Source organism: Medicago sativa, chromosome 2 (genome assembly GCF_051527215.1).
Source record: "Medicago sativa cultivar Bolivia chromosome 2, Bolivia_mono, whole genome shotgun sequence".
In the NCBI taxonomy this organism is placed as follows: Eukaryota; Viridiplantae; Streptophyta; class Magnoliopsida; order Fabales; family Fabaceae; genus Medicago; species Medicago sativa.
The window spans coordinates 14,214,918-14,275,865 of NC_140750.1; the positions used below are offsets into that span (position 1 = coordinate 14,214,918).

Below are 60,948 nucleotides of genomic sequence, written 5' to 3' on the forward strand. Positions count from 1 at the left end.
TTCGTTACCCGACGCTAGGTGACGCTAAAGTCAACATGTGGAAAGTCAACTAAATCACCTAGGGTCAGTTCGTCTAAGGCTAAAGTCAACATTTGAAAAGTCAGCGTAGTAATATAGCGTCGGTTGAACCGACACTACTCTACAATCTTTTTTTTTTTTTTAACAATTGAACGTGAACTTTTTTTTTTCTAAAGTCAGCGTAGTAATATAGCGTCGGTTGAACCGACACTACTCTACAATCTTTTTTTTTTTAACAATTGAACGTGAATTTTTTTTTTTTTTAAAGAAATTGAACATGCACTTAATAACCCTGTTTTGTGCCTAATACTATGAAACCAAAATAACACATCAAATCAGCCACAAAATGTCATAATGCATTAGTATAACAAACACTTCTACAATAATGAACTTTTTAATACTATAAATAAGTCTTAAAACTACAAGGTAACAAATTTACAACTATCAAATCATGCCTTAAAAATTCAAAGCATTAACAACATAACAAAGTTGTTCTAATACTACAAATTAGTCTAAAACTATATAACAACAATGTAATGACTACAACATCAAGAACCGTTGTGCAATGACTGATCATCCAAATATTTACCGTGATGAGGATGTGAAGGAGGATGGGTGGCACTACAAGATCCTTCACCTGAACGATGCTCCATAACTCAACGATGCTCCATAGATAATGTCCTTAATTCAATATTATCATCATTCTCCACCTTCTTGGAGTGCTCCCTAACCTCTAATGCCCGAGTGTCTCCATTCTGATCCCGAGCTTATGCATTATGAGCTCATGCTTTTACACTCTGAGCAGCCTCGGTAGCCACTTGGGATTGGGTTTGATGCATTCTCAACTGTTTGCTCTGCTCTAATTATAGCGTCCATCTCTGCCTCCAAAGACATCTCAACATGGAACCATGAGGATTTTGAGATTGTTAGGTAAGTGATGTGCACCCATGTCGAAGGTTGACAAAAAAGTCTCTGGTGCCATAAATCCGACCACATGTACGACCCCCCACATACTCCGTCCACAACTACAATATTGTAGCTAACTAACCCGACCATGGTGAGTCACTAAGACTCAATTTTGCTAGTTATCTAAAAAAGAAACACGAACATTAAAAATTTGTTGATTTTTATCTATAATACAGTCTACACACATGATCAGATGTATTGTAACAACAAATTTGTACATTTGTTTTATTATTTTAATTACCTTCAACCAAAACATGTTGTCTTTTTTTAGTTTTCTATTGTACATATATATGTAACTTGTAATTTGTACATCACATCATTCATACAGTCAAACATATCATAAGAAAGTGGTTCCAAAACGAATATATCTCAAGTTTATGCATCATTAAACCTTATAATAATTTCTGCAAACCTTAAGAAGAAAAGAAAACTTAATGGTTTACCATTGAATAGCTAAAAACATCTATAAATAAAAATCCTAAAATAAAAAACAACATTTACAAAAACATTGGTACAAAAATATTTAGAAAAACATAACAGTGATATACCTTTGCTGGTATAAGATGAAAAATCATGAGATTGTTGATTGACCCAACCCATCTTCTATATTAATGCTGTAAAAATAAACATCAATTTTAAATTTTGAGTTGAATTTGTAGATGAACGAAAAAGGAATTGTAAATTCGGGGTTGAAATTGAGCAGAAAGAAAGAGAGTTTGGAAAGAGATTTACGTTAGAGAGGTGAGATGTGAGGGGAATACAAGAATGAAAAAAATATTAACTAAGCTTCCATAACCCATAAATGCAAATCACACACTTGTGAGTGAGGGTTTCCGGATGGAGCAAGTTTTACTTCGGCCCAAAAGCAAATAAAAAATGTCGTATTCTCACATAAACAAAGAAAAATAAATAAATAAAAAAGAATTTAGTCATATCATTTAATTATTTTTAGCTTTTAAATTTCTTATTTATGTATATGTGTCTAAACATTTTTCAGTTGTGTTTGCGCGAAGGATTTCTCTTCCAGATGAGTGAATGAGTTGGAGATTTTTTGGTGAGCCATTGATTTTTTTGGTGAGTGTGAGGGGGAAAAGAGTGAATATTTTGGGTGTAAATTTTAAAATTTTTGGGCCAACATTGAAAATTGAAAACCAGGGGTCAATTTCAAATTTTTGGAAATTTTGAGGAGTCAACGCCTAAGGCTATGTTTGGATGAGAAGAGAAAGTAAGAGGAAAGATAGTAAAAGGAAAGATGGTATGAGGAAAGAAATGGAGTGGAAAGTAAAGGGATTGTTTTGGTTGTTTGGTTTAAGAGAAAGTGGATTAGAAAGTTGGAGGAAAGAATGATCTATTTTTATCAATTGACATAAATACCCTTATATATATACACCCCCTTTACAATATATATATATATAATTACGTGTCTACAACTTCGTGAAAAAAAAAAAGGTGTGGCTAAGTTCTATTGTACAACATTAGGATAGGAAGAAAAAAAAATAAAATGAAACTGCAAATTGAAAAAATAAAAAGAGAGAGACAACAAAGAATAGTAACATAAATAAATAAAATGCAATAAAAGTAGGGGTGTTATGGACTTTTCAAATAAAAAGTGGCTGTTTCTCAACCTTTCCCTCTAGATTGGCGCAGAAAGATTTCCATGTGTGGGTCCCATGAGATTCTTTCTTTCGATAGGCTCTTTAGAGAGTTCCAAACTAGAGAAAATGTTTCTTTCCTTAGTCTTTCTCTCCTCCCCACAATCTTTCCTTGAAAACAAACACACCCTAAATGAACTAGGCTTGATAGGCACAACCACAAATGTTTTGTATTTAAGCACAACAAATTCATTAATAAAAAGTAGAAAAAATTTAAGCCTAATTTTTATTAGGGGTGTTCGCGGTGCGGTTTGGTTTGGTTTTGAGGGTAAAAGTCATCCGAACAGCAAGACAAAAAAGTATGCGGTTTGGTTTGGTCCGTTTGACTTTTAAAATAAAATCCGAACCAAACCAAACCAAACCAATGCGGTTTGGATTGGATCGGTTGGTGCGGTTTTTTTTAGACAATAATTTTTTTTGTTTCTAACATTAAAATCAAATTAAAAAGGTAAAACACAACATATTTTCAGTAATGTTTTAAATTTCATCCAACATTACAATTTTATTATCATATAACAATGTTCTCAACTACGTAGACCAAATTAAAACATGGACAAAAAAGTAACCCAATTTTGTAAGAAATACAAAATTTTGTCATTTTCTAAGGGTTCAAGTAGCACATAAATACATTTTTGAAAGAAAAAGCAAATAAGAAACTTAACAAGAGAAAAAATATGTCATTTTATTAAAGTTTCCATTGAATTTCTATGAGTATTGGTCTAGGTGATATATATTTAATTAGTGTTTTTCTTATATTGCGGTTTGGTTTAGTTTGGTTTGGTTCGGTTGGTAAATTCAAAACTGCAAACCGAACCAAACAATGCGGTTGAGTAAAAAAGTGATTCGAATACATCCGAACCAAATGCGGTTTTTTGCTGTTTCGATTTGGATTGGTTCGGTTTGTGCTTTTTCTATTGGATTGGTTCGGTTTTGAACACCCCTAATTTTTATTACTATTATTTTTGAAAACGAATGATGTGATTGCTGGTGTGTTCTCAAATACAGTATATTTATGTCTGTAACAAAATAAGCATATCTCCGTAAAGTGCATGGATGGGATCAAGACTTACAGCGAGTTTTTTTAATCCATTGTTTGCGTTTGTTCCTCTTCTTGATCTTCTTTTTGCCTTTTCTTTTCTTTGGAATCATGGTATGTTCTCTTTAGAATTATGGTTTGAAAATGAAATTTACTATATTTGAAATTAAGGGTGTTTCCTTCCATAGTTTTGTGTAGCCATTAGAAATTGAAGCACATTATGTATTTGATTAAAGGCTTAAACATGTAAATCGTCTTTGTAAGTTCGCGTGTTTTTGGTTTTCATTCGAGTACATTTTTGTTCTAATACAAACCTTGTAAGTTACAAACGTTTTGATTTTTGTTCCTCTGTCAACATCCGTTACAAAAACCCTGATGTGTCTAACGACAGCTGACATGCCATTGTTTGATGTGGCGAAACAGACTTATGTGTCATTTCAAACAAGATTACATGGACTAAAACCAAAAACGAAAAGTTAAAGAGGGATAAAATTAAAAATAACGAAGTTACAAAGTTTGAAATTAAAAACCCTTGTTGTTTTCATATTTTCCTCTCTCTATGCGTCTTCTTCCTCTCTCTACCATATTCTTCTTCTTTCTGCCCAAACTCTTTTTACTGTGAAATTGTAAAGATACCATTCGGAGCTTCTCTTGACTTTGCACCATGATTTCTCCATTCACCAAACATACACTTCATCATTTTGAGGCCAAAACTTGTCCTATTTTTTGTCCTACGTCACATGAGTAATAAGTACATGTTTATGGGAGAAAATTTAGAAAAAGGTGATAAGTTGGCTTTGAATTTTCTTTTTATTCTCGGTTGGCAATTCAAAATTTCAAGTAGTCTTTAATTAAGAAATATGATTTCTCTCAATAAAAGAAACAAACACAAATTGCCTACCACATCAAATAACCAAATGTTGTTGTGGGAACCCTGTTCCATCCTCTCTACAGTGAACTTTTTAGGATAGTAAGTAATCTAGTATCTAACAACATAAATCAACACAGGTTATTGGTTTTTGTGTACTAGTATAATACAAGGAAGTAAATTATTTTTCTTTGTTTATCAATAAGTAGTTTTATGAAGGATGAGGTAGTTGTGTTCATATATATTGTAGCATCATTTTATCATCCAAAGGGGTCTTTATATAGATTAGGTTAATTCTGGAACTAGTAAATCTTAATATGCTTTTTCCAAGTTTTTTTTAGTTAACTTCACTTAAAATTAATAAGAGCTCAACAATTTAATTTAGCCATGTGAAGGAATTTAACAAATGAATATTTGATGGTGTAATATAATATGTGTTTCTTAGAAGTTCATTGATAGAGTTATTTAGTTGTACAAATTGGAGTCTAATCTTGACTTATGAAATTGTAGTTATTTGTATATAAAATAATTAAAGACCTTCAAACCATAGTTGTTTACAAATTCAAGTTCTCTTTTGGAAAAATCAATTAGCAAGAGATTGTAGACTTGAATATGGAATTGCTTCATTTTGTAAGAGAGAGCCAAGGTTTACTGGTGTGTACGTGGAAGTAGATTAATGTTTCAAATCTCAGATGCATCATTTAACTGATTTGTTTTAATCTTCTGGTGGTTTAAGTTATGTTTTCTTCCCATTAATCTTTGATGTTTTCCATTCTCTTATTCTTCCTATGCATAGTGTTTGAAAACCTAGCTAGCTTTCGATGCACACATTTTGGTTTTGGTATTCAAGTTATTTTTTGGTGAAAGTAGCACTGCTGGACGTGTCACTTTGGTTCCAATGTTGTACTGTTGCTGTCTGCAAATGAAACAGAATGAGTTACAACAATGGAATGCAAGGAAATAATGTTACAGGTTCATGCAAGAAGAATATGGCAGGGAGGAAGAAGACACACAGAGATAGGAAAACGATGGAACAATAAGAGTTTTTAATTTCAAATTTTGTAACTTAGTGATTTTTAATTTCGTCCCTATGTAACTTTTCGTTTTTGGTTTTGGTCCATGCATGTAATCTTGTCTGGAAAGGCACATAAGCTTGTTTTGCCACGTCAAACAACGTCATGTCAGCTTTCGTTAGACACATCAGCGTTTTTGTAACATATTCTGACGAGAGGGATGGAAATCAAAACGTTTGTAATTTACAAGGTTTGTTTTAGAATAAAAAAAGATACAAGGACGAAAACTAAAAACACGCAAACTTACAAAAACGTTTTACATATTTAAACCTTGATTAAATGTCTAATTAATATGTGATCTCTATTAAAATATAGTGTTTGCTTTTCTTCAAGTGTTTGCTGCATAAGGGCTAAAAATAAAATACAAATCTCTCTTAATGCATTCATGATCAAAGTGATGGATATAAAAACGAACAGACAGTTGGTGAAAAGTTTAAATATTATTTAAGGCGGAGGTATTAGGTATGCATGTTCATTTCAAATGTTTGTGTTTAAATATTGTAGATTGAATTTTGATAGTGACTATGTAAAGTGAATATTCATTTGCACACTCTTTGGTATGCAAGTTTTAGATTGAATATGGTGTGCGCCATATCCGAATATTCTTTACCAGTTACAATACAATTCTTTTCCTCCTTTCTTCAAAATCTTTTGGCTTGGTATCTACTTATGACTAATCGTTTTTTTACTGGCCTTAGAACTTATCATTTGGTTCGACTAATCAAATAAAGTAGGGTTACTCTACATTTTACAAGTGAAACAATTATTTTTTATACTCTTTGAATTGTGTAGTTCATAAAGGATAAATTTAGTGTTGTTAACTACTTTAAATATATGAATAGATCTTCTATATTGTTGAGTTGATGAATTTCACTCTCATTTTATTTTGACAACGGATAAATTTGAATGCAAACAAAAGTTGATTTTATATCACTCTCAAATTTCATAAAGGATAAATTTGACAATGGAAACAAAAGTCACGCATCCATTCATATTCAACGGCTAGTTTGAATGCAAACCCCTCTCTTTCAACCATAATTTCATCAAATATGAGGCGAGAAAAATCAACATCAACTAACACCCAAGCACCAAAAATTTTATTTTGAGTAACGGTGCCAATAATTAAAGGAGTGCCAATTGCTCCAACAATTTCACGAAGAATTATATCCCTCCAATATTTCTGATGCAATTCCAACAATCGAATCCATACCTGTGCAAGAGTTTGCCTTTCGGAGTGTGTTTTAAAGTCCTTTGTCCATTTTGAAAGCCGAACCAAACCTGTTTTCATTTGTCCGTGCCTTAGTGACCAAAATGTCCTCAGATCTTCTACTGACACAAAAGAGTAAAAAAATGCCGAGGTCTTGGATGATTATATAGGGCATAACTGTGCTTTTGATGTCAATTTTACATTTTCATATATAAAAGTTCTTCTTTAGGACAACTTTTCGGAGCCAAAAAAGTTGTTGTAAATTTCACTTCTAATTTTTTGTTTTTTTTTATTTAAAATTGTTCTCATATGTTTTATATCTTATATATAAAAGTTCTTAAGTCTTTTGGACAACTTTTCGGAGCCAAACAAGTTGTTGCAAATTACATTTATAAGTCCTCGTGAGCTTAACTCAGTTGGTAGGGACACCACATAATATATGCAAGGTCAGTGGTTCAAACCCGGACCACCACAAAAAAAATTACACTTCTAATTTTTTGCTTTAAAAAAAAAATATCTCATATGTTTTTATTTAAAAGTTCATAAGCCTCTTAGATAACAATACAATTTAGCCTATAAATAATCATAAGTCGAAATAAAATAGGCTCGTCATTTTGTCAATTAAAGTACAATTTGAAATAAGAGAGATGAAACATAACCTATCAATAATGTATGAAGTGATTGTAGAAGTGATTGTAAGTTGTAACTTGATAGTATGTCATTTTGTCTAATAAACTATTATGAATAGTGATTCAATTGTTACCATAAATTAAATGAGCAATGAAGTATATATAGATTTTGATTTTCGTGAGTATTGACTATTGGTTTGGGTGAATGGTATAATAGTTCATAGTTAGGGAGAATTATTCTAGTTAAGTAATTTATTCTAAAAATTAATTATAGTAATCAATTTTAAATTCCAATGATATTGATTATAATATTTTATTATATTGATTAAACTAATTTTAGTGGTAATTTTATAAATTATTCAGTTTTAGAATTTATAGTAGAATAGAAAATATAAAAATAAAATAAAACAATGATAAGTTTTTAGTGACAGCCGCAACCCTAGGTAGAGGTCCATAATGTTTTTAAAAATGGACTCCTTAGAATTACCTATGGTTTTGTCCGTAGGTAAAGGTGGGAAACATGCAGTGATAGCCATTTGGCAATGACAGACGGATTTAACTACGAAAATTTGCCCTATAATGACGGATTTTGGGCATCACTAAAAGTCAAATTTCTTGTAATGATACAAAAAAAGTATGGGTTGAGCCCGGGCATGTGGCCGGGTTAGCTGGGTGGTAAAACCGCCCATGTTCGCAAGTAGAGTTTGGCATGAAATCTTCCGGTGGTTTTGGTGTTTCAATGGTGCAACCAGGAAATGTTTTTACTCTCTTGAAAAGTTGTTGCTTTTTTTGTCCTTCACAAGATCTCAAAAGGATAGTTATGGATTTGGCATACATAGTCGATCAATTTGAAAAGAGTTGGAGTACAGGATACTACTTTACTATTTTTGCAAAATAAAATCAATAATTTTTCTTTTATGAAAGGACAAACAAAACAATAACAAATTAGTTTTGCAAAATAAAATCAATAATTTTTCTTTTATGAAAGGACAAACAAAACAACAACAAATTAGTTAATTTTAGAGTATGCTTATACTTCTTCTATTATTGCATGCGGCCTAACTACTATGCCGAAAAACAACTTGGTTTGTTTCTTCTTCTTCTTCTTCTTCTCAAGTGAATCAAATTATCTTTTGTATTATCATTGAGTTCTTTCAAGTATTATCATTGAGTTCTTTCAAGTTTGTCACATATAAGAATTGTAGCCTGCTCTTCCTCAAAGTTTCGGGTTCGATTCTCCTCAATGTCAATATAGATGGATTAATTTACTTCTAAAAAAAAGAATTATAGCCTAGCCACCATGGTTGTCCTAATTTGCTCAAACTCAAAAACTTATAACTTAATTTGGCGACATTTTAACAAAGGATAATGTAAAGATTAATGATTAAGATATCCACGTTATTGCTCCAAAGCTTTTCACCAGAGAGAATTCATTTCCCTTCCTAGGAGTTGCTAACACCTAATGATTTTGTCGATTCATTCCATCGGATCTACTTCCACAATATCTAGGGCTGCAATCACCTTTTTGAATCACCTGGAATATCCTTAGCTTCATTTTAATTTTTGTTTATTTATAAAAACAAGAACATGTTTTTTTTTTTTAACAAGAACATGTTTTTTTTTTTTTTTTTAAGGACAAACAATACAACATCAAATTGGTTAAGTTTGGAGTATCCTTATACTATTTCTATACTTGCATGCGGCTTAACTAGTATGCAAAAAACTAAGAAAAATCTTGGTTTGTTTTTTTTCTTCTTCTTTACAAGTGAAATAATTATCTTATGTATTGCCTCAAGTTAACCACATACAAGACTTCCAGCGTGCAGACACAGCTCCAATTTACTCAAAGTCAAAACCTCATAATTTAATTAGGCAAATGAATTGATAGTTAAATATAAATAGTTAGTTATAAATTAATTAATTGCCATCAATTCACGAGATCCATTTAGAAAGGAAAAAAAAATGACCAAGTAAAATAATAAGGAACCTTAGTTAAAAAAAAAATCCCACCTATAAATATTGCAACTTACCTCCCATTATTCACTCATCAACCACAAACAGGTAATTGTTGAAATCAAGAATTTCAACATTATTTGTAAAATGGGTTTAAAGGGTGTTGGATCCATTTTCATTCTCTTCCTTAATCTCATTTTTGTCTCTACTCTTGTCTTTGCCAAACCAGCTCCTAAGAGACCACCACCATCCACACCACCACCACCACCACCACAAGTAACATGTCCTTCCATACCACCACCTGCTCATGCTCCTCCATCACTACCAACTGTGGTACCTCCTTCAACACCTCCTTCCACACCACCAATTATGGTAGCTCCTTCAACACCACCACCCGAGGTTGATCCTTTGACACCACCACCTTCAACACCCCCTTCCACACCACCAACTATGGTAGCTCCTTCAACACCACCACCTTCAACACCCCCTTCCGCACCACCAACTATAGTAGCTCCTTCGACACAACCACCGGTGGTTGATCCTTCCACACCACCACCTTCGACACCTCCTTCCACCCCACCAACTATGGTAGCTCCTTCGACACCACCACCCGTGGTTGATCCTTCCACACCACCACCTTCAGCACCTCCTTCCACCCCACCAACTATGGTAGCACCGTCGACACCACCACCCGTGGTTGATCCTCCAACACCTCCTTCCACCCCACCAACCATGGTAGCTCCTTCGACACCACCTTCAACACCTCCTTCTACACCACCGTATGTGATATCTCCTTCTGGACCACCACCTTCGACTTCCCCACCTACGACACCTCCTACTACACCACCATCAATTCCTTTGACACCTCCTTCCGCATCACCCCCTTCGACACCTCCTTCCCCATCACCACCTATGATAGCTCCTTTGACACCCCCGCCATTGACACCTACTCCCCCACCATCAACTCCTACGATACCTCCCTCTACACCACCATCAATTCCTACACCCCCTCCTTCCACACCACCTCCATCCCCGTCACCGCTTGTGATAGCTCCTTCCAGACCACCACCTTCAACACCCCCACCTACGACACCTTTTACTCCACCATCAACTCCTTCGACACATCCTTCTACACCACCATCAATTCCTATGACACCTCCATCCCCACCACCACCTGTGATAACTCCTTCTAGACCACCACCTTCGATACCCCCACCTAAGACCGCCTATACCCCACCACCAATTCCTAGGACACCTCCACCTACACCACCACCAATTCCTAGGACACCTCCTTCTACACCACCACCAATTCCTAGGACACCTCCTTTTACACCACCATCAATTCCAACAACACCACCGCGCAATTGTCCACTTTTAAGCTTGAACGTTTGTGCCAGTGTATTGAATATATTCGTGATTAACCCACGAACCAATCCTTGTTGCAGCCTCATCAGCGACCTTGTTGATCTAGATGCCTCTATTTGTCTTTGCACTGCACTCAGAGCTAATATCTTGGGAATACTCCGTCTTAACATCAATGTTGACTTGGGAGTAATCTTGAACCGTTGTGGGCGTAACAGACCCGCTAATTTCATATGTAGTCGTTAAGAATATATATAACATGTATGAGCAATGGCCAATGCATGTCATTGCCAATGGACGATTCCTACTATACTATATTAACTAATTATGTACCAATAAATTAATTACGTCCATTATAATAATACTAAACTATATATTTCTGGTGATCTTGTTCTTAATTGTGATATCTCTAGAAGCCTCTGCATTTGTTGAATATTGGGAGCCAAAGTTGCTTAGCAAATATGTCTTTCTTTATAATTAGTTTATGAAATTGCATGCGTTAATTTTATATTACTTATAATTAATTTAAGGCTAAAATATGGCATTGGTCCCTGCAAATATGCCTAGTTTTGGTTTTAGTCCCTGCAATTTTTTTTATAGGTTTTGGTCCCTGCAAATATGCCCAGTTTTGGTTTTAGTCCCTGCAATTTTTTTTTATAGTTTTTGGTCCTTGCAAAATTGTTTTTTTTTTGGAAATGATCCCTGCAAAATTTTTTTTTTTTTGGAAATGGTCCCACTACAAGAAAAAATGCATTTTGCGACCCTTAAAATGACGGATTGCGACTGTTCTAAGGGTCGCAAATTCACATCTGCGACTGTTCTTGAACTGTTAGGGATGTTGGGGTCGCAACAGCATTTTGCGACAGTTCACAAAACAGCCGCTGCAACAGCCACAATGGGTATTGCGACACTTCAAAACAGTCGCAAAGTACATTTTTTTTTGTTTGAAAGGGGTGTTGCGACAGTTTATAACAGTCGCAATTGATGAAAAATATTTTTAAAATCCCATTGCAGCAGTTTGGAACTGTCGCAGATGTTGAATTTATTTAAAAAAAAAATAAATAAATCAGTTTAATTATACTTGAAACATATCGTCAGACATTATCTCATCAAATGTGAGACTCTTATTATAACAATAATAGAGATCATACATTAAGGTTTGAAACTTGATGTTTCATGGATTCTTTGTGGCATGGTTCCAAACAAAATCTATATATGTTTCAGACAAAATTATACAGATCATATACATCATGTACACATCTTTCCAGACACACTACCTCTGAGAACTTCCACAATTTTAAGAACCAATGGCTTGAGCTAATTCAAAATAATGATGCCTAACAAGCTGTTTATCCGACTGACCCCTCAAGCTTCAAGCTCATGAGTTGGTTCACCTCGGAGCCAAATTCATCGGGAAGCTCGTTGAAGACATCACGGCAAAATCCAGAGATCATAGCAGCCATTGCTTTTTCATGGTCTATTCCTTTCTGTTGAAAGTAAAATAACTGATCTTCACCAATTTTCGACGTACTAGCCTCATGCTCAATTCTTGCTGTTGGATTTTTCACCTAGAAAACAATTGCAATTTCATGAGCAGAAGTCTTGAGGCAATTTTCTTGACATTACAGAATAGAAAAAAGGGTGAAAATAAGAAGGAAACAAATAGGAAGTAGTAGGAGTTAACTTGGGTATGGAAACTGTGCACAATAATGCTATCAAATAAACAAAGAGCTAAATCCATATCAACAATGAACTATTTTTTGTCTCAACCAAACATTGTAAGAGTTTTAGCCTCCGGTAAACAAGATAAAAGACACGATTCTTCAAGCTATATGTATACACACACCAAAGTTGTGTTCAATCAATATAGAAAATGGGGTCATGTAAATCAGGACCAAAACCTAACATCAAATAGTTGCAGGATACACCAACAATTTCTAGTGTTCTTCCGCCATTAATTTGATCTAGACCACGTGTATTAGTTGAAAAAGTACTGATTTTGTGCAACAGAACAACCATATAGTGCTTAAATCATAGCTATATAATTGACCACAACATTTTTTTTTTTGAAATAGCATATTCATTAATACCCACGCAACAGAAGTGCAAAACGGCGAGGAAATACAAAGAGGCCAAAACAAACAAACCAAAAACTGATGGCAGGAAACCACACACCAGCCTGGAAAATCAGTCCAGCAAACATAAAATCCTAGAAAACAAACACACAGGCACCTAGAAATCACACAGGCACCAAAACACGGCAGGCCCATAGCAGAAACTCCCAACCAGCCAAAAATAGAACTAGCAGAACAGGTTCTGCATCAGATACCGCAACCAAAACAGAAACACACTCCCATCTCGTCTCATACACAGTTAAGGCAGTCTCTAGGATTCCATGTCATGCTTGATACAAGGCATGAACATCTGTATGATTTGGAACTTAATATAATCAGGGTTAAATGACTCGAACTATTTTAGTTAAACTCGTTTTGTTAATTTATCAAACACATTCAAGATTAACTTTCTATATCAATATTACTGTGAGGATTTCTTCCATAACTTCAAATTGGTCAAGTAAATGTTCAAACCTGTATATCTGTCTCCCCTTTCAACTAGAAACCACAAATACAACGCGACATGCAAATACAATGACATAGGTAAGAAGATACAACAAAACATGAAATTCATAACACATGAAATTCATATAGAAACTCCAATCTTAGAAAATATATACAAAGTGTCTATGAAGTATGCACAAATACAGCCTACATATTTAGAAAACTTATCATGCAAATACAATGACATAGGTAAGAAGATACAACAAAACATGAAATTCATAACACATGAAATTCATATAGAAACTCCAATCTTAGAGAATATATACAAAGTGTCTATGAAGTATGCACAAATACAGCCTACATATTTAGAAAACTTATCAATCAGTATACCATAAGTATTAACTAAAAGCATTAACGAGTAACGATGAAAATCACTAACACAATGTAAATATGAAATTATCAACTAAAGTTGAAAGCAAAACAGGAAGAAAAAAATGTTACCTGAATGTAAGGATAGGTATTGGCAGCAGCACTATCACTAATAAGCATGGAATCACACTGCGAAACATTATTAAAAGTTAATTATACTCGAAAGACTGGGATGCTCAATTATTAACTGATCCATAAAATTATGAATCTCACAAGATTGGACTGCCTGGATTATAGGACTAACGATTTTTCAATAGGCAGCCTCAACTGCACAAAATATCAGAGTTTAGTTGAATTTAAACTGTTAATTTTTTCCTCCTTTCTTTCATTTCTTCTTTTTTCCTGGTGCAATAAAATATCAAAGTATTCTCAAAGTACAATAAAGTAGTCTGTAAAACAGCAACACCTGTAACCTTCTGTCATAATGATTCATTCACAAACCTCGCACTTACAACAATATAGTAGTGTGTACTCGCGTTCTGGTCAGTGGAGAGCAGAAAAGAGTAGGACTGGCCAGCATGAATATCAAAGTTTGTGTAATTTGCTTGATCGGTGTAATACCCTTCAGTTTCTACCAGCAATAGATTATGATTTTGAATTCGAAAGTTCAAAGTAGTTGAAATTCCCACATTATGGACACGAATTCGGTAAGTCTTGCTTGCAAAATATATTTGTAGTTCCAGTCAGAATTCAAACTGTTCTAATTCCACCAACTTGCTGTATAATATAACTCAAAAAGTTGTCTACAAAAACAAATGCAGCAATCTTCCCAATACCATTCTATATGATATAGTTAGCTTCTAAATGAAACATTTCAGAAGATCAAGGATATAAGAAAAAGGGTTCGCTATTAAAAAATAAAAAGGGTTCAAAATTTGATGTTCTAACAGAAAGCACGGAACAATAATAGAAATCATGAATGAGAGAGTTGAAGAATAAGATATAGTTTTTGGAGAAAATCAAAACAAATTACTTTGCAGAGAGTAACGAAAAAAACAGTCACAACTCATACCAATAAACCAGCGGAAAAATTGAAAGTGGGTGTGGTGTACACTGTGTGTAGGCATTGGTATTGTGTCGGTGTTTATCATTATTTGACGGCGTGAAAATGACATTGGTGAAGAAGACTAAACCAAATTGGACAATAAATGTTAATGGCGATAATAATACCTGGATCAACGGTAACTGTTTCATGATCTATGCCATTAGGTACAAGAGTATTATTGTACTGATAAGGTCCCTTCCCATTGATAAGAACACCATCTGGTATTCCAAGGTCTTTTCCACCGTCAAGTGTTGATCTTAGAGCCTATATTTATCAATCAAACATACAAAATAGCAATCAAATATCAATAAAAACTCACAAAATCTTCAAAATTTACAGAACAAAGTTTAATGAAAGACAATAGCTAACCGTGTAGTCCTGATTATACCAATCACCAATCATAATGAAAATTTCACCATCCGGCTGTGCAAAAGGAATCAGTATAATCTCCCTATTGTTGATAACAAAGGGACCAAATCCACCAGAAGCTCTTTGGAAATTAGTAGAAGGGAAGTAAAAGAAACTCCCTATTTGATCCTTCACTTGAAATGGATACGTCCAATTCCATTTTGAAGGAATTGGACAATTCGTACCAAGAACTCCATCCTGCCACGAGTTACGCCGCATTTGAACACCAGGCCTACAACAAACATTTCAAAAATAAAGCCACCGAATGGTTTTATCTGAACAACAAAATAAGGCCATCGAATGTGACATGGTGTGTGTTTAACAGTACCTATCTCTTATTTTTTATCTTATACAAATTCCACACATTTCGAAATAACATACAGAAACCAAAGGACACTGCAGTAAACATCAAAATTTTGATTTCTGAATATCATTTTCTATGTAACAGTGAGTGAAACTAACCATGTTATGAGAAGTTCTTCATCCAGCTGATTATACACATTCACTGTCACATGGTTATTTGTAGTAACATTAATCACTGAACCACTTTTTTTTAATTATGAATAAGATCAATCCATCAACGTTATGCATCAATACAAATTCTAGTAAACCCAAAATATATAAATGGCTAACTATTGTTTCTATTTATATATAGAACAGAATAAGATTCCTTTGTCTACGTTTAACAAAAAGGTTGTTTAGTAACAACTAGTACTATATAAATATGAATAATCTTTCAAGTTTATTCTCTCTTCATGTCTTTTGCTTCCATTAACGTAATTTAATTCTAATTTAGAGAACATAGCAAAGTATTCAGATTCCATTAGTGAGTTACTTATTTTTGCCATGGAACTTCAATAAAGAGAATAGTTACTAAAACATGAATTTCCAGGATATACTAAAATGTTGTGAACTATAAATTTTCAGGATATACTAAAATATAAATTGTTTCAAATCAAATGAGAAGTATCTATCGAGGAACAAAAATATGAGTATAAGACCTTGACAGAATCATTTCTTCAAACTATATGCATTCACTACACTTCACATGAGTTAAAATATTATAAACCACTGATAAACACAAAAAGAAACATGGTAAGTAACCTATCAGTAAACCAACAACTTAAATAGAAAAACATGTTCTTCCAAATCCTAAACTTCACAATTTTTTCCATGATATTGTTACAGATGCTAAGGCTTTCAAATGTACATTTAAAGAGCTAAACACCATTCAGAAAAAATAAATCAGTTGATAAAAATCAGAAACAATAGCCACAATCATTGTAATTGCATCCTACAACTGATGAAATTCTGAACAACCAATTAAAGGATCAAATTATCTCTTTTTTCACACACTAAAAGTACAAATACATATAGCAATGAAAAATACATTTCAAATCATTCACCATAGCAACAAAATCAAACCATATCACAGATCAACTAATCCTAAACAAAACAAATGAAACCTTTTTCAATTTCTTGGCAATGGCTTAGAGAAACCCAAAATGCAAAAATACAGAATTTCATCACAAAGAAACCAAAGAATTAGCATAAGAACACACATATTATGAAAGCTTTTTCACAGCACATGCTCACTCTAATACTAGGCCAATGTTAGAAGACTTCATCAATTCCCCTGGACCTAAACAGTAAGGAAAAAAATCTATAACAAGAAAAATTCAAATCAGTTACTCTGCTGAAATTCATTTTCACAGTGAAAGTGATTCTGACCAACCATTAAGGAAGCTATCTTCTTTTTCACACATAAATTGCTAAACAAGTAAGCATAAAAACGGAACACATATACAAACTGAACACATATACTTTCCTAACTCCAAATTTATATGTGAGGATAAGAAAAAAAAAATACCAGAACGGAGCCATGAAGCGGCGAGCCACAGAGCTTTGAAAAATGAGCGGAGGTGTGGGTGTTGTGTCGCAGTTAGATTGCGTGAGGTTGAGCATCGATTGATGAGATTGAGAGTCAAAGCACCGATTCACTGAGGTTGAGTTCAGAGCACAACACCACCGATTGACCGATTCAAGAGCACACCACCACCGATTGAAAGAGGTTGAGTTCCGAATCAGAGAACAACACCACCGATTAAAAGATGTTGAGTTCAGATTCAGACCATAACACGCTTGAAATTGGCGATTGAGAGTGAGATTGAGCACCGATTGAGTTTTGGAGAGTGAGATTGAGCACCGATTGAGTTTTGGAGAGTGAGGTTAGGTTTTGGAGATTGAACGTAAGACACAGATGAACGTACGATTGAGAGTGAGGTTAGGTTTTGGAGGAGTTAGATTCAAACATTGGGATGAAATTGGAGGTTAGGGTTTGAGAGTGAGATGAAATTGGAGATTTGAGAGTGAGATGAAAGGTTTGGGTCTTAGGGTTTGGGAAACTGAGGGAGAAAGCGGGAGATGAAAGTTAGTCTTAGAGTGAGATGAAAAATTTGGCCAAGCGGGAATGACCAATTACAAGGCGCCTTCTAATTTAACAAATAAATCCTGCGACTGTTGACCAGAACAGTCGCAACAACCATCGCAAATGTGCATTTTGAGGCAGTTATAAGGTAAAGGTCGCAAATGAAGTGTCGCAAAATGCAAATTTTCTTGTAGTGTCCCTGGCATCCACGTGGGGACATGGACCATTTCCAAAAAAAACAATTTTGCAGGGACTAAAACCAAAACTGGGCATATCTGCAGGGACCAAAAACTATAAAAAAAATTGCAGGGACTAAAACCAAAACTGAGCATATTTGCAGGGACCAAAAACTATAAAAAAAATTTGAAGGGACTAAAACCAAAACAGGGCATATTTGCAGGGACCAATGCCATATTTTAGCCTTTAATTTAATTTGTATTAACATAAACACCATTATTGCTTAAAAAATATATCTTTTTTAAATTTAAGAAGTCTTAGAAAGTTTGAGTCCTCTAGAAGCTTATCTTATGATAAACAAGTGACTTATCCTCTGATAAAGCTTTCCCTCCAAAACTGTGTAATTTAAATTAAGATACATCTAGCAAAAGGTGGTATACGAGGTACGAAGATATTCGAAAAGAAAGAAAAAAGAAACCAACTTACTTTTGGATGTAAAAGCAATATTCAGTTCTATTCTTAACAGAAACACTGTATCCAATTATTGTTGTAACTCTTCAAATGTCCAAGTTGGTAGTTAAACTTTGGGAACACATACACAGAGATTCATCAGTTGAATTAGGTCTTTGTAGAAAGAAATCTAAGGTATTATCAAGTAGAGAAAGATATACCTTATTTCTATTAATCAGTTTGGGTTATAAATTTATAATGGATTAAATCATCAACAATACTGACGCAAAATCTCTCTGTAAATGGGTTATAAAACACATGTGCATAATATTTTTTTTTATCTAAATACATCACAATTCAAATTCCTCTTTTTTGTGATTTTCTTAATTTCATTATCTATTTGGAAAAGTTATCAGGCCATACTTGTAATTATCAAATCCTTTTTATATATGGTTAAGTAAAAAAAAGAAATAAATATTCAAATCTTTTGTTATATACTGAATACTACATAAATTTGGCACTTATCAGGCAGCCAATAATTTTCTTTCAATGTTGGCTGTCGTTGCCTGCAACACTTTTAACAACATTTATTAAAAGTAATCATAAAGAGATAAATTTAATTTGAAAATAACGAAAATCACAATTTTAAATATAATTTTATTTGCAAGAAAATCCATATGTTGAAAAGATGATATTGGATAGATTGGATGATATTGAATTTTTTCAAAAACTTTTAGTAGATTGTAAATAAACTTATTGATTGTTCTGGTTCATCCGTTATAATTTAGACAACTTACATTTTGGAGTTCTTAAATTATTTAATTATGATTCTTTCATTTTCAGATAGATCATTTTAGTCACAATATTTCTACCATGTTAACACATTTTAATAAAATAACACATCTCTATCTTTTACCTTATTCACATGGCAGAATAAGGTTATAGGTTTGTCAATATCACAATCTAGTTTGGGACAATTTTAACAGAATGAGGCATTTGTAATTTTTTTGTCCACAAAATGACAACTATGTTGGAAGTTAAGTAAAGGAACTTAAAGGAGGAGGGGGTTTAGGGGTGAACTTAGACTCTAACTTCACACTTCTTGGCAAATGGAGGTGGAGGCTTCTAACGGAGGGTGATTCAAAATGGAGAAAAATATGGTTTCAGAAAGTCCAAATGTATATTCTTATTATAGTCGTCCATTCTAGACATCAATTTGGTGGAGGGATGTAAGTTCTGTTGGAGCTATCGGAGAAACCGAATTTAATTTTGTTCATTTTTTGCTGCGGAAAAGAGTTGGTAATAGGTAAAATTCTTCATTTTGGACCTTGGGTGGATGATACACCACTCAGACATAATTTTTCTAAGCTATTCTTGATTTCATTGTTGAAGAATGCAAATGTAAGCAAAATGGTTGGATGGTACTTTGGTGGGGAAGAACATTGTTTTCATGGGAAGAGAAAATTCTTTAAAATTAGATGGAGGTCATTCAACTGGTTCAACTTGGGTAGGGCGAAGACCGTTGGATGTGCTTCCAATTTGGAAAATATTTTTTCGGTTAATTCAGTGTATCAATTCCTCTCCAGTAAATATTCTTTGACTTCATTAGCGGGGGACGAAAGAGGAAATTAAGCTCCTAGGAAGACTTTGGGAGAGTTATGCACCCTCAAAGGTTATATGTCTTCCTTGGCAGTTTCTACGTCGAAGGCTCCACAAGAGAGTAAACTTAGCCAAATTAGGTATGTTTATTCGGGGTGGTGAGCTCAATTGTCAAAGGTGCTCGGATGCGATGGAGTCAGAAGATCATTTGTTTGTCACTTGTGGGTTTGCAAGTAAAGTTTGGTATTAAATCCTTCGGTGGCTTGGTGTTTCAATGTTGCAACTGGGAAATGTTTTTACTCTCTTGAAAAGTTGTTTCTTTTTTGTCTGTCACAAGAAGAACTCAAAGGGATTTTTATTGATTTGGCATACAACTATGCGGTCAATTTAAAAGGCGCAGAGCTATCTCATTTTTTTTATAAAGTATTGTCAGTTTCAGAGGTTGTAGATATAATAAAAAATATTTCTTGACAATGGTTTTTGGGGAAGCACTTGCGTGCCCCATGTCTTTTTTATGAAGTGACTTGTAAATCTAATGGATTGTTTGATTAGATAAGTGGTGGATTTGAATTCCAATTTTTTATTTTGGTTGGTGGGTTTAGTACCCCTTGTATTAGTTCCCAAAATGTGAGAGTGTAGTTCTTGTACTATTTTCCATTATCATGAATAAATAAAACTTTTGCCTTAAAAACAAAACAAATTTTTGCAAAGAGTTGGAGTATCCTTATACTTTTTTCTTATTTTTGCATATAATGTCAATATATTCTTTTTGAAAGGACAAACAAAACAAAAACTAATTAGTTAATTTGAGAGTATGCTCTTACTTCTAATCTTGCATGCGCAGCTTAACTAGTATGCCGAAAATAGAAAGAAAAACTTGGTTTGTTTTTTTCTTCTTTTGTATTGTCATTTAGTTCCTTCAAGTTTGTCATATATGAATTGTAGCCTACCCACCATAGACATTATTGCTCTAATTTGCTCAAAGTCAAAAAACTTATTACTTAATTTGGCAACATTTAGACAAAGGATAATCTAAAGACGTTATTGCTCCTAAGAGTTGCCAACACCTAATGATTTTGTTGATTCATTCCATCGGATCTACTTCTACAATATTTAGGGCTGCAATCACCATTTTGAATCACCTAGAATACCCTTAGTTTCTTTTTACTTTTTTCTTATAAAAGAACATGGTTTATTTTTAGGGTCTTGTTAACGAGTGCCCCCGGGACACTCTTTAAGCATTCCAAATTAAGTAAGTATTCTTTAAAAATGTCAAAATTTTCAATTTCCAATGCACTTTATTACACAAACATTCATAAAAAGTTACCATTTGAAGTCCTTAACTAGTGCCCCGAGGACACTAGTTAACATTTCCCTTATTTTTAAAGGACAAACAATACAACATCAAATTGGTTAAGTTTGGAGTATCCTTATACTATTTCTATACTTGCATGCGGCTTAACTAGTATGCAAAAAACTAAAAAATATTGGTTTGTTTTTTTCTTCTTCTTCTTTACAAGTGAAATAATTATCTTATGTATTGCCTTTGACTCCCTTCAAGTTAAACACATACTTCCAACGTGCATACACAGCTCCAATTTGCCCAAGAAGTCAAAACCTCAGAATTTAATTAGGCAAGATGAATTGATAGTTAGATATAAAAAGTTAGTTATGAATTAATTAATTGCCTAATTAGTCCATCAATTCTTGAGATCCATTTAGAAAGAAGAAAAAAAATGACCAAGTAAAATAATAAGGAACCTTACTGCAAAAAAGAAAATCCCACCTATAAATATTGCACATTACCTCTCTTTATTCACTCATCAACCACAAACAATTAATTGTTGAAATCAAGAATTTCAACATTATTTGTAAAATGGGTTTAAGGGGTGTTGGATCCATTTTCATTCTCTTCCTTAATCTCATTTTTGTCTCTACTCTTGTCTTTGCCAAACCAGTTCCTAAGAGACCACCACCATCACCACCACCACCACCAGTGACATGTTCTTCCATACCACCACCCGTTCATGCTCCTTCACCACCACCAACTGTAGTAACTCCTTCAACACCACCAATTATGGTAGCTCCTTTGACACAACCACCTGTGGTTGATCCTTCGACACCACCACCTTCAACACCCCCTTCCACACCACCAACTATGGTAGCTCCTTCAACACCACCACCCATAGTTGATCCTTCCACACCACCACCTTCGACACCTCCTTCCACACCACCAACTATGGTTGCTCCTGCGACACAACCACCCATGGTTGATCCTTCCACACCACCTACTTGGACACCTCCTTCCACACCACCACCCATGGTTGATCCTTCGACACCACCACCTTCAACACCCCCTTCGACACCACCAAATATGGTATCTCCTTCGACACCACCACCCGTGGTTGATCCTTCCATACCACCACCTTCGACACCTCCTTCCACACCACCAACTATGGTTACTCCTACGACACAACCACCAATGGTTGATCCTTCCACACCACCAACTACGACACCTCCTTCCACCCCACCAACTATGGTTGCCCCTTTGACACCACCACCTGTAGTTGATCCTTCAACACCACCACCTTCAACACCTCCTTTCACACCACCAATTATGGTAGCTCCTTTAACACCACCACCCATGGTTGATCCTTCCACACCACCACTTTCGACACCTCCTTCCACCCCACCAACTATAATAACGTCTTCAACACCACCACCTTCAACACCTCCATCCACACCCCCATATGTGATAGCTCCTTCTGGACCACCGCCTATAATTGCTCCTTCCAATCAGCCACCTTCAACACCCCCACCTACGACACCTTATACTCCGCCATCAATTCCAATGACACCTCCTTCTACACCACCATCAATTCCTACGACACCTCCTTCTCCACCACCACCTAAGATGACTCCTTTCAGACCACCACCTTCGACACCCCCACCTAAGACCCCTTCTACCCCACCATCAACTCCAAGGATACCTCCGTCTACACCACCACCAATTTACAGGACACCTCCTTCTACACCACCATTAATTCCTACGACACCTCCTTCCCCACCACCACCTAAGATGACTCCTTTCAGACCCCCACCTAAGACCCCTTCTACCCCACCATCAACTCCAAGGACACCTCCTTCTACCCCACCATCAACTCCAAGGACACCTCCTTCCCCACCACCACCTAAGATGACTCCTTTCAGACCCCCACCTAAGACCCCTTATACCCCACCATCAACTCCAAAGACACCTCCTTCTACCCCACCATTAACTCCAAGGACACCTCCTTCTACACCTCCATCAATTCCTACTCCACCTCTTTCCCCACCACCACCTAAGATGACTCCTTTCAGACCCCCACCTAAGACCCCGTCTACTCCACCTTCAACTCCAATGACACCTCCTTCTACACCACCACCAATTCCCATGACACCTCCTTCTACACCACCATCAATTCCTATGACGCCTCCTTCTCCACCACCACCTAAGATGACTCCTTTCAGACCGCCACCTTCGATACCTCCACCTAAGACCCCTTCTACCCCACCATCAACTCCAATGACACCTCCTTCTACACCACCACCGATTCCCAAGACACCTCCTTTTACACCACCATCAATTCCTAGGACACCTCCTTCCCCACCACCACCTGTGATAACTCCTTCCAGACCACCACCTTCGACACCCCCACCTAAGACCCCTTCTACCCCACCATCAACTCCAATGACACCTCCTTCTACACCACCACCGATTCCCAAGACACCTCCTTTTACACCACCATCAATTCCTAGGACACCTCCTTCCCCACCACCACCTGTGATAACTCCTTCCAGACCACCACCTTCGACACCCCCACCTAAGATCCCTTCTACCCCACCACCAATTCCTAGGACACCACCACCAATTCCTAGAACACCTCTTTCTACACCACCACCAATTCCTAGGACACCTCCTTTTACACCACCATCAATTCCAACAACACCACCGCGTAATTGTCCACTTTTAAGCTTGAATGTTTGTGCCAGCGTATTGAATGTATTAGTGATTAACCAACGAACCAATCCTTGTTGTAGTCTCATCAGCGGCCTTGTTGATTTAGATGCATCTGTGTGTCTTTGCACTGCACTCAAAGCTAATATCTTGGGAATACTACGTCTTAACATCAATGTTGACTTGGGAGTAATCTTGAACCGTTGTGGGCGTAACAGGCCCGCTAATTTCATATGTAGTCGTTAAGAATATAACATGTATGAGCAATGGCCAATGCATGTCATTGCCAATGGACGATTCCTATTATACTATATTAACTAATTATGTACCAATAAATTAATTACGTCCATTATAATAATACTAAACAATATATTTGTGGTGATCTTGTTCTAAATTGTGATATCTATGGAATCCTCTGCATTTGTTGAATAATTGGAGACAAAGTTGCTTAGCAAATATGTCCTTTCTTTATACATAGTTTATGAAATTGCTTGCGTTAATTTTATATTACTTATAAATTATTTTGTATTAACATAAACACCATAAACACCATTATTGGTTAAAAAATGTCTTTTCTTAATTTAAGAAGTCTCACAAGTGGATGCTTGATAAATTAAAATGTTTATAAGCGGTAGAAAATTTGAGTCCTCTAGAAGCTTATCTTATGATAAACAAGTGACTCATCCTTTCATAAAGCTTTCCCTCCAAAACTGTCTAATTTAAATAAAGATACATCTGGAAAAAGGTGTACGAGGTATGAAGTAACATGCTATTCAAGATATGATTTAGAATGTTAAAATTCATAACAAATGAAGAGAATACTTTGATTCAAAGATACGTCTTGTCAAAGGCTGAGATGTCCATTAAAGGCACAACATTGAAACGAGAACAACATCAAGGAAACAAGTGTTGCTACAATACTATTCTACTTGCCTATAAAAGAAAACTTTCAACACTCAGTTAAGTAGAACATAAAATCACAGAAGAAGGTATTCGAAAAGAAAGGAAAAAAACGCAAATTAATTTTGGAAGTAAAAGCAACATTCAGTTCTATTCTCAACTGAAACACATTTGCAAAGTGTTGAAAAAAAAATATTAAGTACTACTTATATAATATACTTTTCATTGAAATATTACATATGTATCGGGATTATGGGATATATACTGTAATATCCTCTCTTTGAGAGAACACATGTGCATAATTATATGATTATCCTTGTCGTCAAGTTTTTTTTTTTTTTTTACTAGCCTGTTTCGTAGAAGAAAATATATTTATCTAAATACATATTTTGAAAAGATGATAATGGATGGATTGGATCAGATTGAGTGTTTTCAATAACTTTTAGTGGATTGTAAATAAACTTATTACTTGTTCTGATTCATCCATTATAATCTAGTCTAGAATAAATCCATTTTTCACCGCTAGTTTGGACTTGGGATGTATGACAATATGTCTTGTTTTAAGGTTAAGAGTGATCTCATACTATTACCATGATCTATCATTTTTCCTTGTTTGAACCCTATATGGAGAAGCATATAATTTAGAGACAAATTACATTCGATAGTTCTTTTAAATTATTTAATTATGGTTCTTTCATGTTGGGAAATATCAGTTTAGTCACACTATTTGTACCATGTCATCACTATCTTTTACGTTATTATTGATACGGCAGCATAATAAGTTTAGACATTTGTCAGTATCACAATCTAATTTGCGACATTTTTAACAGAATGAGCCATTTGTAAAAAAAAAAAATTTATAACTTAAAGGATCTATCTTAAACCCTAGAAAAATCTAATACATTTAACTTAAAGACCATGACATGAATTTTTCCTTTAATATTATTACAGGCAAGTGTTACGCGACTATTACTCTATCTAAAGAGATAGTTTTTACTTGAATAAACTTTTGTACAATTTATATTCTAGGGGATCAATACTATTCTCTCCATTGAAAAAAACCTTGAGAAAATAACGTGGAGATATGTACAATTGATAACATTTTCAATAGTCAAGATTAATAGTAGATTTTTACCATTTATAATGTAGAGAATAATGGTCAGCACATTATTGTCTTAGGGTTTTTCAATTGAGATAATTCATTTCCATGTTGGGGAGTTGCTAACACCATGGTTTTGTTGATTCGTTTCAATATAGTGTGTTCTACTTCCACAACATTAAGGGTTGCTGATGACATCTCATCTTAAGTTATTTTCAGCATATATATTTTTTAGTCATTTTAGTTATGATTTAACCTAAATTAGAGGAGTTTTAGAACAATTGTGTATGGTTTAAGAGACATTTTGTAATGTTTTCATATTGAGTCTTGTAATTCTAGTTTTCCCTCAACCAAACAATTCTTAGGTGTTTTTTGATGTATTTCATTGCAAAATCATGTAACCCAACAAAACAAAGCACCTCATGAAGAATTGGGAAGACAATGAATGTAAATTCAAGAGGTCTCTGAAGACATTACAAGTTGGAGAAATTATATTTCAAGTCCTAAGACAAGTTTTAAGGAAGGAGACACTAAAAAAGATGAAGAAAAAGGTAAAAACGCGTTGGAAAAGGGTGTTGTGCGCCCAAGACATGTTGCGCGCCCTAGGTGTTAAAAACAGTGCTGAAAATGCCTGAGTCCCTGTCCCTGGTCATCTTTTCTAAACATTGCATTATAAACTTTATTATTTCCCCTTGGTATGGTAGACGATATAGGGCTACCCGTTTGTAGAACTGTTCAGGTAAGAAAGGGTATGTGATGTACTTGTAACTTCAAAGATGAAGTTGGAGCCTTTAGATGACAATTTTGTTATCACAATTTTTACATGTTTTAATTACCTCAGAGAGAGTAAAGCCCCACTTTAATAACCTTACATAGGTGGTGTCTCCCATAATGCTCTAAGGATTTATAGGGTTTTGACTATGTGCAAATATGCACTATCCAAGTTATAGTATAAAATGATATTGATCCCATAGGGACATGGGAGCTATAGCTTCCTATAACTTTCCAGCAGTAAACTTGTTTGCAAGAAAATAAAATATAATAAAAGTGATCAAGTTTTACTTTCAAACATTTTGAGTTAAATAGGTTTGTTTGGAAGAAACGCAAAGCTATAGCTCTTTAAATCATAAGCGAAGAATATCATAACCTCGTCATGTCTAAGCCAAAAGAAGTGGTTTAACTGATGACTAGCTTAACCACAAACATAAAGATGAAATGAAACATAAATGAAAACATGGAGAGTTAAATTTATATATAAAGATAAGTTAAAAAATATTACACCCCAACAAGGAAATAGGTGAGCAACAAGTATCACCAAAGTAATCCTAACTCTAAATCACTATCTACTAGCACTCATGTTCATCTATGGAGAATATGAGATGGAGTGAGAACTCTAGTGACTGCTAACCCTAGCAGGAACTTGGCCGCTAATTTCGCTAAGCAAAATTTTGGACCCTAAGCCCCAACCTCTGGTTGTCTTTTTATAGTAAAATGCACCCCCAATACAAGTTGCACCCTTTGGACATTTCCCACATTAAATGTCCCTATCTTATCCTTGCAATACAAATAATTTTCTTTTATTCCTCGTACTACCAATCATTGGCATCAACTCATAGAACTTAGCCCTTAAGTAATGATAGGCAAGGGTCCCATGAGTTTGGTGCGATACATCATCATATAGCTCTAACATTGCCTAGTCATACATTGATATTCTCCTCTTCCAAGATGTATCTTCCTATATCATCGGAGCAAATCCATCACTTGAATCATCACATATACAATACAAATATTACTAGTTTAAAATGATAAATTACACTAAACTACTTAAAACCATAAATTCCTAAAAAGGTAGTTATTAGAAACTTTAGGGCATGCAACAACTCAGTTATTCATAGTTTATGGGGGATAAGTGCAATTGAAATACCTATTAAATTGTCGGTTATTAGTAGGCATACAAGACCCTTTAGGATTGACAAGCTACACCCTCAGAGCACGTATAACCTTATTGTGATCACCAAGTGTAACTTATAAACTAGAGGGACATATCAATTACACGAACTCATCACTTAAATAGAAACCTTATCTCATAAATGAATGATTACTTGTCTTTAATCTTTCAAGGGAAATAAAGGGAATTCAAAACAAGTTAAATCTCAACTACTTTGCGCAAATAAATCAAACTTGCAAATTCGCCCCAATTTACACTCTTTTATTTTATTTATTTGTTTTATTAAGTATTGCTAGCTGCAACCACTATTTTTCCATGGGTAAAATGGGAGGAGATTTTTAAGCCAGAAAAGGAAGGGGGTTTATGGGTGAATGAACTTATACTTTTTAACTTGGTACTTCTAGCCAAATGGAGATAAAGGATTTTAACGGAGGGTGCTTCAAAATGGAGGAAAGTATTAGCCGCATGGTATGGAAGGTAGGTTTCAGAAAGTCCATATATATATATTCTTATAGTTGTCCATCCCAAGCAACAGTTTGGTGGAGGTATGTATGTTCCGTGGAAGCTATAGGAGAACCTGCATTTGATTGGGTTCATTATTTGCTGCGGATAAGGGTTTGTAATGGGGAAAATTCATGATTTTGGAATGACACATGCGAGGCTGATACGCCACTTAGAGTTAATATTTCTAGGCTATTCTGATGAAAGTTTTAGTGTTTAGCCACAGATCAATAGATGCAAATTATAGCATATCATCAATAACAAAAAGGAACAAGAGATTGTGTACCTTTGAATTAGGTTGATGAAGGATAACCGTGGACAACGGCGACAACTATGAGAGGGTAACTACCCTCATTCCGTCTAGCTCTAGGTTTTCTCACCAATCTTCAGAAGAATTAACCGTCTAATGGGATGACGTTTAAATAGCTAAACGGCTGAGGGCAGAGACCTCTCATTGGGCTTATCTAAATGGTCCAACCCATCACGGTCCATTTAGTAACAAAAGCCCAATCACTCAAATTCATCGTATAATTAGTGCTTAACACAATAGACCATAATTTATATTATGACATCAACTTATAATAATTGATTATTGTCAATCCATAATTGATTAATTAAATAATTAATCCAACAATCTCCCACTTGGATGACAATACTCAATTACTGAAAGAATAAAAAAAAAATGCACTTGTCATAAAGAATTTAAAAATTTAAAATTACATGTATGGTCAAAGCACTAATCATTCAAAAGAGAAGTAAGCTTTAATGCTGCAGAAATTGAATCCGATAGGGAAAAACAAATCATACAGATCAAAGACTCACTTTTCTAACAAATGATGAATCTATAGTGACACGTTTGAATTAAAAGGAATATGTCACTAAAGAATAGCCCAAGCATTTTAAAAATGCTATAACAAACTCCCACTAACCCAAAATAACATAGACTTGATCAAATCATTATGAGTTACAATACTCATATATATAAGTCTGTGGTTAGTGGTTCTGCCAATGAGTTTTCAATATTACAGAAGTCCTATATCCACATAGGTACACGAATAGTAATTACTTATAGGGATAGCCTATTAAGAGTGTAATTACATATAGTCAAAATCAATAAATGTTCTACGACATTCAATTAATCCAAGTTTTACAAAAATGTGACTATGAAAATCCATAAAAGCAAAATAGGAAATTCAATAATCCCCAAATTGGATTAACATAGACACGTAGTTTAAAGAAAAAAAATGTGGATTAATGTGGCCACTAGAATGTCAATAACAAAAGAACATTTATGATTATCTCAAATTATAAGTACCACAAGAACACAATATCATACTCGATAGGAGTATTGATATTATACATTGTACTTACTATTTATGACTTCAAAAATGTGGAATGTTGGTAAAACAGAAGCACAATGTATATTTGCATGCCAAGAAGTTATTGTGCATATTCCAACAAAATTGACTTAAGCATCCAATTATGATGCTCATTGAGATCGATAGAATTTTAACATATATCTCAATATAATAGAATGAGACTAAAGTTTAAAGTCTCTTAAGCTATGCCATATTTTATAGTGTGCACAAGAGTATATGGCGATAACGACAATAATATTGTGTACACATTTCTCTTGATCTCACATATATATATAAACAAGAGTGAGATTTCTCATTTGAGCTCATAATATATAATATTGTGTACACACTCCCACTGATCCCACATATATATAAACAAGAGTAAGTGGGATTCTCATTAGTGATCACTGATACAAAATATTATAATAATGTAATATTCAACAGTGGGATACTCAATTACTAGTGCAAGATTATCAACATAAGTGGTTATATAATTTTAGCCAATAGAGTTTCATGAACTCAACCACATATTTTGCACATGAGCATAGCAGAATTATTAACACAAGTGGTAACTCAAGAATAATATGAAACCCCCATAAATACATATTTTATCAATGGCAGATATTATCAAGAATTGGGTTTCGTAGTTAACCACATATTCTACATTTAGAATTAAGGAGAACGTAAATTTTCATTTAAGAATTTCATAACACAAGATCTCCTTTTCACAATTAAAATTCCACAGAATTTTATAAACATAGTAACCGTTATATGACAGAGTATGATGATTATATAAAAATTTATCATCATATGAGTGAGATGAGTCTTTAAAAATAGGATATAAGACTCTGTTCACAATTTTAATAACTCACTCAAAACTCAAATGCTACAATTATACTTACACAAATTTGAGAAACAATTAGGTTACAAGCAGCGGAAATACACAAGACTTATATTTTATTATTATTGAGGATATAAGAGAAAATAGTCATAAGCTTCCATAAGTATTAAAGAATAGCAATAACATAATTAATATCCTCTATATAAGTCTCTATTTCATATCTAAAATATGAAAACAAATAAATATATTTGTTTATGAGATATAGTTAATTGACATGTAGAATTTTTCTCACTTGTTGAAGAATGATATTTTCTCCACTTGGTGGAGAATGATAGTTAAACTATCTTACCCACAAAAGGATGATTATGTTAAGTAATGTCATACCGATAGGGTATGTCCATCACGTTACACAATACATAGCAATGATTCTCCCACTTGATAGAGAATAGACAATGATAGTTGAACTAAAAAATTTTGAAAGATATTTTAAATAAAATATTCAACTATTTCTCTATCACAAAATGATATGTTAAGTAACGTCACACCGATAGGGTATGTCCGTCACTCACATAACAAAGGGATAGTAGCAATCCGATATATATATATATATATATATATATAAAACACATTTAGGTAGAAATTTAATTCAAAATGTAATAATATTGGATTGCAAAATTTATACAATTTTCTACATGTCTTTTAACAAAGTAACTTACTTATATTAATCTCATTCAAGGATCTTAACGATAATAAGTAAGAACTATATCATCACAATGTACCATTCTTATGTCTTACAAAATTTAAACATTGATAGAGTATTCTAATTATAATTGACATAAGTATAAACATTTTAGGTACATTGAATAATAACAATTATATTAATAACAACACACCGATAGGGTATGACTGTTACCAATATAATGTTAATCTATTGAACAAAATTCGCATAATTGTACCCACGATAGGTGAGATTACAATTATACAAATAAATAATTTTTATGCTTAAGAGAATATGATATAATAATATCATGCATAAACAATTGTACTTAATTTACTCAACTTCGGTCATATTCAAACGATAGAAAAATGTGCTTAACAAAATTTTAAATTAGCACATCATAAATATGACTTTATAATTTTCTTTTATATGAAGTAGTATAATAACAAAAATTGTTATTTGGAATAGAAGTGTGTCAAATAGTTTTCTAATTTATCCAGAAAAGAACTCTTAGAATAAAATTTTTCAATGCTCCCACTATAAATTAAAAAAAAACACAAATACAAAATGGAGCATTATAGTAAGAAAATAGTATATAACAACAGAGTTCTGTTTAGAATATTCTGAAAAAGGATTTCACTTCTATATAGGATATCATAATTGCACAACAAAAGAGAAGAAGAACAAAATTTCTTCATATGTGCAATAATAAGCAATAAGTCACAAGAGGATAAAATAATTAAATAACAACTTACCTCGCAGAGTGTGACATTCATCCTTATACATAGAGCCACTGAATTTTGATGACTTAACGAGAATATCTTATAATATAGTAATCTCAAAAATATTCATCAATAGAGAATAAACAATTATAAATAAGCATATGTGAGACTCTAATTATAAATCAATATGATTTATATAAGAATTCAGATGTAAGGATGATACATATTTCAAAAATTGCCTCCATTCTTAATAAGTTGTTTTGATAATAGTTAACAGATAAACAACAAAGAGGCTTACATATTTTAATTCATCATTATAATTTTAGCATAAAAAATGCAATAATGCATTATTTACTATATACAAAAATACATAGTTTAACATAATTGTGATCCAAATATTTAATTGCGACAAGACACACTAATAGTATTTATCACAAAATTTAGAGTAATAAATTACGGGTCTAGATTAGAGAGTATAGCAGAAAGCATAATGTATATTAAAGAGAAATATGTCAATATTATATTCAATTAATATAAATGACATATATATACAACTCACTATACTCATTTTGAAAACAAAATATTATGAGGACCCTTCAAAACAATTTGTGACAAGAATCAAAGACAAGTGTCTTAGTTTAAATATGTTGCCAAAAGAATGATCAATTAGTGAACTTTGGATCTTTATGCTAAGACAATATGAATTCAAGAATATCTTACATTAGAATATTTATAATGCCAAGAATATTTAAAATCGTAAAATATAAATTAATTATACTTGGCATTAAAATTAACAAAATTGAGCCTTCTATAAATTCACAATAGTAAATATAAGAGAGAATTTTCAAAAAACAGTTTAAGCTCAAATATTGAGAATACATGATTTGAAATAAATTATTCTCAATTTAATCGATATATGATCTTTTCAAGATTTGACAAAATTTTGAAATCCATGCATCAAAAAATACAATATCAACAATTCTCAAAAATATATTAGTTTATACAAGATATTTGAGACAAGAATATAAGACTGAGTCTAAAGATTCTTCACAATACTAACACTTTAAAAGAATAATTTACATAAGTGTTATATTTTAGACTCAAATCTAAAGAATGCATGATTTAAAAGAACATATGATTTTCATATCAATTTACATCAAAAATTTAGAGATTTCAAAAATAATTTAAATCCCAAATTAAGGGTACTGAATAAATCAAATCTTGTTAAATATATTTTGGGTGCAAAAGAAATTACATTTTTATCCCAAAATAATAGAATATTTACTAATTAATTTGGGGATGTAAACTTTTCCATTGACACATTAATCACATATGAGAAAGTGAGATTTCTCAGTGTCAAATAAGAGTAAGGAATCTTACCATAAGAGAATATGATATTTTAGGAAACAATTTATTCTCTAAATAATAATATATAAAATATTTATAATTGTCAAAATAATTCCGAAGATCATGCCAAATTGATCAGAATAATAATTAATATTTAATTGACATAAAAAAAAACTTTAGAATATTTGGCTTGACCCATATCTGTCGGTCTGTCGCTTATCGCAATAAGGCAACGATTTTGATCGCTGTTGATAGAGAAAAGAAGCCACATACTAATTCAGAGGATTATGAAGCTAATAGAGAGAAATCATAGATTGAAAACATAGGGATTCCTCTATTGAAAACGTATATATCAATTTCTCACTATCTGGTCATCGTAACACTAGAATATGGGTTTTAATGGCAATTCAGGCACAAAGCAAAATCATAGGCCAACTTTAAGAATCAATTCATGGATTTTAATTTTTACGATGTGCACGGAATTAGAATCGCATAAGGGCACTTGTATGTTGATTCATATATTAGGATTAAGTGATAATAAAATCAACATACAATAATATGTGTTCAACAACAATTAGAATGAATCATATGAAGACAACAATCATCCACGGATTCAATAGAAGAATATATGATTCATAGATAGCTATAATATGTATCTATTTGGCTCTGATACCAATTGATGAAAGTTTTAGTGTTTAGCCATAGATCAATAGATACAAATTATAGCATATCATCAATAACAAAAAGGAACAAGAGATTGTGTACCTTTGAATTAGGTTGATGAAGGATAACCGTGGACAACGGCGACAACTATGAGAGGGTAACTACCCTCATTCCGTCTAGCTCTAGGTTTCCTCACCAATCTTCAGAAGAATTAACCGTCTAATGGGATGACGTTTAAATAGCTAAACGGCTGAGGGCAGGGACCTCTCATTGGGCTTATCTAAATGGTCCAACCCATCACGGTCCATTTAGTAACAAAAGCCCAATCACTCAAATTCATCGTATAATTACTGCTTAACACAATAGACCATAATTTATATTATGACATCAACTTATAATAATTGATTATTGTCAATCCATAATTGATTAATTAAATAATTAATCCAACATATTCTTGACTTCATTGTCCAATAATGCAAAGGTAAGCAAAATGGGTGGATGGGTAAATGGTACTAGGATTTGGAAGCTTCAGTGGCGAAGAGCATTGTTTTCACGGGAAGAGGAAATTCTTTCAAATTTGATGGTGGTCATTCAATCGGCTCAACTTGGGCAAGGTGAAGATCGTTGGATATGTGCATCCAATTCAGAAGTTATTTTTCGGTTGATTCGATGTATGAATTCATCCCCAATAAAAAATCTTTAACTTCATTAGTGGGGGACGGAAGAGGAAAGCTCCTAGCAAGGAAGACTTTTGGAGAGTTACGCGCCCTTAAAGGTTAAAGTTTTTTCTTGACAATTGCTACGTTGAAGGCTCCCGACGAGAGCAGACTTAGCCAAACGGGGTATGCTATTTGGGGGTGGCGTGTTCGCTTGCCGATGGTGCTCGGATATGGTAGAGTCGAAGACCATTTTTTTAAAATTTGAAAGAGTTAGAACTATGTGGTAAATTTGAAAGGTGCGAAATGATCTCATTTTTTCGTAAAAAGTATTGTATATTCAGAGGTTGTAGATGTCATCAAAAATATTTATTGGCAATGATTTTTGGGAAAGCACTCAGGTGCCCTATGTCTATTTTATGAATAGTTTGTAAACCAAATGGATTGTTTGATTAGATAAGTGGTAGATTAGAGTTCTAATTTTTTTCTTTTGGTGGATGAGTTTTTTTTTTTTTTTTTTTTGTGGTAGCCGGGGTTTGAACCCCGGACCTTGCATATTTTATGCATTGTCCTTATCAACTGAGCTATGCTCACGAGGACTGGAGGATGGGGTTTGTACAACTTGTACGGGTTCCCAAAACGTGGGAGTAATATTTCTTGTATTGTTTTCCATTATCAGAAATAAAAGATTGTCAATACAACATAAAAATATTTTTGATTTTATATGCAAAATGTATAAAACAAAACCATGGTTTTTTTTAAAGGACAAACAATACAACATCAAATTAGTTAACTTTGGAGTATCATTATACAATTTATATACTTGCATGCTGCTTAATTGGTATGCAATATATATAGTTAGTAATTTACATTCACCTAAAAACACTAAGATATAAATTTGTTAGCTACACCCACTTGGTTTTTTTTTGAAAAAAGTATATTTGTCACTATTTAAACCAATTTTCAATTGAAGGGTAATTTTGTAATTTTATTAATTAACTTAAAAAGAACACAATCGTTTAAAACATCAAGCAACCGTTTCCTTAAATTAAAGTGGTTTCCTTTTTTTTTCTTCTTCCATAACTCTTACTGTGCCAAAAAAAGTAAAAATATACCTTACCTGGAAAAAAAATTAACGCTACTATGACGTTTAAAAGTCGCTAATCATAGTATTTTTTTTTTAGGAAAACTAATCAGAGTGTTAATTACCAAATTAATTATTTAATGAATTTTTTTGTTGCTCTTTCTTAAAAGAAGAAGCAAGATCCTTAAAAAAAGAAACAAAAAAGAAATGATGAAAATGGATGTAAATTAATGAGGTGAGTGTAAACAATTTGATAAAATTTATAAAAATTAGTGTAAATAATAAAGTGGATGTAGGTTGCTAAATTACAACTTAATAATTTGAGGTGAGTATAAATTAATAGCCCCTATGATTTTTCTTTAATTTCTTCTTCACAAGTGAAATATTTATCTTTTGTATTCCCTGAGTCCTTTAAGTTAAACACATACAAGACTTGCAGCCGTTGCAGACACAGTTCCAATTTGCTTAAAAAGTCAAAAAATCTTAACTTAATTAGGCAAAATGAATTAATGGATAGATATAGATAGTTAGTTAGGAATTAATTAATTGCCTAATTACTTAAATTCAAGAAATCCATTCAAAAAAAAAACAAAACGGTACCCTACTAAAAAAGAATAAAAATCCCACTATAAAGAAATTCATTTTGCCTATAAATATTGCACCTTACCTCATCAAATTCACTCATCAACCACAAGCAATTCATTGTTGGAAAAAAAAAATTCAGCATTATTTGCAAAAATGGGTTCAAAGGGTGTTGGATCCATTTTCATTCTCTTCCTTAATCTCCTTTTGGTCTCTACACTTGTTGTTGCAAGTCATGTTCCTTTACCACCACCACCATGTCTTTCCACACCACCACCTGTTCATACTCCTTCGACACCACCACCTGTGGTAACTCCTTCAACACCACCTCCTTCCACACCACCACCTTCGACACCACCACCCATGGTTGATCCTTCGACACCTCCTTCTCCATCACCACCTATTATAGCTCCTTCAGCACCTCCACCTTCGACACCCCCACCTACGACACCTCCTTCCACACCACCATCAATTCCTATGACACCTCCTTCTACACCACCATCGACTCCAGCGACACCCCCGCAAAATTGTAACCTTTTAAACCTGAACATTTGCGCCAACGTATTGAATATAGTTTTTATCAACCCACGAACAAATCCTTGTTGTAGCCTCATCAGTGGCCTTGTTGATCTAGATGCTTCAGTGTGTCTTTGTGCTGTACTCAGAGCTAATATCTTGGGAATACGTCTTAACATCAATGCTGACTTGGGAATAATCTTGAACCGCTGTGGGCGTGATAGGCCTGCCAGTTTCGTATGTCGTCGTTAAGAACATATCATGTATGAGCAATGGCCAATGCATGCCATTGCCAATGGACGGTTCCTATTACACTATATTATTTAATTATGTAGCAATAAATTAATAACGTCCATTATAATAATACTAAACTATAAATTTTGTGGTGATCTTGTTCTTAATTGTGAAATCAATGGAAGCCTTTGCATTTTGTTGAATATTGAGAGCAAAAGTTGCTTCATAAATATGCCTTTTCTGTTGTGTTAATGCGATAAATTGCGAACAATAATTTTTATGAAATTTTAATTAAAATTATCTTGGTTTTGATTTAAAAAAAATTGGTATAGGTATAGATAATATATATTTTACACTATCATATTGTAACAAACTATACTTGTTTTTTCAATTATATCAGCAATATAACAAATATAATATAAATTATAATTTTTTTAAATGACACCAACAAAATAGCATTCTTATAGTCAAATTTGTTTAAGGGTATAATTGAAAATGGAAAAATCAGCCCAAAGTCTTGTAATTTCTTTATATTTCTTATCTTATGGTTTTTCTTAATTTTTTATTTACTTCATATGTTCTTAGACTAATCCCTTTTGGGACCTAAATAGGCGGCAAACTCTCATTGCATGCCTAATATTGAATTTGAATCTAGGACATTGGTTAAGGTAGAAGAGATTTGTGCCCTCTCATCTAAGTGTTCTTGCACTACAAGAAAAAACTAGATTTGGTATGGAAACTTGCTATAAAATGTATTGGTAGTTAATATTAAATCAATTGGCTACCATTTGGATACGCGGCCTCTAACTATTTAATTTTTTTATTATTTTTATTTATTTTTGATAAATCACATTGAAATTTTACTATTTTTTTTTACTTAAAAAAACGTTGAAACACCCATCTTGCTTAATAAATATGTCTGTTAAGAGTCACACATTGGATAGGTGATGACATGACAATGTGTTTATAAATGGGGGAAATCCTCACCTCACAAGCCGTTTTGTAGGGTTGTGTTAGGTCCAACCACGTTTTCTAAGATGAAATCATACCCTCTCCAACATTCATTGGGCCACCTGTTATCAGGTTTCCGCTATCGAACCACCCACCATTTATGTCCACGAACCAAGCCCAATAGTGCTGGTCATGAGGGAGGGTGTTAAGAGTACCACATCGGATAGGTGATGATCTGACAATGTGATTATAAGTGGGGGCAATCCTCACCTCACAAACCGGTTTTGTGGGGTTGTATGAATGTCTTTTCTTAATTTAAGAAGTCTCACATGTGGATGCTTGAAAAATTAAAATGTTTATAATCGGTAGAGTTTAAGTCCTCACTCTCCTCAAGAAGCTTATCCTCGGATAAAGCTTTCGCTCCGAAACTGTCCCTTTAAATAAAGGGACACCTGGCAAAAGGTATATGAGGTACAAGATAACATGTTATACAAGTTATGATTTAGAATGTTAAAATTCATAACAAATGAAGACAATACTTTGATTCACGCTAAGAAATTCCATGAAAGGGATAACATTGCAACGACCACAACATCATGAAAATAAGTACCGTTGCAACAATACTATTCTACTTGCCTATAAAAGGAAACTTTCAACTCTTAGTTAAGTAGAAAATTAAAGCACATATGAAGGTACTAACATCTTTCTACAAGATAAACATATGACAAATTATTTGACTACAATACACCATATAAATATTGCACCGCTTAAACTTCTTCTTCATACCTCATGCATAAACATCCGTGACTTTCCTTCTAAACACCGGAACTTCTCTACTCTTGATCTTGGCTTGCTCTTGACTCTTGACACATTAACCTCCAAAGCCACCTTCAACCGTATCGATTTCGTTAATAATTGCCCATGTCTTTTCCATTAAAATGTTAGAACATGATATGCATTCGTTACTTGATGTCATCAAAGATTATTGTGAAGATATCTCCCCAATATACATTTCAAACCACTGGAACGAACGGGTAAATTTCATAAAAACGGAAAATTTCGTTCCAAGTTCACTATTGGTGAGTTTCTCCAACGATATATTTTTCTCAAGTAACCAATGCACATCATTCATTCCTAGCATCATAAAACATTCCATAACGTATACATGGCAACTTCAACCCTTCCGATACAACTCTTGGCACGTCGGAAATCAATGCCTTAATCCAGATAACATATAACTTTCTCCACTACAAATAGCTTACCTCATTACGTCCCACTTAACGCAACTTTTCATACATACATGTCCTTAACTTCATTCACATATAACATCATTCCTGAAAGCCTGCTGACTCTGTCAACAGATGTCGACTTCTAACTTTCTTGTAACCTTGTACTGACATTCCGGAATATCATAAACCCATTCTAACAACAACTCTTACTAAAACTTTCGGGTACATGGAATATCCTATCATCTTACCCGACATTGTCGGAACGTTCCTTCTTAACATACCTTACATTCCTGGAGGATTCACGCTTCTACTTGCTTAGTTCACCGGCCACCTTTTGGCACGATCAAACTTCTTCATCACATACTTCGTTCCTCCTGGGTCCTATTCAGCTCTCAGGCATCTATTCTAATCGTTGAATGCTAAATTGAGTTGATCAGGCTCAACTAACAACGACAACTAGAACATTTACCTGGAACCCAATGGTCCCACTTCCTTTGTTGTAATTTAATGACCCAAGGCACGGTCTGAATCGACCTGCTCTGATACCAAATGTAACACCCATACCAGACGTATCTAGAAAGTCTAGCACGTGCGTTAAGTTTAGTACTGGATACATTAAAATATACAACAACAAAAGTTTTGAATGAATATTTATACAACAATTTGCGTTCGTACATACAATAACATAAACATCTCATCCAAACATAGAAAATTACATCCTTGATATCCTTGGCATCTTGAAGCAATACGAGCGTGCACTTGTTGAAACATCCATCCGGCTTCAGGCTTGCATACCAACTTGCTTATCTGAAACAAATAAGGATTGGGATGAGACATAATGTCTCAGTGAGTTCCACCTAATCCTAGGCTAAAGGCAACCACGGGGGAAAACCTACGGTCACCACGTGTCTATTTTACAACCTGGCGGTTGATTATACGTGTGTGGGGACTTGCATACTTAGACGGTTGTGCATACTAGGGCCGTCATAGTTCATCTTACTTGTTATAGGCTTCACTTCCTATACATGTCATGGCGGTCGAGAGGGAAATCTAAGACCGCATTGCCAAGGATACGCTCTACGTATTCGAGGCCTAAACATACATATCATGACATTAATCTAAACCGGACGATTAGGGGAAACCTAAAATCGTCATCGGCATCATGTTCTTTACTTGCTCTAATCCATGCCTTGTACTTATCATGTAGCATCTAATGCTCTTATTCTTAAACATAAACTTGCATGGATTCACTCTTGCATACTCATGAATATAACATAATCATAATCATATTATACGTAAACGTATCTAAGTTCATTCATTAGGTTAGCGTTGAACAAACAATTATTGTCTTGGTTCATTTTACGGATAGTCCCGGGTGGAGTAACCCCGAGATCAATCCCATACATGACCGATGTACGTACATCGGACTCCCTCGGTGTCGTGCGGGTCCCTTGCGGCTTAAACCGTTCCCCTTAGGTCGAGAACCTTCCGTATCCCCCTGGCGTGGATAACAAGAGACACAAGCACCTACGTCTTGTTACTCAGTGACATGCGGGTCCCTTACGGCTTAAATCGTTCTCATAATGAGAACCCCTTGTATCCCCCTGATGTGGACATCAAGAGACATGTCACCTACACTTATTAGTCATGGTCTTGTCATGCATAAGTTAAACATATACATACTTACTTGCTTATTACCTCGGACCCTTGAGTCGATCCGATTAGCGGTAAACTTATACTTGTTCATGTACATACTTAATCGTGGTGGTGTGATTAACTAATCAAACAACATCTTATCATGCTTGCTAAACACTCTTAACATATGCAAAGAGTTTATACTTCACGTCTTAGCATTCTAGGAGTCTTGCTAACTTGCTAGTTCTCAACGACTATGTCGAGGCTCTAGTCTTCCTCTAGCTTAATGGATAGTTTGCTACCCGTTTCATGACACGATTTCTCTCGTATGCCATGTCTTACTAACATGCTTAATACTTGCCTCATATCATAAAAATCATGCTTTCATTGATAATCATTTAGGACCTTGGTTTGAGGGGTTTACATTCGTTAAAAGACACCACAGAGAAAACTGTGTCGCGAATCCCCACGCCTGCCTGAAGCGAGCAAAACAATGGGATTTCTCCCTGTCTTACTCGCCTAGGCGAGTAGATTTGCTGGGGAGGCGAGCAGCAGCTCGCAGCTGCGAGTTGGGGGCGAGCAAAACCCCCCATTCGCAGTTCTAGCTTGCCATGGCGAGTTAGGACAGTCCAGAACACTTAAAATTGGTATTTTTGACCCAAAAACCTCAAACCAAGTGTCTCTAAGCATATTGGAACATAATTGATCATATAAAACTTGTAAAACATGTATATGGCAAGAATTATCATGTATAGCATTCATGGCATAAAAAGGGGCAACTAGACTAATACTTGAACCCTAGAATTTCATATTATTCATAATAGACATACATGGCATAATCATAATCCCAAAGGGTGGGAAGTCTATCTATGGAACTCACCTAATCAGAATCTTGAAGCAACTCCAAGCTCCAAGCTCAAACATGCCCAAAACCTTAGTTGTGCTCCCTTTGCTTCCTTGCTCACCATTCAAACTTATCACCCCTTTCTTGCAAACCAAGACATCATTTCAAGCTCAAAACCTTAATCCAACTTTACCCTCAAAACACATATTCAAAACTTGAAATCAAAAGGAATTCTTGGTGAGGAAGGATAAAGATATTAATCCATTCAAACTTAATATTATTACCTTGATCTTGTATAGACTAAACCTTGTACCAATTTAGAATCCATCTTCACCATATATCAAACCCTAGTTCTCCAAACACTTCTTCAAGAAGAGGAATAGAAGATATCAAACATAATCCATACTTCCTTAAGCTTAAATGATCATAAAGGAACAAGTTTGGAAGCTTACCATAAGAGGATGAAGTTCCATGAAAGATTTGTGAAGAGGAAAAGAGAGAGAGGGTGGCGTGAAGATGAGAGGGAAAGAGATTCATCAAAACTCAACTTGCATCCTTCTCCATGATCTTGAAGAAACATAAATTAAAGCCTTGCCTTGAGGGAAGAAGATTTGCAAGGATTAATGGAGGAAAAGAGAGGAAGAGGGCGATGGGTTAGAGAGAAGGGAGAGCAAAACTTTCTCTCAACCCTAGAGAGAGAAACACAAGGGAGAAATGAGATAATTTGTGCCCAACACAAATAAATATCCTTTAAACGTGCAATTACCATTATGCCCTTGCCATAAACGTGTTTTAAACGTCGCTGATACTTTATCCGCATTGTGCCGACATGTCATAAATATTTCCAATAACTTACTTTCCATGAATTAAATTCATCTGACACGGTCAACGGTTAATATACCGATATTGTCAGGCGGGATATTACATTGGATCACCAAAAAAATCCCTAATCTAATTTTTTGTATTTTTTTGATATATATAAAGCGGTAAAGAAATAAAAGACACACACACACACACACACACACACACACACACACACACACACACACACACACTTACTTTTCTCATTTATATTTATATTGCACCTAAATACATTCTAATTGCTGGAAAATAAATGACAATAATTAAAATGCTAAATAAAAATAAAATAAAATGCTAAAAAGAAATAAAATGCAAGAAAATAAAAGAAAGGGACAACCGAAGGGACAAAAATTACCGAAGGGACAAAATTCCGAAGAGACTTATTCCGAAGGGACTTATTCTGAAGGGACAGAAAAAAGAGGGAGAAGAAAAGAATAGCTCGTCAACACAAGCTAAATGAGGGATAAGAGAGAAAAGTTCTTTGACAACTCAAGAGAACTTTTGGTGTGTGAAATTGTGAGGAATGAGAGCTATATTTATAGGTGAGGAGGTTGATGAAAATGGAAAAATGGTTTAATGGATTTTGATGGTGATTTGAATGGTGAATTTTAAAAGAGGAATGTTAAAGTTGACACTTGACTTGAAATTTTTTTTTGGACCTTGGACATTTTATTTTTGGACCTATTGACACTTTGTTTTTTTTTTTTTGACTTGGACAATAAAATAAAATATGAAAAATGACTAATTAAAAGATAAAATAAAAATTAGAAATAAAAATTAAAATTTATAAAATTAAATAAAAGATGGAAATTAAAGAGTAAATAACAAATAATAAAAAACTAAAGAAAACTAAAAATATAAAAATATAAAGAGAGAAGAGGGCCTGACTTGAAACCAAACATGAGATATTTTAAAATACCTCTCTGCCAAATTTTTCACTAAAAAGTCAGAGACTAATCAGGGTCAAACGGCGCATGAATGTGGGACCTTAGGTCAAAAATTGGGGTATGATATATATATATATATATATGTATATATATATATATATATGTATATATATATATATATGTATATGTATATATATATATGTATATGTATATATATATATATATATATGTATATATATATATATATATGTATATATATATATATATATATGTATATATATATATATATGTATATATATATATATGTATATATATATATATATATATGTATATATATATATATATCTGTATATATATATATATATGTATATATATATATATATGTATATATATATATATATATATATATATATATATATATATATATATATATATATATATATATAATGTTTTGTGCTTTTGTGCCAAGATCAGGGCTAATCTGGGTAATTTCTTTATATTTCTTATCTTATGGTTTTTTTCAATTTTTTATTAACTTCGTATGTTCTTAACTAATTTGTATTAACGCAAATGCCAGTCATGCTTAATAAATATGTCTTTATTTTTAAGGATTTCTTAGGTTTTGACTAGGTGCAAGTATACACCGTTTAAGTTATAGTATAAAATGACATTGACGCAACCATCGTGTTAAGTATGTGCAGACACACCTTCATCGGAGTACAATTACAGTACTTAACATGCATCATTACTAGGTTGGTTATCAATAGCTCTCCATCGGAAAAGAGGCTGAGTTGTGGCCTATGACAAGAGTCCTAGAGAGATCTAGGAATATCTCTAGGATTTTCCAATATCTTATTTAAGTTTAACGTAGTCTCTCTTGTTCCGATCTCCTTTCAGTATTTAGGGACGTAACTCATATCAAATAAACATTTTTCATTCCCCTTAATTTACGGTCTCATAGAACTATAACATTAAAAATAAAAGGGATCAAGTTTTACTTTCAAACATTTCAGGTTAAAAAAAGTTTGTCTGAAAGAAACAAGAAGCTATAGCTCTTTAAATCTTAAGCGAAGAATATCATAACATCATCATGCTAGACCAAAAGAAGTAGTTTAGCTCATGATACAAGAAGTTGAAATGAATCATAAATAAAAAAATGAAAAGCCTGATCTATATATAAAGATGAGTTAAGAACATATTACACTCCAACAAGAAAAGAGGTGAGCAACAAGTATCACCAAAGTAATTCTAACTCTAAATCACTATCAACTAGCACTGATGCTAGTCTATGAAAAATTGGAGATGGAGTGATAACTCTAGTGGCTGTTAATCCTTGCTGGAATTTGGCTACTAATTTCACTATGCAAAATGTTGTACCCTTAGCCCCAACCACTTCAAGTTGTACCCTTTGGACATTTCACACATGAGATGTCTCTATCTTATCCTTGCAATACAAATCATATTCTTTTATTCCGCGTTCTACCAAACATTGGCGCCAGACTTATAGAACTTAGCCCTTAAGCAATGATAGGCAAGGGTCACATGAGTCTATACTATTTTATGACCATTCCTGGCAATCTGGTGTGATACATCTTCCTATAGCTCCAACGCTGCATACTCATACATTGCTATTCTCCTCTTCCACGATGTATCTTCCTAGATCATCAGAGCAAATCCGTCACTTGAACCATCCAATATCCAAAACAAGCATTACTAGTTCAAAATGATAAATTACGCTAATTTACTTAAAACCATAAATTCCAAAGTAGGTGGTTATTAGAAACTTTAGGCCATGCAACCACTCAATTATTCATAGATTATGAGGGATAATTATAATTTAAATACCTACTAAATTGACGGTTATTAGTAGGCATACAAGACCCTTTAGGATAGACAAACTACACCCTCAGAGCACGTACAACCTTATTGTGATCAACAAGTGAAACTTAAAAACTGTAGGGACGTAACAATTACACGAACTCATAACTTAAATAGAAAAATTATCTCATAACTGAATGATTTCTTGTCATTAATCCTTCAAGGAAATAGAGGGAATGTGAAGAATCCTAAACGCTTCTAGAATTCTACAATCAAAACCAGTTACTAAATCTCAACTGCTTGGCGGAAATACATCAAACATGCAAAATCACCCCAATTTACTCTCTTTTATTTTATTTATTTGTTTTCATTTTTTTTTTAATAAGTATTGCTAGTTGCCTCGTTGAAACGACAATCCATGTGAATACGATTTTATTTATCATCACTTTATTACTTGAAAACGGTTTGATGCAATTGCAATATTTTATCATCAGCTGCATCCACTATTTTTCCTTGGGTAAAATTGGAGGAGATTTTTAAGCCAGAAGACGAGGGGGTTTATGGGTGAAAGACCTTATACTCTTTAACTTGGTACTTCTAGCCAAATGGAGATAAAGGATTTTAAAGGAAGGTGCTTCAAAATGGAGGAAAGTATTGCCCACATGGTATGGAAGGCTAGTTTCAGAAAGTCCAAATATATATTCTTTAAGTCGTCCGTCCCAAGCAATAGTTTGGTGGAGGGATGTATGTTCCGTGGAAGTTATAGGAGAACCAGCATTTGATTGGGTTGATTATTTGTTGAGGAAAAGTTTTGTAATGGGGAAAATTCTGGATTTTGGAATGACACATGTGGGTTGATATGCCACTTAGAGTTAATATTTCTACGATATTCTTGATTTCATTGTCAAAGAATGCAAAGGTAAGTGAAATGGGTGGATTATGGTACTTGGATTTGGGAGCTTCAGTGGCAAAGAGCATTGCTTTCACGGGAAGAGGAAATTCTTTCAAATTTGATGAGGTCATTCAATCGGCTCAACTTGGGCAAGGCGAAGATCGTTGGATATGTGCATCCAATTCGGAAGTTATTTTTCGATTGATTCGGTGTTTGAATTCATCCCCAATTAATATTCTTTGACTTCATTAGTGGGGGACAAAAGAGGAAAGCTCATAGCTAGGGTGACTTTTGCAGAGTTACGCGCCCTCAAAGGTTAAAGTTTTTCCTTGACAGTTGCTACCTTAAAGGCTCCCCCACGAGAGCAGACCTAGCCAAACAGGGTATGCCTGTTGGGAGTGGTGAGTCTGGTTGCCAACGGTGCTCGAATGCGGCAAAGTCGGAAGACCATTTTTTCAAATTTGGAAGAGTTGGAACTATGTGGTCAATTTAGAAGGTGCGAAATGATTTCATTTTTCGTAAAAGGTATTGTATATTCAGAGATTTTAGATGTTATCAAAAATATTTCTTGGCAATGATTTTTGGGAAAGCATTCGGGGTGCCCTATGTGTTTTTTATGAGTTGTTTGTAAACCGAATGGATTGTTTGATTAGATAAGTGGTATATTTGAATTCCAATTTTTTTCTTCTGGTGAATCCCAAAACGTGGGAGTATTACTTCTTGTATGGTTTTCCACGATGAGGAATAAAAGATTGTCAATAACATTTTTTTTAATATACTTCTTTTATACATTTTGCCTATAGAATCAATAAGATTATTTTATTTTATTTTTTGCATATTCACTTCCTTAAAAAAATATTTTTATATAAAATCAATAACATTTTTTTAAAAGGACAAACAAATCAACCGCAAATTAGTTCATTTTAGAGTATCCTTATTCTTTTCCTATTCATGCATGCGGCCTAACTACTATCCCGCAACAAGAAAAAAAATACTTGGTTTGTTTTTTTTTTTTCTTCTTCTTCATAAGTGTTTTAATTATCTTTTGTTTAGAGATAGCTCTAATTTGCTCAAAGTCAAAAACTTATAACTTAATTAGGCAACCCAAGATAATGTAAAGATTAATGATCAAGATATGCAGCTTATTGCCCCAAGGCTTTTCAAAGGAGAGAATTCATTTCCCCTCCTAGGAGTTGCTAACACCTAATGATTTTGTTGATTCATTCCATCGGATCCACTTCCATAACATTGAGGGCAGCAATCACCTTTTTCTAAACCACTTGCAATCATCCTTTTGCTTATAAAAACAAAACCATGATTTTTTTTTTTAAAGGACAAACAATACAACATCAAATTAGTTAACTTTGGAGTATCATTATACTCCATCCGTTTTAAAATGAGTGTCACTTTAGCCAAAAATATTTGTTTCAAAATGAATGTCACTTTACATTTCCAATACAACTTTAATTTTTCTCTTCCAACTTTACCCTCAATAAATACTCCAACTTTTCTCAACACAATTTTCAATGCAACTTTAATTTTGTCTTTTCCTTATAAATTAAGGGCAGTTTAGTAAAAGCGTTATATCAAATGATTATTTCATTCCATTTCTTAATCTGTGTGCCAAAGTCTAAAGCGACACTCATTTTGAAACGAATGGAGTACAATTTATATACTTGCATGCAGCTTAATTGGTATGCAATATAATTATCATTCACCTAAAAACACTAAGATGTAAATTTGTTAGCTACACCCACTTGTTTTTTTAGAAAAAAGTACATTTATCACTATTTAAATCAATTTTCAACTGAAGGGTAATTTTGTAAATTTCTTTAATTAACTTAAAAAGAACAATTTGATAAAATTTATAAAAATTAGTGTAAATAATAAAGTGGATGTAGGCTGGTAACTTACAAGTGGATGTAAATTATTGAGGTGGGTGTAAACAATTTGATAAAATTTATAAAAATTAGTGTAATAATAAAGTGGATGTAGGTTGCTAACTTACAACTTAATAATTTTAGGTGAGTATAAATTAATAGCCCCTATGATTTTTCTTTTCTTCTTCACAAGTGAAATATTTATCTTTTGTATTCACTTTGGCTTTGTTTGCGAGTTTGGAGGAAAAGGGAGGGGAAGGCTTGGAAAAGAAGGAATGAGCAAGTGGAAGAAATAGAGGAAAATGGGAGGGGAGGGCTTTGGGGGGTTAACTTTTCTTCATAATACTAAATCCTCCTCATTTGGGGGAACTAAAAAATTGCATTGGAGGAGGGTTTTGGGGGGTTTATATGAATCCTTCAAATTTAATCTATGTTGTTATCTTATTTTAAAAATTTAAAATATAGTAATCATATGCATTAATTTATCATTCTCTAAAAATCTACTCTTTTAAATTTTTTGAAAGATTTCTCCATTTTCCCTCATATTTTCCACCCCTCAAAGTCTTCCATTCCCCTCCCCTCCGAACTAGCAAACAAAGCCTTTAAGTCCCTTAAGTTAAACACATACAAGACTTGCAACCGTTGCAGACACAGCTCCAATTTGCTTAAAAAGTCAAAAAATCTTAACTTAATTAGGCAAAATGAATGAACGGATAGATATAGATAGTTAGTTAGGAATTAATTAATTGCCTAATTACTTCAATTCAAGAAATCCATTCAAAACAAAAACAAAATGGTACCCTACTAAAAAAGAATAAAAATCCCACTATAAAGAAATTCATTTTGCCTATAAATATTGCACCTTACCTCATCAAATTCACTCATCAACCACAAGCAATTCATTGTTGGAAAGAAAAAAAAATCAGCATTATTTGCAAAAATGGGTTCAAAGTGTGTTGGATCCATTTTCATTCTCTTCCTTAATCTCCTTTTGGTCTCTACTCTTGTTGTTGCAAGTCATGTTCCTTTACCACCACCACCACCATCACCATGTTTTTCCACACCGCCACCTGTTCATACTCCTTCAACACCACCACCTGTGGTTACTCCTTCGACACCACCTCCTTCCACACCACCACCTTCGACACCTCCTTCTCCATCACCACCTATTATAGCTCCTTCAGCACCTCCACCTTCGACACCCCCACCTACCACACCTCCTTCCACACCACCATCAATTCCTACGACACCTCCTTCTACACCACCATCGACCTCAACGACACCCCCGCAAAATTGTAACCTTTTAAACCTGAACATTTGCGCCAACGTATTGAATATAGTTTTTATCAACCCACGAACAAATCCTTGTTGTAGCCTCATCAGTGGCCTTGTTGATCTAGATGCCTCGGTGTGTCTTTGTGCTGCACTCAGAGCTAATATCTTGGGAATACGTCTTAACATCAATGCTGACTTGGGAATAATCTTGAACCGTTGTGGGCGTGATAGGCCCGCCAGTTTCGTATGTCGTCGTTAAGAACATATCATGTATGAGCAATGGCCAATGCATGCCATTGCCAATGGACGGTTCCTATTACACTATATTAATTAATTATGTAGCAATAAATTAATAACGTCCATTATAATAATACTAAACTATATATTTTGTGGTGATCTTGTTCTTAATTGTGAAATCAATGGAAGCCTTTGCATTTGTTGAATATTGGGAGCAAAAGTTGCTTCATAAATATGCCTTTTCTGTTGTGTTAATGCGATAAATTGCGAACAATAATTTTTATGAAATTTTAATTAAAATTATCTTGGTTTTGATTAAAAAAAAATTGGTATAGGTATAGATAATATATATTTTACACTAACATATTGTAACAAACTATACTTATCTTTTCAATTATATCAGCGATATAAGAAATATAATATAAATTATTATCTTTTTGAATGACACCAACAAAATAGCATTCTTATAGTCAAATTTGTTTAAGGGTATAATTGAAAATGGAAAAATCATCCCAAAGTCATATAATTTCTTTATATTTCTTATCTTATGGTTTTTCTTAATTTTTTATTTACTTCATATGTTCTTAGACTAATTGATGTTGTATCAAAAGTAAGTATTTTTTGTGTATCGTCTTCATAGGGACTGGTGCGATATTCAAGTTGTTCAACAATTAATATCGTTCTAAACTTATGGTTCAAATGATTGATTGACTAAAAACTAATCTAAATTGGAATATAGCAAAAAAATTGAGACGAGGTAAGGCAATTCACGCCTGGGGTTAGATTCGTTGACCAAGCATTAAATAATGCACTATTATGATTACCTAAACGGATTCTAGATTTACTCGATATTATCACATATCGCTCAACAACATATCGATTTCCCAAACTATTAAACAATCCAATAGTCGATTGCATCGTTGTATTGTCGATTTCCCGAACTATTAAACGATACAAAAGCTTTAAGTTCCAATATTCAAAGTGATTATCAAAACCTAAATTCCATGTCTAGAATTAAAGTTTTGCTAGATTATTATTCTAACCCTAGATTCAAAAGCATTTTTCAACATCATTTCAAATCATAAATATAACATTAAACACAAGAATAAAATCAACATCAAGTAAAATATTGCTAGAATCATATATTTAAGTATAAAAAAGAGTACATATTAACTTGATCAAGTACCGCTAACCCCAAAGGATAGATTTACCTACTTACTTTCATAGTAACCTTGCAAAAATGGAAGAAAAGATGAATATTCATGACAAGATCGATGATTTCTCTACAAATCTTGGAAAGAATCCACTTCTAACACTCTTGCTTCATGTTTCTCTCTCTAGAAATGATCTCTCTCTCTCTCTCTCTCTAAAAATCAGAAAAATATCAAAAACAATGAATGGGTTCTCTGAAAAATGAGAGAAAAGCTATTTATATGGCTGAATCTGTCAATCTCACTTAAGCGAGATTGAATCTGTCCCACGCTGGCCACTGGATAACTGCCACGTAGCACCTTATCCTAAATTTGCTGAATCTTGCTTAAGCAAGCTGGAAGCGAGATTGGCAATTGCTCTCGGCAGTTTTCTCGCTTAAGCGAGATTTTCTTGCAACTTTGGTTGATTTCTTGGTCCTCGCTTGCATTTTCCTGCTCAAAAAGGGTAGACTAAGGCACATAAAGCATAAATGGCATATTTGCATAAAATTGGAGCTTTTCCATAGATAATCTTGCAAAACAAGTCACTAAAATACGTAAACTAACACATGAAATACATCACTTTTAAGCACTTATCACTAATCCCTTTTGGGATCCAAATAGGCGGCAAACTCTCTCGGCATGCCTATTGTTGGATTTGAATCTAGGACCTTGGTTAAGGTAGAAAAGACTTGTTCCCTTTCATCTAAGTGTTCTTGCACTACAAGAAAAAAACTAGATTTGGTATGGAAACTTGCTATAAAATGTATTTGTAGTTAATAATATTAAATCAATTGGCTACCATTTGGATACACGACCTCTAACTATTAAATTTTTATTATTATTTTTTATTTATTTTTGATAAATCACATTGAAAATTTACTTTTTTTTTACTTAAAAAAACGCTGAAACACCCATCTTGCTTAATAAATATGTCTGTTAAGAGTCACATATTGGATAGGTGATGACATGACAATGTGTTTATAAGTGGGGGAAATCCTCACCTCACAAGCCGGTTTTGTAGGGTTGTGTTAGGCCCAACCACGTTTTCTAAGATGGAATCATACCCTCTCCAACATCCATTGGGCCACCTGTTATCAGGTTTTCGCTATCGAACCACCCACCATTTATGTCCACGAACCAAGCCAAATAGTGCTGGTCGTGAAGAGTACCACATTAGATAGGTGATGATCTGACAATGTGATTATAAGTGGAGGTCATCCTCTCCTCACAAGCAGGTTTTGTGGGGTTGTGTTAGGCTCAACCATGTTTTGTAAAAATGTCTTTTCTTAATTTAAGAAGTCTCACATGTGGATGCTTGAAAAATTAAAATGTTTATAATCGGCAGAGAGTTTGAGTCATTACTCTCCTCAAGAAGCTTATCCTCGGATAAAGCTTTCGCTCCGAAACTGTCCCTTTAAATAAAGGGACACCTGGCAAAAGGTATATGAGGTACTCCCTCCGGTCACTATTATAAGCAAAAGTTCACTTTTTAGATACATTGAATGATTAATGTATCTAGTCAGTAATAAAGACTAGATACATTAATCATTCAATGTATCTAAAAAGTGAACTTTTGCTTATAATAGTGACCAGAGGGAGTACAAGATAACATGTTATACAAGTTATGATTTAGAATGTTAAAATTCATAACAAATGAAGACAATACTTTGATTCACGCTAAGGAATTCCATGAATGGGATAACATTGCAACGACTACAACATCATGAAAATAAGTACCGTTGCAACAAACAATACTATTCTACTTGCCTATAAAAGGAAACTTTCAACTCTTAGTTAAGTAGAAAATAAAAGCACATATGACAAATTATTTGACTACAATACACCATATAAATATTGCTCATGCTGCAACTTCCGCACTGCTGCAGTCAAATCAGCTACCTTCAAGAACCTATCACCGCCAGGATGCTCGCATTGTCATCGTCGCCAACCATCACTTTGACCATTGCAAAAGTAATTCAAGGTAAGCACGACAGATCCATGTAACAAGTGGAATAGTGGATGCCACTGCCGAACTTCTTACATTGCAATGGAGAACTAAGCCTAGGGTCCAAAATGATAAGGCTAATGGCTGCAAAAAAAAACAGAATCTTATATGTTCATTTACTACAAAAAAACGCTTCTACAACCCTAAAACCGTTGTATATTCCTTCTACAACCCCACCAAGTCCTTCGTCACTCCCACCTAAGTTGTCTCCAACGAGTACACCACATAATTGTCATATTCGAAATTTGCATGATCCCTCTAATATCTTCTGATTAATCTTTGTTGACCTTAATATTCCCTTGAGAGTAATCATAGACAATTGTAGGCATGACAAGCCCACCAATTTCATATATGTATGAGCAATGGACAATGCATGCAATTGTCAATGGACGATTCCTTTTAAATTATGTTTCAATAAATTATGATCGTCCAATTCACTTGGGTTAGTTTAATGATGTTGACTTGAGACTATCGAGAGTGCTCCTCGTCAAGGTTTCAGGTTGGGTGTCCCCAATAACAATTGAATGGATTAATTTAAATCCTTCAAACAAAAAATACTAACATGCGCCCATTATATATTATAGTTTATGAAAGTTGCTAATAAAAATGCTTTTTATTGTTGTACCACAAAAAATGCTTTTTATTATTTTAATTTTATTATAATCTAAATAATATTAAATATTGTGATTTAGAGTTTTAAAGATTAAAAAATCCCCAAATTCTTCAAACAAATCGGGCGAACGTCGTTTCAAGGTCTTAGAATCCAACCTAGGATTCACACCTGCTCCCCCACTAAGCTTAACAAGGGGTCTGATACCATTTGTTGGAGAGTATGGGTGTCTCGAGGAAAGCAATGTATTAATGCTATGTGATTTACAAGAGAGAAGACCCAACATCGATCTCACCCAAAACATTAAGGCATTATATATATATATATATATATATATATATATATATATATATATATATATATATATATATATATATATATATATATATATATATATGTCACATCTCTTATATATTCAATATTTTATCCACTCATATGCAACGTGGGACTTAACCACTCATACTTAATACCCAACATCATATTCGTGGCTGACTATAAATCTAATGTTTGGTACATATAATGAATGCTATTTTACAAGCTCTTATGTACGGATTGCTTGAAAATGATCTTTAACTTTCGCCCTAAAACATCGTACTTCATTGATTTTCCTCTAGTGACATATTTCATATTATGATAACTAATGCACTATCTGTGTTCATTGCATCAAAGATATCATATATATATATATATATATATATATATATATATATATATATATATATAGTTAGGATCCGTTGACACCAGGTGTCAACGGTTACATTGACACCAAATCCCATCCATTGATTTAATTGATCTAATGGTCCAAATTTATTCCCTAAATTACTAACATGAGGTGACTCGCACAGTGATCTTGAAAAAAAGTCTCTCTTATGTGGCTCTTTCTCTCTATCATCCCCTCTCTCTTTTTGTCAGGTGCTTCTTAAGCCATAACAAAACGGTAAATAATAATTCACAAATTTATGATAATTAAAGATGCAGTTGTGTGTGATGTGCAATTCTAATTCCAAAATTGTAACGATCTTTGATTCTGAAATTTTGAAGCAAAGCTGGTGAGTTACTGTGTTTTAATTCTTACGGAGATTTGAACAACAAAATAAAGGGAGTGGAATTTACTGAGCAACAAAATAAAGGGAGTGGAATTTACGAGTATGAAAAATGCTTGTCATCAATTAAACAATTTAAACAATTCATAAAATAATTGATTTGTAATTGAAATATGAAATTAGGTTAAATATATTTATATTCGATTGTGGAAGCACGGGAAGAAACATTCCAAACATTTCTCCAATTCAAATCAAAATCCCACTATTATAATGGGTGATAATTCGATTGTTGATTTAAGATACTCTTATGTATTGTTGCATCACATTAGATTGGAGAAATGTTTGAGCATGTGCAACCACAAGAAGAAGATGGAAACCATGGAATAAAAGATCATGTAGGCGATGATTCACATGCATTGTTCAATGAATTAATAAGAACCTTTGGATTAAATTAAATCAACGGATGTGATTTGGTGTCAACGGATCTTGACTCATATATATATATATATATATATATATATATATATATATATATATATATTCAATATTTTATCCATTCATATGCAACGAGGGACTTAGCCACTCATACTTAATACCCAACATCATATTCGTGGCTGACTATAAATCTAATGTTTGGTACATATAATGAATACTATTTTACAAGCTCTTATGTACGGATTGCTTTGAAATGATCTTTAACTTTCGCCCTAAAACATCTTACTTCATTGATTTTTATTAGGAAACAAGATAAAATGAACAATAGAGGATTATTATTGATTGAGAAATGATTACATTGGGTATATATACATAAAAGAGAGAGCACCATATCATAGTATGTGCATGAAATAGTATATAAAACCCTAATGATCAGTTACTTGCACAGCAAGGAAGAGCTTGTAACTACTGAGAACTAATCATTCTCATCACTCTGTGATAGCCCCCCACAAGTTGGAGGTTGATAAATGTTGATCAACCCTAACTTGGATAAAAGAACTGTAAAAGTCTTGGGAAGCAATGCCTTAGTGAAGAAGTCAGCCACTTGATCTTGAGAGGAAACTGGTAGAAGTTTGAGAACACCTGATTGCAACTTTTCTCTAATCAGATGGCAATCAATTTCAAGATGTTTGGTGCGTTCATGAAAGACAGGGTTAGCTGATATATGAATAGCACTGTGATTATCACAATATAAGACTGGCAGTTTAGGACATGTGATGTGCAAATCTTTGAGGAGATAAAGGATCCATTGAAGCTCACAAGTGGAAGATGTTAAAGCTCTATACTCAGCTTCTGAAGAAGATCTGGACACAGTGATTTGCTTCTTGGTTCTCCAAGAAATGAGAGAGTTGCCTAAGAAGAAACACTGGCCAGAAATAGATCTTCTGGTGTCAAGACATCCAGCCCAGTCTGCATCTGAAAAACCTTGTAAAGTGATGGAAGAGCTTCTGGGAAAGAACAAACCTTTACCAGGACAACCCTTCAGATATTAAAGAACCCTGAGAGCTGCTGAATGATGTGCCTGTGTAGGTTTGGATAAGAACTGACTCAACTGTTGAGTGATGAATGTAATATCAGGTCTTGTGTTGTTAAGATATAGTAATCTCCCAACTAGTCTTCTGTAAGCAGGAACATCCTCAAAAGGTGCACTGGAATCTGAATCCAGCTTAATTGATGAATCAGATGGAGTGGATAGAGGTTTGGATCCCAAACAATCAGTGTCATCAAGTAAATCCAGGCAATACTTTCTTTGGCAAAGTGAATACCAAGCTTGGAATGTGCTACTTCAATGCCTAAAAAGTATTTTAACAAGCCTAAATCTTTAATTGTGAATAAAGAATCTAATATAGACTTGATGTGATCAAACTCAGTGAGTGAATTTCCTGCTAAAAGGATATCATCAACATAGACCAGAAGAATGGTGAAGGAAGTGGGAGTTTTCTTAACAAAAAGGGAATGATCAGATGTTGCTTGAGTATAGTGTTGATCATAAAGGACAGAAGTCAACTTTTCATACCACTTTCTACTTGCTTGCTTTAAACCATATAAAGATTTTGTGAGCTTGCAAACCTGATTTGGTTTAGTGGATTTAACACCAGGAGGAATCACCATATACACATCTTCCTGCAAATCTCCATGCAAAAAGGCAGTGCTGACATCAAGTTGATGAAGGTGCCAATTATGAATAGATGACAAAGCAATAACAAGTCTGACAGTGGTGAGTTTGGCAACTGGAGAGTAAGTATCAAAGTAGTCTAGGCCCTTAATTTGATTGTAACCCTTGGCTACCAATCTTGCCTTGTATCTTTCAACAGTGCCATCAGCATGAAATTTCAATTTGTAGATCCATCTACAACCAATAGGCTTCACATTGGGTGGCAGATCCACCAATTTCCAAGTCCCAGTTTTCTCAAGAGCTTGAAGTTCATGGCCTGTTTCCAGCAATCAAGCTTACTTGCCTCAGCATATGTTTTGGGCCCAGTGTGAGTATGCAAGGACATGACAAAAGAAGAGTGACTGTCAGATAAATGATGATGAGAAAGATAATTGGTAATAGGGTATGTAAAAGCATGAATATTATTGCATATATAGTCCTGAAGATAAGCAGGAGTATTAACAGTTCTAGATGAATGTCTAGGAATAATAGGTGGTATGATAGGTGGAGAGGATGGAGAGGCTGGAGAGGAGGAAGAATGATCAATAATGTCATCAATATTGGGTGGAGAATGCAAAGCAGGAGGAACAGATGAAGTATCAAATGAAGAATGAAAGTGAGAGTAATATTGCCAATCAGGAGAGGTGGAAGAAGGAGTATGGGGATAAGGTAGATGGTTTTCATGAAAGGTAACATGTCTAGAGATAAAAATTTCTCTAGAGTTAAGGTCAAAGAGTGTGAAACCCTTAAAACCTGACTGATAACCAATGAAGACAGATTTTCTGGCTCTAGGGTTTAGTTTAGTTCTGTGAGAATGCAAAGTGGAAGAGTAACATAAACAGCCAAAAACTTTGAAAAGAGAGACATCAGGGACTTTATGATGAAGGACAAAGTATGGAGATTGGTTTTGAAGGGTAGGTGTAGGGACTCTATTAATAAGAAAAACAGCATGTTGAATAGCATAAGACCAATATGAAGGAGGTAACTTGGATTGATAAAGCAAGGCTCTACCAACATTGAGAATGTGTTGATGTTTTCTTTCAACACGACCATTTTGTTCTGGGGTCTCAACACATGACTTTTGATGTAGAATACCATGTGAAGAATAAAATGAAGACAACATGAATTCAGGGCCATTATCATTTCTCAAAACTTTGGGAGTAACATGAAAATGGTTTTGAATCATAGTGACAAAACTTTTAACATGGAAAGAAACTTCATATTTGGTTTTGAGGAGAATGATCCAGAGGAATCTATTGTGATCATCAAGAATAGTCAAAAAATATCTATGTCCATGGACAGATGCAGTAGATATAGGTCCCCAAATGTCAAGATGAATAAGATCAAAACAATTTGAAGCATGAGAACTACTTGCATTAAAAGGTAAATGTTTATGTTGGCAAAATGACACAAATCACAAGCATCTTTATTATTAGCAATTTTGATAGAAGGATACAATAGAGACATAGTTTGTTGTCCTTTTGAAGACAAATGCCCTAATCTAAAGTGCCATAAGGCATTATTGGGAACAAAGGAAGGGGATTTATTACAGTGGGAAGGTAAAACAGCATTACAAGAAACATTCTTATGAATAGAAAACTCTAAATTGCACTCTTTGCTAGATGGATAGAACTTGTATAAACCGTCCATTTGTTTAGCCAAACCAATCATCTTCAAAGATTGTTGGTCCTGTATGAGACATTTATTAATAGAGAAATGAAAGAAACAAGTTAATGACTCACATAGTTTGGCTACAGAGATGAGATTGAGCAAGAAATGAGGAGAATAAAGGACATGATTAAGGTAGAATTTAGAGTTAAATTCAACAGTTCCAGCATAGTGAACTAAAACTATATTACCATTAGGTAAGGAAACATGAACAGGTTTAATCTTATAGAATGAAGTGAAACAAGTAGAATCACAACATATGTGCTCATTAGCACCTGAATCAACAAGCCAAAATGAAGGTTTTTGTGAAGGGGATAAAGGAAGAGATACAGGTATACCTGCAGAAGATTCAGTAGCTGAAACATTGGTGGAAAGGGGAGGACCAGCAGCAATATGATTGGAGGTTGCTTGAGGAGTGGATGATGCAGGGACAACTAAGTTTGATTGCTGCAGCAGAGATACAAGTTGAGACAACTGTTCTTGAGAAAAACTGAGATTAGAACTGGAAGAAGCACCAGAACCATTTGAAGAAGAAGCACCAGCATCTGAATCCTCTTGAGAAGCAGCATTAACACGAGGCTGCCCTTTATTAACATTGGGATATCCATGTTTCATATAGCAAAAATCAACTGTGTGATTTGTACGATTGCAAAAGGTGCAATATCTAGAGGGTTTGTTTTGTGAATAACTCTTGCCACGCCCTTGAGGTCTTCTAGTATCAGAAACATTAAATTGAATAGATGTGTCATCAGTAACACTCAAAGAAGGAATAGAAGCATGATTACTCTTTTCTTGAACAACCAAAGAATAAACCTTGTTCAAAGAAGGAAGAGGATCAAGAAGCAACACTTGAGTTCTAACCACTGAGAATTGGTCATTTAAGCCAGTAAGGAACTGCATGATTTGATCTTCATTCCTATGAATCTTTGCAGTTCTAGAAGCAACACAACGACACTGATGAACACATACACAATTTGGGATAGGCCTGTGTGAAGAAAGTTCTTCCCAAAGGGATTTCATTTCAGTGAAATAATCCAAAACACTTTTATCACCTTGTTTCAAAGTGTTAATGGAAGAGCGCAAATTTGCAATACGAATACGATCTATCTTGGAAAAACGTTCTTACAAATCAAGCCAAACCTCAAGAGCTGTATCACAGAAAACAACGGTGGGTGCAATTGATTCTGAAACTGAATTGATGAGCCAAGATTGCACCAAATGATTACAACGCTCCCAAGCTGCACGGTTCAGATCATCTTCATCAGGCATAGGAATAGATCCATTGATGAAACCGGGCTTGTTCTTCGTTCCCAAGGAACGATCAACTGTGCGACTCCATGCAATATAGTTGGAACCAGTGAGTTTGGGAGTAATAGAAAGAGAATTAGGATTCTCACTAGGATGAACAAAGTATACAGACTCAGTATCAGGAGAAGAATTACGAGGCGCCATGGAAATTCAGAGAAAACTCAAGTTGCAGAAAAACAGAGTATGAAGAACTTCAATGAAGAAGATGAAGAAATGATGAAATTGTGAAAAACAATGGCGTAACAAGGTTGAAACAACCACAAGAAGCAAGAATCAACACCGGAAAACAAGAATTAAGCGATCAAAATGATGATCGGAGAAGAAGAAGCAGCGGAGAAAAAAAACGGTTGCAGAAAACCGTTATGGATCGTAACAACCTTTCTCTAATTGAGAGAAGGCGCGTGATACCATATTAGGAAACAAGATAAAATGAACAATAGAGGATTATTATTGATTGAGAAATGATTACATTGGGTATATATACATAAAAGAGAGAGCACCATATCATAGTATGTGCATGCAATAGTATATAAAACCCTAATTATCAGTTACTTGCACAGCAAGGAAGAGCTTGTAACTACTAAGAACTAATCATTCTCATCACTCTGTGATAATTTTCCTCTAGTGACATTTCATATAATGATAACTAATGCACTATCTGTATTCATTGCATCAAAGATATCAGATGAAGTGTTCCAAACTTTGGTCAGATAATTTAATGTGTTACGTTGCTCTTTCTCTTTGACTTTTCTTAGGATGGTTTATATAGTTTGCACACTTAAGCAAATCTTAGTGGATTAATTGTTTTCTTGTAATGTTAAAATCAAAATGTAATATTGTTCTAGGACAAAATCTTAATTCCTATACAACCACTGCTACTACAAAAACTAGATTTAAACATATCGACCAAAAGCAAATAAAACTGATGCTAACAATGTGTTACTAGCAAAAATTAGAGTTTGTCAAAGAGGACCATGAGTCAACGTATATAAATTCAATTCTTTTTTTAAAGAAACACACAAGGGTGGATTAGGATACTTAATTTCTGAAGTCTATTTTAAACCAGAAACGAACTCAAGCTTTCCCGAATATTAAGTATACCTTCCACGTTTTTTTTTTTTAATTCTTATAATTTTAATTCAAAGCAATTTACCTTTCTGTCAATTTTTAATTCAAAGTATTGTTTTTCCATTCCTTTACTATGTTGTAAATTTAAATTCTAAGTCATTTTCAATCACCAATTTAACTTTAAAGTCGTTTACCTTTTTTCACCTTCAGATTAAAATGATTTGACTTATATGCACTTAATATTTAATCGTCATCTCAATTCAAGTTGTTTAATTTAACTTTGGGAAGTGCTATATCTCCCGGAAAAGATTATCCCGAGCTTTCACGAGGGGAAAATTTAGTTATAACAAAAAAAAACAGGCTCCATTTAT

At 34.0% G+C, this 60,948-nt stretch overlaps 5 protein-coding genes across 22 annotated transcripts; 4 read left to right on the forward strand and 1 right to left on the reverse strand.

Moving 5' to 3' along the window:
• Nucleotides 1-9,491: 9,491 nt before the first annotated feature.
• Nucleotides 9,492-11,150, forward strand: LOC146944799 (uncharacterized). Of its 2 annotated transcripts, XM_085743150.1 has the most exons (2): nucleotides 9,492-10,117; nucleotides 10,154-11,150. In XM_085743150.1, exons 1-2 carry the CDS (start codon nucleotides 9,550-9,552, stop codon nucleotides 11,008-11,010), a joined length of 1,425 nt encoding a protein of 474 aa, XP_085599276.1. In that variant the 5' UTR covers nucleotides 9,492-9,549; the 3' UTR covers nucleotides 11,011-11,150. The 2 variants fall into 2 exon arrangements, with proteins under 2 accessions (XP_085599276.1, XP_085599275.1); XM_085743149.1 differs by having other exon boundaries at nucleotides 9,492-11,150.
• A 715-nt stretch (nucleotides 11,151-11,865) lies between these two features.
• On the reverse strand, nucleotides 11,866-17,676 carry LOC146944800 (monocopper oxidase-like protein SKS1). 17 transcript variants are annotated; one of them, XR_015026095.1, is made up of 7 exons: nucleotides 17,075-17,676; nucleotides 15,166-15,436; nucleotides 14,922-15,060; nucleotides 14,204-14,404; nucleotides 13,965-14,018; nucleotides 13,824-13,880; nucleotides 11,866-12,332 (listed from the first exon to the last, which is right to left on the reverse strand). XR_015026095.1 is itself a non-coding variant. In XM_085743157.1 (7 exons), exons 4-7 carry the CDS (start codon nucleotides 14,943-14,945, stop codon nucleotides 12,114-12,116), a joined length of 501 nt encoding a protein of 166 aa, XP_085599283.1. In that variant the 5' UTR covers nucleotides 14,946-15,060; nucleotides 15,166-15,436; nucleotides 15,667-15,709; nucleotides 17,075-17,676; the 3' UTR covers nucleotides 11,866-12,113. The 17 variants fall into 17 exon arrangements, 6 of the variants coding, with proteins under 6 accessions (XP_085599283.1, XP_085599282.1, XP_085599280.1 ...); XR_015026094.1 differs by having other exon boundaries at nucleotides 13,965-14,093; XR_015026090.1 differs by having other exon boundaries at nucleotides 14,204-14,408.
• Nucleotides 17,677-21,676: 4,000 nt separating this feature from the next.
• Nucleotides 21,677-24,311, forward strand: LOC146944801 (uncharacterized). The gene has a single exon (XM_085743158.1). The coding sequence runs from the start codon at nucleotides 21,735-21,737 to the stop codon at nucleotides 24,099-24,101; it is 2,367 nt and encodes a 788-aa protein (XP_085599284.1). The 5' UTR covers nucleotides 21,677-21,734; the 3' UTR covers nucleotides 24,102-24,311.
• A 12,047-nt stretch (nucleotides 24,312-36,358) lies between these two features.
• Nucleotides 36,359-37,227, forward strand: LOC146944802 (uncharacterized). Its single transcript, XM_085743159.1, has one exon. The coding sequence runs from the start codon at nucleotides 36,431-36,433 to the stop codon at nucleotides 37,040-37,042; it is 612 nt and encodes a 203-aa protein (XP_085599285.1). The 5' UTR covers nucleotides 36,359-36,430; the 3' UTR covers nucleotides 37,043-37,227.
• An 11,662-nt stretch (nucleotides 37,228-48,889) lies between these two features.
• On the forward strand, nucleotides 48,890-49,739 carry LOC146944803 (uncharacterized). Its single transcript, XM_085743160.1, has one exon. It carries the CDS (start codon nucleotides 48,962-48,964, stop codon nucleotides 49,553-49,555), a length of 594 nt encoding a protein of 197 aa, XP_085599286.1. The 5' UTR covers nucleotides 48,890-48,961; the 3' UTR covers nucleotides 49,556-49,739.
• Nucleotides 49,740-60,948: the final 11,209 nt, after the last annotated feature.

Coding starts and splice junctions, on each gene's coding strand:
- LOC146944803 (XM_085743160.1), top strand. CDS start 48,962: ATGGGTTCAAAGTGTGTTGGATCCATTTTCATTCTCTTCCTTAATCTC.
- LOC146944799 (XM_085743149.1), top strand. CDS start 9,550: ATGGGTTTAAAGGGTGTTGGATCCATTTTCATTCTCTTCCTTAATCTC.
- LOC146944801 (XM_085743158.1), top strand. CDS start 21,735: ATGGGTTTAAGGGGTGTTGGATCCATTTTCATTCTCTTCCTTAATCTC.
- LOC146944802 (XM_085743159.1), top strand. CDS start 36,431: ATGGGTTCAAAGGGTGTTGGATCCATTTTCATTCTCTTCCTTAATCTC.
- LOC146944800 (XM_085743151.1), bottom strand. CDS start 17,169: ATGCTCAACCTCACGCAATCTAACTGCGACACAACACCCACACCTCCG. Junction 15,437..17,074: donor CGCTTCATGGCTCCGTTCTG/GTATTTTTTTTT, acceptor TGTTTGTTGTAG/GCCTGGTGTTCAAATGCGGC. Junction 15,061..15,165: donor GGTATAATCAGGACTACACG/GTTAGCTATTGT, acceptor TGATAAATATAG/GCTCTAAGATCAACACTTGA.